Below are 72,089 nucleotides of genomic sequence, written 5' to 3'. Positions count from 1 at the left end.
AGAGTATCGCCACGAACTCATAACTAGTAGCATTTTCCAGGAATCTGAACTACCCATACATTTGCATGACCTTCATCACTTAAACATTCAAAAACTTTGCAGATTGTTGTGTCTTATCATTTAACTTGCCTGTGGAGCACAGAAAAGTTTTTCGTATTTTTAAAGGCTGTCAAACTGTAGTAATAATAATAAAGTCCCAGAGGAAGTCTGTGGTTGCGTGGCAGAAGGTGGATCACCTGAGTACCAGTTCAGCCTCCTGCCTCTGAGGTTGCCCTTGTTCTATACATAAAATACAACCACATCTTACTGAGAGACTCTTATTATATGAACATATTTCTTAAAGTTGCCTCCAATATAAGGTTGCCTTTCTTTAAATACCCTGTTTCTTCAAAGTATTATGTCTTTAGCATCACTTGTTGAGTAAGCTGGCAATAAATGTTTCTGTTATTATTCCTAAGCTATAACATTTATTATTTATTCTAAAGAGTCACGGGCATAAGACATTTCACACAAACTGGGGCCAGAGTTCTCCCCAGTTTCTGTTCCACCCTGTTGCAGTTCATTCTCCTGACCTCAAAAACCAACTTGTAGCATCTGCAAAGATACCTAGCTGGTCCCCCAATGAGCCCTCTGGGGAGCTGTAACCCTCTGAAACACTAATGAAGAGCACCTTCACCTCAAATGAGACACGCCTTGCATGTCTCTGGAGGAAGGGGACAGCACTTTTGAAGGGCTCAGATGTTCATCGTCACGTAAATGCCACCGTGGAAAGTCTCTTATCCAATTTCCCAGTGTTACTTCAGAGCTTGCATTGAAAGGGAGCCATTTCACAAACTGCAACGTACAAAAACTGGCTGGGATCAACCCAGCTCTGCTATTTAACTGAAATATGCCTCCAGATATAAGTGAGCAGGGGAAGTGCTTCTTTAAAGAAACCAACCCATGGATTTTGGGTAGGATTAGGCACAAATATCCTTCTGTTTTATAAATATTGACAAAAGGAAACAGGAAGATAGGTCTGTCCATAAAGAGGAGGTCTATTAACCATAACGCTGCTCTATTCAAGGGATAGTTTTATCTTTATATTAAAACAAAAAGGGTAAGGCTAGATACTACTTTTTTTTTTTTTTATACTGATAGTTCCAAACCTCATAAAATACTAGTATCTGTATCAGCTATAAAAATTAACATCTCCAGATCCTTCAGTGTTGTGCTCTTCAATTTTATTTTATCACCAGTTTTCCAGTTGCCTGTGTGTGTATGTGTGTGCGTGCACACATGCACACATGTCCCTTCCTTTCTAAGCTGTTTGGCTGCTGATGAATAGCTTATAATTGCTCAGTAAGGCTGTATGGTAGGGTTTGCAAGTGGCACTCCTGATTCCTTTACATCAGAGGTCACTATTGTACAGTGAGATCCTGATAGGAGATAGTGATAACACGATGCAGAAAAAATACCACAAGAAAACTCTGGTTTTGACAGCATGGATTGTTCTCCTGTTAAGTAACTTTCTAGGCACAAAACTAAAAAATTCTGTCAGGCATCTCAGTCCAGAACTGCCCTTTTTAAATGTTTGGAAGCCAATGTAAACACTAAACTCAGTATGATGTTTGTATTCACTTACCCAATCTAACTTTTATTAACAATTAATCCATCACATTTCAATGCCTATAAAAATCCTCTGAGTCACAAGCCCCTCTGGAAGCCTGTATCTCAAAAACAAAAATTGCAATTACTGGCATTATTTTTTGATGCAGAATCAAATTTAAACTGGGTTTTACAGACTGAAGAATTATCTGCATTTCTACTGTCTAAAGGCATCAGATTCCCTTAAAGCTCATATACAGTGTAAATACATAGGAACTACAGGAGGCAGCCAGTACATATGGAACAGATAAAGGCCACATAGTTTACTGAACCTTGTGGCCTGCTGATGTAACAAAATAAGCTTTGCAATGAGCAGTCAGATCTTAACATCAGGTCGCTCCTTTGCTAGAGTGTAATAGATGATAGCTCTCAGAGGGCCAGATTTGGATCCCCATATTTATCAGGAGTCTTACTTCAGGCTCTGGCCCTCAGTACGCCGAACGAGGGATTTAGAAACATTCATTCGTAATATTTTCTCTTCTCTGAGCACAGTATGGTGAGAGGCAGCTGGAAGGTTTCGTGTTCCAGCAGTTGAGGAGAAAGAGTTCCTGAGATCAGGTATATGAAATCTTTCCAGTATGGATGGGTCCTGCTCTTCCAAACAGGTAAACAGCTCTCTGTCAGGGTAAAAGCAATTTGGACTGAACCAGCTCATTATGCAATAACCCCTTGCTGAAATTTTAAACCAACTAGAGGAGCCAAAGCAAGCAATGTGTGCCACTGCCCTTACCTGCTAGCAGCAAGGCATCTGCCGTTCTTGAGATAGACCCAATTTTCTGTTTCCCTTTAATTTTCTTCCCCCCCCCCCCCCCCCCTTAAAGTCAGCCTTCAAAGTCTAACTACTCTGGGATCATTAGTAATGAAATGAGCCCAGGAGAGTCTGATGTAAGGATAAGGGAGAAAGTTCTCACACACCTTAAATCTGGTGCTGATGGAAATACCCTAAATACTGATGGAGACCACAGCACAGCAAAACTTTGAGGCAAAGTCTAAAAGTATTAGAAGCAGCCATCTGTTCCCGTGTGTTTGGGGACTGTCACCTCTGCAGGTGGAGAGAATTCAGCTTCCAAGGGTACAATCCCAACACTTGTGCCCCAAGGACACATCCTATGTTCTTTGTGCGTCTGTACAGAGATGCTCCCGTTATAAACTGTGGCTGTGGCAGGGAGTTTTGGCTCATGAGGACTGCTTGTCTGCTGGTAGCCCATCTATTAAAACACAGAGGCTTTGTTGCTCGAGGAGACGTTTTCTGAATGGGGACTATGGAGTTGTGGGAAGAATGGGTGACTATTCTTCTGTGTTTCCAGCAGCTCTCTCTGCAAGCTTTTCTTTCTGTACTTATTTCCATTCTTCTGTTGGGAATTAACTAACACCTTTAAACCCCAGTTTCTAGGAAAACTTAGGCTGGAAGGAACCTCTGGAGAAATACTATTTCATTCCAGCATCTCAGAGGCCCATTCTCTCCCCACGAGCCACCTACATCCTTCCCAGACACTACAAAAGAGCAAGTTAATGTCATTCTTGCTATACAAATCCTTTTACAAATGTGCATTCATTAAATGAAGAACAGAGCATTTCCCTAACCTTCTCCTGCTCTGGAAATGCACTTCTGGTTCTCCAGACCACACTCACACATCCATACTGCCCACTGAAACAAAGTGACCAAACCACAGGACAAACTAAATGTAAGTACATTTGAATCCATTCATAACAGAGCAGATATCTGCAAAAAGCAGCTTCTAACGTCCTGTTTTCAGAAATCTGCAGGGAATGAGAAGTACATTCCAAGATTATGCACAAACTGAAAGCTCTGAAAAACTTGCAAATACTAAAATTGCTATAGATGGCTCTTGTGGGTAGAGAACACTACAAGGGAGAAGGCAGCTGCTCACTGGTAAGCAGGACTGAATGAAAAGGATTCCCAACCTGGGCAGACAAAAAAATACAAGTCAAATGAGATCTGATGCAGCTCAGGAGTCAAGCAGCTCGGTCTCAAGCCCAGATGAGAAAGAAGGGGGTCATGGTCACCAGTAGCATCAGCAGATAAAAAGACCCAACAGCAGCAGAGAGACGTGCCCCCACTGAGTCAACAGAGGCAGGTCACACAGCTCCCAGCTCTCCTGCAGCTCATGGGAAAGCTGTCTCAGTGCCCTAGCCTGGCAAAGAAACCACTGAAGCCCTGGTGGAAAGATTATTGCCTGGTGCTATTCACCAAATTACCTCCAAAACGTTCTCCTATCCCAATAAACCAAGAAAAGAATTGGATCTTTTGCCTACAAAGGCAAAAGAGAAGCAAACATTCACAATACAACAATGCGTTGATTCACAAATAATAGGAACTTGAGCTCATTCTCCACCTCCGTAACATTTTCTGCACTGTGTGGGCAGCAGGCAACAGCCAATTCTTTCTAAGGTCATGGCAGCTGTTTTGGTTTAGGAGATGAGACTTAAACACTTCTGGATCAACTATTATTTTTATCTGTGTCGTCCCACACCCCTCTCCACCCCCCCCTAACATATGACCTATGAAAATGCCTTCCCAGGAGCTGTTGAGATGTGCACACCGACCGATCATAAAGCTTTCATAAGACCTTGTGGTCTAACCGCGGGGAGCATTGGTTCAGTCCTGATTACCTCTCATCTTCCAAAGGTTAATACACTTCATTCCATTTTGCTCATTATTTTGTGGACCTATGAAAGGGAAGTCTAAAAGCAAAGGTCCTTTGTGATTCTTGCTCCGAGAATGTAATTTTCCATAGGCAGATCTCAGCATAATTCTTCACACGGGAGAAATGAAGAATTATTCTTGGGGAACAGATATCAAGGAAAAAAAGACCTACAAGAGAATACTCAACATTCAAAGTCATACAATTATATATTTTACTTTAAAAATATCTGAATCTCCATACAGTAGTTCACACAGTTTAAAATGAGGTTATGTATTTGCCACAGAGCCCTGTGATGATACGCTCCCTTATTCAGCCTTTGTCCTACGTCCTCTTCCCTATTTCCAGGGTTCCCTCAGATCTGCATTTCAATAATGCACTTTGGGATCCTCAAGACGAGCCATACTACTGAAATGTTCAAATAGTTTCATAGTCTTTGTTTAATACATTTTTACCATTAAAGGACAGGAATTACATGAGAAGTTTGCAGCCTAACGCATAAGAAAACAATTATTTAGATAAAGGAGATCTGCATGGCTTATTTATTTCTTGTTCTTCAACTTATTACATGACATCATTTTAATATAAAAGTACTTTGTAATTATGATGCCTTCACTGATAATTCTTTGTTGTACACCACTGGATCTTCCCTATCAGAGCCCAGAGATCTTTTTAGAGATTTTTATACTCACACCTTAATGAAGTCCCACAAAAAGTCTTTCAAACTTCCCAAATCTTTGCTTTGCTTCAGTGTACTCAGGACAGCATTTTCTGTAGTTTCCACGTTTTAAGCTTTAATCTTTGCCTAGAGGGCAGCAAAACAGCATCTCCCGAGGACTCCAAAAAATTTGCTTCCCTTATTCAGCAAAGGACCAAGGCCTCTTCTTCTGTATTTCTAATGCTGTGCTGGAAGGTACAGCCAAAACGTAACCGATCTTGGCCAGCGTGGCTTGGCACGGGTATGGCGTGGTTAGCCCCGTCTGTCTCCCCAGTGACCTAACAAACCAAGCTGGGACCTGCCAGGAAAGAGCCTCCACTAGCCATCCCTGAAGGGTTTTGTCAAACCTGCTGCCAGCGACCCACCAGCTATGAGGTAGTGTCTCCAGCTGCTGGGCTGGAGATTGCAGGACTAACTCAATTATTTAATGACGGGGGAGACATTACTGCTGAGACTAGAACTTGCAGCTCTAGTTTCTGGGCCTAAATGGGGACTGTGAAGAAATGCTGGAAGCGAGACAAGCGCACAACTGTTCAGTTGCAAAACCTAAACGTCTGTAAGATTTTCTTCCAGTGAGGTATGCAGCTGAGATGCTGCTTCATGGATCAAAAGTCACCTGGCTAGTGGAATGAGAACACAGATAGGCAAGCAGCCTAGGTGCTCTTTTCCTTTTAATCAAAAAAAGCCCAATAAATTCAAAACCAAACAACCTCCAGAAATCTCTCTCCCGATCTCTTGTAGCTCTGAGGAAAGACACGTGCCCAGTGGGACCTACCCCTCCATTACCCACCAAAGTATCTGAATTCCACAGGACGATTCACTTGAAGCAGAAGTGAAGTATTTCCTGGATTAGAACAGATAACACTGAATGTGGAAACACTGGAGTCAACGGGAACAGGAATGCCCCTAGCAAAGAAAAACATCTGAATAACTAAGCAGCAGGTCTAACAAATCTGGCTTCTCATGGCTTCATGTATCCTGACTGGCTCCTCTGATGGCTCGTGAGGGCTCCTGCTGCAGTTCCATCCCTTGGGGAGTGCATGACTGGGGTCTTTCTCCTCTACCTTGCTGACTATTTTCATGAACCCGTATAAAAGATTTTCCCTGTGGTATCCCCCTTTTTTTGTCTTCTGTTCAAATTGACCAAAAAGGATGAAAAGTTAGCCAGGAAAGATAAAGACGGACAGACACAGGTTATGATAATAGTCTCTCCCCTCTAGAAAATGAGAAAATGTGCCAGAAAAAAAGTAATTACAATTTAAGTTAGCTATTTGGAGATATGAGGGCAGAAAACATGCAGGAGTGTCATCCCCTCAGTGTTTGGAATTACTTAATCTTGCTGGGAGACAGTAACAAAAATAATAATAATAAAGACTCACAGCTTGGGTCAGTCCCTAGAAGATACTTGCAAATGTTTTCAAGTGCAGAAGGGACAGCCCCTGCTTGCAGCCAGAAGAGTGATCGCCTTCTATCGAGCACTGCCTCTGACCTGTTTCATGTGCAGAGGTCTGGTTATGGTGAGCCACAAACCATTTTGATTTTCTTTGTGGGTGCTTGAACCCCTTCAAAAAGACAGAAAGCACTCGGAGACCTCAACCAAAATTTACTGGAATTTGAAATTTGCTGGAGTTCTCTGCTTACGCCGATACTCAAAATTCTCAGCACACTCCTACCCACGCTCACAGGCTGCTCTGAGTAACAAACGCAACCTTCCCTTTTATCGCTGGCAAAAATGGAGAAGCAGAGCAAGACGGCTTGTAAAAAGCATTTTATATGCAAGACAGATTAGAACATTAGTGGTGTAATAAAGTAAATAAGATGGCAATTGACCTGAGACATGTGGGGTTTACCCCAATTTTTTGTTTATAGTTGAAGGTCGTAAGCTATACAAACCTCTATTGATCAGAGCCCTCTTTGTTTAAACAGAACCTACTGTATTTATTTGTGCTGTTCCTCTAAAGTCAAACAAAAGGGGACAGTTTTAAGTAAATCTCTGCATGACACTGCTGCCATGTGGTTCATTCACTCAGTATACAGATGTTTTCAATCTGTACAGTTTGTCTTTCATATCCATATGAGATGAAGCAGGCTTGATTTAGGCTGGGAATGTTGCCAAAGAGAGAAGATACATCATTAACCCTTAATAAACGACTTATGAAGCATCCCTGGTTTATTCATTAAAAGGACTCTGTGAAGGATTACCATAACACCTTATGAGCGGTACGAACCCTTTACTTGTCCCTATTATTATGCGACAGGTATTTATATGGAAAACAAAATCCGTGGTGTGGGAGATCCTCCCCTTTCGTTCCCTTGCACTCTAATGTACAAGCTAAAAATAAGCACCTACCCAAACTTAGCATTCAGATAACAAACATCGTCAAGAATTAGGAGGACGGAACTCATTTGGGTTTTGCATTGCAACTGATGCACTGCGAAATCAGGACCCCGTATGCCGGGCATCACACAAGTCTTTACAGAATTGCTTCTTGCTTTACCCACCTTAGTACATACCATGTGTATATACTTAATACATAGTATAGGCATTTACTCAATACATACTACATATAAAAGACAAGATGGCACCTCTTATTACACGTCTGTGGAACTGAGACAGCAGATTAAATGACATCCCCCAGATCTCATGAGAAGGATGTAGCAGAGCCAGGAACTGAACCAAACTAGCCCAAAACGCAGCCCAGTGAGTCACTCACACAACCAACCCTCCTATATTTCCACTTCACTTTCCATAGCATCCCTTTCTCCTAACAAACTATTATAGAGCTCTTGACAAACATTAGATGTGTGTTATGCACAGCATTAGGCTCCTACAGAATACAGTAATATTAGAAGCAGCTACTGGCTTGGAAGCAATTGGGTGAAAAAAGGACACAGATTTTTCTTCAGATAGTTTACAGGGCTTTGCACGCTGAGTCTATTCTTACTGTATTATTCAGCAAACAATCTGTTGCACCACTACGAAGAATAAACTGCTGATCTAATGCAACTAATAGACAATCTCATTCAATCAGTTTCTTCCTTTATTAAAACATGCAAAACACACTAGTGAGTTTAAACCCGCTGTGCCAATAGTACCATCTCTTGATTTTAGCAGGGAGCAGTGCAGCTTAAGAAAGAAAAAAAAAAAAAAATCAGAATGGATTTGGTTTTGCTTTCTACTCCAGCTTGGTTAGAAGGCAGAAATTCACCACACCACTTAGCTTAAAAACCTCAGAACCGAGGGCCACTGCTCAGAAGCGTGGGCTGAAAAGACTGCTGCCCCCTGCTATAAATCTGTCCCTACAGATTTTATGGCCAGTCCTATGCAGTTAGCAGGAGAAAAAGCCTATGAAGTTGGCAGATATTCTGCCCCTTTTCAGGTTGTGTTTGAAGAAGGGGCTATACATAATCACGTGTATGTTCAAGCATTCATTTTCCAGGAGGTGTTTGAGTCAGGGAGAGCAGGCTCAGCACATACCATAAAAATACTTCTGCTCCTTATTCTCAAGATCTGCACTACAGGTCAAACAAGCTACACTCAGTCATGGGACATTAAGTCCCTGGATCTTGAACTCCAGCTGACTGCCTCACCCAAGCTTTTGGGCTAAACGAGCATCTCCCTAGCCTAGATGCTAAACGGAGAAGTCAGCAGGTCAGGCTTCTCTTAACCCTGCTGCCAAGAGAGCTCCTCTCAGGACAGCTTTTGCACAGCCCAAACCCTCCCTAGACACTGCGCAAGCAAGGAATCAGTCAAACGCAGTTTTTTTCCACCTCCTTCCCTACCATAAAAACCTAACTCCCCCCAGTGCTAATCCCAGTGCTAGAGACACAGCCCTTTTCTAGCTGACTGGGGGGAATTACTTAATTCGGCGCAGCTGGCCCAGCCCAGCTCCCCACACAGCGCAGGCAGCCAGTGCACGCAGCTGGGAGCCCTCGGCACAGCCCGTTTAACCCCCTCCCCTCGCAGCCCACTGCCGTCCGGGGGGAGCCCCGTCGGGGTGCCCGGGTTGGGGGAGCACCTGCTTGGCTGCCATGGGGCTGGTGAAACACCTCCCTGTTCAACTGCAGTGCTGAGCATGGGGCGTGCGTGCTGCTTCTTGAGGGTAGAGCTCGTGGCCTCGCTGGGGCACACGGAGTTTGGAATTTGCAGCTGGGTGGGAGCCGGGACCCTTTGCAAAGCCAAAAGCCTAAAGATGAAGTAGGACAGTGATGGATGAGAACTGGAAATACCCAAAATGGAAGGTGGATGATCGAAAACAGGTCTCCGAGGCAGGGCTCTGACATAAACCAGGCTACTCATCATCTCCGCGTTATGGTCTTGAAAGTCTTGGACTCTGCTCCATTCCTTGGAGGAACAGTTTTGGGTGCCCCTGCCAGGGAGCAACCAGCATCTGCACATCAAGTGTGAAAACACCAGACAAAACAGGGGGAAGTCGCAAACAATGTCAAGGGAAATACGGCGATTTGCTCCAATTCATAAACCACGCCAAGAGCCCAACCAGCCCAGAGCCCAAGCCTGCCGAGTCCCAGGCTTCTTCAGCAGCTTACACCGTCCCAGCTACGCAGCCTACCACCCCATGGAACACACCTTCCTGGAGATACATACTCCTCTTAAGCAAAATAAGAAAAGCAGACTGGTTTAGCCATGGCACTTTAACAGAAAGCTGCTTCAGCGAGACTATTTAAAAGCCAATTACTCATTTAAATATGGGGCAAGAATGGGGAATTTAGGGGGAGAGAGGGAGCCACGGTTACTGGCCCCTTCTTAGCTTTTAAACCAAAGCAGAGACAACAGTCAAACTTGGGACAATCCTGGGTAAACCACAAAAGATGGCAGCACTTCTCATCATCCTAAAACAACAACATTTTTCCAAGTCTTTTCAATCAAAAATGCTAGCAAGGCCACCCTGGAATTTGCTACCACTTTTCCTTACCCAAAGCTATTTTTCAACACAAGTATTGAGTTTACATATTAATACACCACTAAAAACAGGATGAAGAGATTGGAATGTTGGAGTTACTGAATTGTTTGGGATTTTCTAAGAAAAAATAAAATAATTCTGTTTCACCAGCTCTCTTTTTTCCTTTCTTTTCCTTTTTCCCATTAAGTGACTGTTTCAAATTAATAGAAAGAGGATGCAGCATTTCTTGGGTTTTATTTTATGGGTTTTCCCAGCATATGGAATCTTTTTAAACATGAGAAGCTGTGGGTAATATGTTATTATATGCATATTTTAAGTTAACCATTCTTTATATCTTTCTCAAAAGAAAAGATTTACCACTTTATGTCTGAGAAATATGTTTATTTAGAAGATTTACTCCAACTCTACTTATTTCCTTTACAGCGATGTCAAAAGGAAAACTACACTAGCATTTTTTATAATTAAAATTAGGGTGGAGCAGAAAGAAATCATTGCTTGTTGCTTTTCTAGATCATGGAAGCTTTTCATAAATCAGACTTGACAGGTTCAAAACGTTATTTTCTGAGCTTTGTCCCTTTGCCAGCAAGGCCACTTTTAGGGTGGTGACAGAAACCCTGACCTGTAATGCCAGCGGGCCCGTTGGCACATCCGAGAGATCACAGAACTCCACGTTTCCAGAAGTGGCTACTAAGCTGAAATACAGCTATTGCAGGAGGAGGTGAAGGAGGAGAGGAACAAGGGAAGGATTTCTAAACACCAAACTGGCAGAAGGTGATGGCCCTTGAAAGCTCCAGATCTCCCAGGAGCTGCTGAGCGCTGCTGGAAAGCAAGTCATGGGTGAGCTGGAAAAAGTGAAAGCAGCCAAAACTAGCAGCCACAGTATGAAAATATGAATAAAATGTGTATGTGACCCTGCTCACCTCTCCTTAAAATAGATGTCATAACAGGAGATATTCCTGTGCTGCCATGAACCTTAACAAATGTTCCTAAAAGCTTCATTAGCGATATTTTGCTTGTCTCCACTGCCAGCCACGGGTGGTATCCATAAACCTGTGGAAACATCCAGTGCATTGAGCATCTCAGCTGATACTGAGCCCAGCTGGGACCAAAACACACAGTTCATTTCCTCCCTCCCCACTAACCTGAGGTACCAGGATAAGAAATGTCCTACCTCCCAAAATGGAGTTCTCCAAACACAGCTAAAAAAATTACATTCAACTGACAGACACTAAAGAGAAAACTAGTTTTATGTAAGACTTGCCCTGCTGTAAAAAAAATGTCGTTTTTGGCTCAGGAAAGACATTTTAATTGCACAGGACAAATTATATGAAGTTGTTACTAAGCGATAACTGGGGAGGCAGGTTTTTGGATTCAAATTTGCGTGACTTTGGGATTTTTGTCTCCGTAGTGTTCAGTGCTTCTGTGTGCCAGAACTGGCAAGTCATGCCGAACGTAATGTTTATCTCCTCCCTACGCTGTAGTTCAGCATTGATCTGAAATGTCACAGGGGGTGACACCAGGCTAACAAGGAAGGCCGTGATACCTGCTCACACAGACTGCCCCCTCCCAAACCGCCCAGCCCTCGGGCAAAGACAATTCAGTCCTGGGTTACTGCAGGAAACAGACCGATCATGTTCCCAGGCAAAGAAGTGAACTGCAGGTGGAGAGTGACCACAGCCTGGAGATACTGGGAAGTTATATGAGCTCCTGGGGTCGATGCAGGGTGGCAGGACCAGGAAAGCTGACATCTATGGGGCATGATGGGCAGAGGTGGAGCCTCCAGCATTAAGGGCTCTGAATTTAGCATCCAGCTGGCCTGTGGGAGCCAAGTGACAAGCTAGCTGACTCTGAGTTAAACCAAGACTTGCTTCCCCAGACCTCGTCCTGGACCACTGGTCTAAGCGATAACTGCAAGTGGGTCTAACCAGCAGCCTTGGTGTTGCTCTTCCAGCTCTGCACAGGCTCTCACGCCACCTCCATTTCACAGTGCCACCCACAACACCCCCTACAACGCCCTCAGGACCTGGGCTCCGTGGGTGAAGGCTTCCACATTTTGCTGTTTCAGAGGCAAACCAAGCTCAGCAGTGGAACAGGGGCTATCACCAGATCAGGCTGCAAGACCAGGCTAAGGCAACACAGACATGCCCATCCTGCTTTTGACATGCCTGGCTTGGCCACACAAGGAAAGGGGAGAGAAGCACAGCCCACCCGTGTCTCTTTTTCCCGAGCAGGGGGTGCAAGGATGTGGAAAGCGATGTGGAAGAGGCAGATTGACCCTGTCAGCTGGGGCTGGGACTGGCCAAACTGCCATGACTCAAGAGCCTGTAGGAAGATCATAGACAACATTCTCTTTTTGTGCCTCATTTTGTATCTGCTTGAAGAGTCTTTGTTGCTCAACAGTTTGTACAACCGTTTATTTTTTTTTTCCCCTGCAGCTGTCAAACCACATTGATTTTCAGTCATTTTAACTTGGGCGGGATCAGCCGACCTACTCCCCCAGGTGAAAAGCCAGGAGTGAAGGAAACAGCTCGAGTTGGCTGAATTATCCGATTCTTCTAAGGCACAAAGAATTTGTTTGCTTTGCTTATGAGAGCTGAGGGAAGGATGGCGCAGAAGGCTAAATCCTCACCATCCCCCTGGTACATACTTCACGCTTTGCTATCGATGCAGGCAGAAATGTTTCCAGGGCTTGCAACGCAGTTGGCAGTGTCTATTCCGAAAAGGACCTCTACGGAGCAAGCTCATGTCTGAATTACATCTCAGCCCTAGGGAAGATGGCTTCTTCAGCTCCCCTTCAAGGTCAGTTGTGGGGTAACATATGTTATTCGTCTCTCGGTCTTGCTAACAGAAAATCTGACTGAGCGACATGTGGAAACTGGGAAATGAAAATAAACAAAATGAATAAACACACTTAAAGGGCTTGGGGGGAGACAGAATCCCGACCTGCGTGTAACATCCTTACCAACGGGACAATGCTAAACGAAATTTGGGATTTGCATCTTGATGGGTACGGTAAATTTGAACTCTGCATGACTCCAACGCATCTGCTAAGCAAACAGAGCCACTCTTATTACAGATGTACAGCACAGAGTCAATGTAAGATCCAGGAACCAGCAAGCTCACTGCAGTGGTGAATAGCAGGTTTGGAGGTTTTTATGTTCTTTTGCTTAGACATTTCTTTTAATAATTAGAATGGACTGAAGTCTTGCAGAAATCAGTATGTTTCAATGGTGTTTCAGCCCTTTTTTAACATGCTGTAGCAGGATGAACTTGTAAAGCCTCTGTGTTCCCAGTTCTGCCTCTCCTCACTCCTCAGCCGCAGGTTTGCAGCTGCCCTTGCCCCGAGCTGCCCAGGCACAGCCGCGCAGCCCACCCCAGCCCCCCGAGGAGGGGGCACGCAGCCCTGGCAGCCCAGCCGGAGCCCTTCCGCCTGCCTGGTGATTCCAGGGTGGCGTGGGCACGAGTTTCAGGGCAGTCTCAGTTATTCCTACCAGGGATCTGTGCTTAGTCAGCACAGCCCGGGGACACGTCAGCAAAGCCCAGACGTTGTCTCAGGTACACAGTGCCTTAAAAGAGGTTGCTCGTGTTATCCGTGTTGTGTGCTAACATCAGGGCGGTTGTAGGCAAAACGGTCGTATGTTCTGGGCATCCAGAGCCGCTCCTTCCTGCACGTAGCAGCTGAAATCAGAGCCCATGGTAGCGTTGTAGCCCTGCTCCAGCGGCTCTCATCTGTACAGTCACGTTTGCCATTCCAGCCATGGTAAAGAGTTCCCTCACTGGCTCACCAATGCTTCAGCACACCCACTTCTTTCCTAAGATTTGGCTAAAGATCAGAGCAGCTGGTTATAATAGCATTTGGCAGTAAAAGTCTACCAAGCAACCTGGCCTGAAGAGCTGAAAGGAGAGCAGCGAAGCAAAGTATGAGAAATGATTAAATGAGACTCAAGACTCCAGAAGGAAATTTCTGGGCATCTCTTACAACCACCATATCCTTGGATTTCTATTTTTGCCTCATTCCTCTCCGTCACACTTTTGTTTTCACTCTTCCTTCCCTTTTGTTCTTACAGTTAGCAAGGGAGAGGGGCAAATCGTGAAGTCAGGTTGTGAGCATCTGCCTGAGCCTGTGTGTGTGTGTGTGTGCAGGCACGAGGGCATGGGAGAGCAACCAGCAGCACTGCCAAAGAGCAGAGCTGGAGCCAGGCTAGTCAAAAGAAGTCGATCTGAGGATAGCGAGTCATAGAGAAGTGGGTGAGAAAAGTAGAAAAATTATCACAAAAGCTTCTCTTAGCCAGCTGGCATAGCTTCTTTGCTAGTGAAAACCTAGAGGCTTTCAGTGCAGTATATTTCATAAGTGAGGTATTACAACTAAATTCAATTACAAAATCACACAAAAAGGTGTTTTAGCGTTTTCTACAGGGGCACTGATGCTGGAACCGAAGGCCTTTTGAGCTGGAAGCAAAACCCAAAGCCTTTGCTTTGGTTATTCATGTAACAGCATGAGACAGGCTTGGGCTTCCCAGGAGGTGGAGGATACTAGCATCAAATCTAGGACAAGGAACTCCTCTTCAGGAACTCCCAAGGATCAATCACTGATACAGGCTTCCTGATGGACAAGGTTTTGATTGCAAAGATCCCATGGTTATGGATGTGCTCCCTGAAAAGCAGGTTTTGCCGTGCATCTTACATCACAGTGGCCAGGTCCTGGACATACATCAAAGCCTTCACCCTATGAGTCGCAGTAGACATCAAGATGTGCTGCCTGCTCTGATGTGTGCAGCACCAGCTCTGCCTTCACAGGGATGGGTACCACACCTCACACCACCCCGGTGATGTTAGTGGCATCGCAGGGAATAGCCCTTGCTCTGAGCAGCAGCCTGTTCAGTGATCAGTCCAAGGTGGAAAGCAAACCAGTGGGTTTTCTACTAAACTATTTCTGTTCTTTGCAGGACTGGTCTGCTACAGCATATTTACACAGAATTCATTAGCACGTCCCTTCTGCTAATCCCATCTGGGTTTAATACAACGGTATACATGGATTTTCCCTGGCCTCTAGGACACCTGTGTCAAGTCAGAAGCGTGTGCTTTGGGACAATGTGAGCCCAGGAGCTGGCCCTTGAGAGATTAGAGAAATCAGGGCTCTGAATGTTCACTTGGAGGTACAAGTGGAGTGTATTTATACTATGATTCAAGGGAAAAAATCTGCCTCTTGAGACCCTCCACCCTTGCCTCCTACTTTAAGTACTGGGATGTACCAATCTTATCCCAAGGAGACTATCTGACACATACAACACTCTGACCCAAACCATGAAACAATAGAGACCAGGCTCCAAATTTAGAGACGCCCTCTCCTCATACACCCACACTGAAAAGACATCTTTAGAGTTCACTGAACAGGACATGCACTCCACCATCCCACGAAGCCCCAAGAACTGTGAGGTGGTTCAGCAAACTTGCTGCTGACAGTCCCAGCAGTTGAAGGAGAAAAAGATTCTCCTCCTTCTGCCAGCTGTGAAACTGAGCCCCGTCCAAACAGCCTTGGCTCCAAGGCAGCCACCTAATGATTCCCAGGCTTAGCTGAACATCTTTATCCCTCTAAATACCATACGATTTGGGATAGATTCAGTGGCTTTTCTGGACTACCACCATGAATAAACACGAGACACTCCCTGAAGATAAAGGTGGGGGCCATCTGCTGTACACTCAGAGGAGTCCAAACCATCACAGCAATCGCAAACATGTGAACATCACTTCTTTAAAATGCTGGCATTGCGGCACCCATCACGTGGTTCAACCGCACGAGCGCTGCCAAAACACTTCATGATATCATGTTGGGAGCCACCCCGCGTACGCCTGTCCTCAGCCCGGCTCAGCAACGCTGCTCAAATGCACCGCAAAGCCCTGCTGCCATGGGGAGAGGTGCAGCGGCCGGGGGGCTCCAGCCCCGGTGGGGCACAGCAGCCCCAGAGGAGGTATGTAGGAGAGGGAAAGAGATGGTGAGAGAGGTGGGAATCCAACCTGGTGGAGGTTTAGGGCACAGAAGGAAGGACATGAGCAATAGGAAGCAGACTTACGTCACCTTTCAGAGCTTGATCAGACTTGCACAGAGAGCAATGCAATTTATTTCTCTGTCTCTTTAGATGTTAAGTATCCAGTTGCACCCAACACCGAGCAACAGCTGGCAGCGGATGTAAAACCATACAAGTGTGGATATGTGGAGCTCTTACACTTTCTGGAAAACTTCATTAATAGTACAATCTAGAACATCAGCTGTGCCCTAGGAAATTCCCAACAGCTAGGAATTTCATTCTGTACTTAGAGGTAAATCTCCAAGTCCAGGTGCCCTGAACTGCCAGGTGCTATCATTGACAATGGTGGAGGATTTGTCCACTTTTTATTGCCTGTATTATATCATTTATTATCTGGAACAATGGTTTGGCTGTGAAATTTTCACCAGAGCTTATTTGGTAATAAGTCATTTGTGTAATAAGTTACACTTCCCAATTTGCAATTTTTCCCCACATGCCTCTCCTTTTTTGTAAATACATTCATTATTCAGAATGATCAGTTGTGTAATGCCAGGTATAACTCTTTGCCCCACCTATCTCATGGGATAGTTGGAGTAAAAATAATTTTGACATCAAATTAGGGCACAGGTTATGTTTCTGCTCCACAATTGTTTGTTCAAACTCAAGTTCTCAAAGTTGGGCATCTAAGTCTGTATCTAGAGCATAAAATAAAACCAATTTGTTTGTCAAAAGTGTGATTAACTGCTTTTCTGTCACTTTCAGGAAAGACAAAGCATTTAGAAGAAAGATTTTAAAGAATAACATTTTAAAATTTCCATAGATTTCAGCATCTCTTCAAATAACAGATGATTATTGTTATTACTACTACTGTGAGGTTTTGGTAATCTCATAATACCCATGTCAAGTTATTTCTCATTGTCAGAATTTGCATCTTCAATCTGGGCTAAAAATCATTAAATGAATAATCATGCACTCAGCCTGCTAGGTTCTGGTGCCCCTCCCCCTTGCAGCCCAGCTTGGCACTCTGCACGGGTGCTAGCAGATAATCCAGGTTTTAAAAGCTGACTCCCTCTTTATCATTATGTGACGCTGGCTTGCAAAGTTCAAGGTAAGGCCATTGTGTCTTGAGTCTATTTTTATTGTACAAAACACTGGATGAACTTAATTATTTTTTCCATCTGCCAACCATTTTGACTAATTGAACCCTTTGCAGCCAGGAGTCAAGGTTTCCCAATGTAAACCAGACCCTGGAACTTGGCATTAGCAGAAATGTTGAAAAATCATGAAGGAATTTTTGGTTCTGAGGTTTGGTTCTGTTTTCCAGATTCTGACCAGGATTCAGAAGAAACCCAAACCCTCTCCTACATATACATTTTTTTGGGTTCCTTTAGCGTCTCAAATTTTCCAGGCACTAAAACTTCCCATTACCAAAAAAGAAGAAAAATTAAAAAATTGAAGGCTATAACTTAAAGCCACAGAAGTATGGAAATTCCCAGCAAAGGCTCAGACTTCCATTATTTTGGCAAAAGCAGAGCATGCTTGGGCAGCATTAAAAATGAAGCATAACTTAATACTGAAGGGTTTCCTGATAAGTGCTCTGTACTGCAGATCGGGTTGTGGACAGTTCTGCAGTATATTTCAATGTTACTTTCACCAATACTTTTTCCCTTTAAGAGGGTAACTGGTGTAGCCGATGCATTCTGTTGCATGATTAATTTATTTGATGACCCATAAGTAAGTTTCTACCTGCAATAATATTCCATCTTTGATTTTAGCTCAGAACGTGAAAATCTTGGGTTTAGTGACTCTTCCAGCAGTGGGAGATCGTCAAGGACTGAAAGGTAAGAGGTATTACTGTCCAGAAGTGACTTGTGATACACCTCTTTAGTTCTACTTCAGATTCTACTGTTTGGCAGTGAAGCCTAAACGGGTGGCTTGTGCCTCTTAGTTTCAGCTTTGGTACAATAGATCTGCCTTGATTGAGTTCTTTTTAGAACCCGGTACAATTAAGGTGGCATTTCCATGCTGATGACTACTGTTTCATTCATCTTAGCCTCTTCTGCTAATGATGTTTCTTTCCCAAGTAGTTCCTCAACTTGCCACCAGCACTAACGACGCGCCACTGGAGATCCTTCACCCTTTGTTTTTCATGTCTTTGCTGCCTGGCCATTAGGAAGCAGATGATAGAATGACTTCTACCACCACGCTCATTCCCTTTGACAGAAAACTCATTTTACAGCATAGCTGTGATACTTTGGAAATGCTTCACAGAAATCAGGGATCTGTCTGAAATTCTACACTGGAGGCAAATGAAAATTTTTAATAGATCTGGGTCTTAGTTCCGCTAATTTCAATGGTTCGTTTCGCTGTTCTGGCAGTCAGGATCCATTAGTGGAACAGAAGGAGAAGCATGTATAATGCATGTACAGCAACCACATTCTAATCTGAAATTTCTTTTTTCTTTTAAGTTCTTATTTTCTAAAATAAATATATAATGAGTTACTGACAGTACTTAACAATATCTTATACTACACACTGTAATACCCCAAATAAATACTTAATTTCTGCTTTCCTGCAACTTCACTAGGATTACATCATGTCAGATTACTCTAAGTCTGCTTTAACCCAGTTTGAAAACACTAGTTATTCAAAGATCTTTACAATTCTTAATTTCTTTCCTTGAAATACCTTTTCTTTCGCTTCCTTTATACAGTTTTACAAGCCTGTGAAGGCCAGAGAGTTATTGAAGTCAGAACAAGCCTGCAAGGGAGGAAGTCGGGACAGCACAAATGCTGTTCAGCTGACAACAGAGCTCCCTCCCTTCCGCTCCACTGGCCAGCAGCACCTCGTTCTGCTGAGTAGGGACACAGCTAATTTCTGCACCTAATTCAACCTTTGGGCTGTCTGATGTGGTAGCAAACATACCGCTGGTTGTTGTGATGTATAAAAGTGTCTACAGAGAATGACAGGGCCACCGTGAATTCAGTCCACACAGGGTCCTTACCACCCATGAGATAACACCTATTTTCGATCTGCTGGCCCGCCTGTAGATCAGAACCACTGAGTAAGGAGGGAGGTGTGCACTACCTTTAACCACGCAGTGAAGTCATTAACATGCGCTCCCTACCATGAATTAAATTAGTTTGGATTCTACTGACGATGCAAATAAACTCATGAAGCATAGCTCTACAGGGCTGCAAACTAACCCGTTCAAAAAGACTTTCGCTGCTTGTGTTTATCATGCTGTATGATAAATGGCCACCTCCCCAAATTATCAGGAAAGGAAATTTTAACCGTTCAGCAAATAACAAAAATTGTTTTAATGATAAATAAAAAGTCACAAAGCTCAGCATGTTCTGCTGAGAACCATTAATGAGGGAAGATGGTGAGGCCTGTGAATTCACCTTCCCTTTTGTTAACACTCTCTTCCACCTGCAATCCATATAGGTGAACAGAACATAGATTCCTTACATAAAAATGAGAACACCCCCCCGCCCTCCTTAGATTTTGGTGCTCCTTGTCTTTCAAATGCTGCCTAATCTTGTGCTAAAGTCTTCTGAAAAGCTGAAGCAACTGAGCTCCTAATCCCACTATGCGTCTTTGAAAATCTGGACCATAATGATGACATTAATTATCGTTGCCTTTGACTTTCCTTCCTTCATAAATATCAGCTTAAAACCCAACTGTTAAAATAGCCTTCCTGTGCTAGGAAGCACCTTATCTTGTACTTTCGTGTCCCTGTAACATCTGCATGCGGTGCTCTGAACTTTGCTGCTGCTCTCCATTAAAAGCCAAACAAACAAAAACCCCAACCTTGATAATACTTTGTTGGAAAAGGACCTAAACAATATCCTGCTTATTGCAGAAAACCAACACGGTGTGTTCCTTTAGTGTAGAAAATAGGATGCAGAGTCTTGGGACACAATAAAGCCCGTGAAGTGCCCTTCCCTTACCTCTGCCTTCTGATCCCCATGCCTGTGCTCCACAGGCTTTCCAAAGCTCCCAGCACTTGTTTCCTGCTTGGTTATCTAAATGGGAGATACTGCTATCTCCTCGATTTCCAAAAATTTCTGGCAATCCTGTCATGTCTATTTTGAAACAATTTCTCATCCTTTCCCACTCTTAAAATGTATTTTAATCCCTTATTTATGAGCATCTTTAGTGCCTTCTATACAAAAGCTTTAAAACTATTTACTTGGTTGCATCTGTCTATGAGATTTTAGGTGATTTGGAAATTGCCTCCTCTTGGGACGTGTTTCAGGGCTCTACAACCAGCCTGTGCAAATGGCTTGGAACTCAGCTGACAGAGCGAACTGCATGGACAACTTTACCTGACCCCGTCCCAGCACAAACCCAAACCCTTCAGAGAACGGGACTCCACGCGAGCTAGTATCCAAACTGTAGCTAGTCTAAAAACACACACGAGAGAAAAACATACGGAAAGAGCGACTCCTCTGGGCCTCAATTTAGTCAAAATTACATCATTTCTACACGCAGGATCATTTTGCCTGAACCCACAGTATGCACACCAACCGCCGGCTCCCCCTCATCCCACCCACGTCCCCCCGAGGAGATGGGAGCTCCACTAGATGCCTGCAGATGGGACACTCTAAACCCCGAACTGCCAGACGCTATAAAATAAAGACCAGACAAGCAAGACCAAGACTGGGACAAGCAAGACAAGATACCACCCTAAAGTCTTTAGAAATAAGACGAGAAGCAGGGAGAACCCTGTTTCGCTCACATTCTTACATTTAAACGTAGCCAGTTGGCTGTTCATAGTATTTTAGGCAGGCAAAAAAGCAACAGAGAGAGAGCATGAGCACAGGCAGGGTGGGTACTGCAGATTTCGGAACCACAGAGCAAGTCACAGAATCCCCGCTGGCCTCAGACATGCAGCAGTGGGTGTTTTCCCAGAGAAGTGTCTGCTGGAGAAGACACTAAGGAGTTAGGTGGTGGGATGAACGTTTTTCATCTGAAAATGGGTGTTGGCTTCTGTCGAAAGCTGTCTCAATCTCTCCCCCAGAAAGCTATTGCCAATACTTCTATGTGACTTGGCATGATCATCTGTCTCTTTTCCAGAGAAAACTGCTACCCTGTCTCCACCCTCCTATGTGATAGCGGAGGCTCAGCAACCACATGCAGACCTCAGCGAGAGACACGAGGTGAGGAGCTCTGCTCCCTACCTACACAGGGAAAACACAAAGGTCTTTTGTCAAGGCACTGCAATCATAGGGCATCACATGCCATAAATGCACTGTCAAAAATAAAAGCAAGCAGATAGCATCTCTGAGGTTTTTAGATTTTAAATCCTTGTACATAAGGAATGGTCCACTTTAACGTGATTTATAAAAAACTTAAAACATCTGAAAACTTGTAGGGTTAATCGCTGCTTGAAATCGTTGGTTCAGATGGCTGGTCTTCCATGGAGAAATGATCAGACCCCTAGTGAAGGGCAATCGGGAATCCCATTCAGGAAGGATTATCAGAACAGTGTCATTTCTGTCTGAATTTCAGACTTCTTGACACTGACCTCAGAAAAATCCTGGCAAGTGTTTTTACAATTACTATATTCACTAGAATCTTCAAAAGGATTTTTTTCAAATTCCTCAATTCTTTGCGAATAGATGACATTTAGCTGCATATCACTTAAGTTCATAATCCTCTTAAAAACATGTGGCCTTGATTTGGCACCATTTGTTTCCATTTGATGCTACTCTGTGACTCTGTATCAGATAATTGCATAATTTATTTGCCTTGCATATTGAACTGAGGTCTGAATGCTGCTCTCCCAGCCCAATTACTCCAGACTAATGAACAGTGAGCCAGAACACGGTGCTCGAAAACCAAAATCAAGAACAATAATCAATGGACACCTCTATACATTTTGTCAAGAACATACCACAGCCCGTGCAGAGCTGAAATTTTATTTGCTTATAGAAGTGTCCCATCTGTAACTCCCCATTTGGAGTTAACTTTAGAAATAATTTCATCCAAGTACTGAGTGGTACCTTCATCACTTATTATATCTTTCATTTTACACCCACAATTAATATTACTCACAAATGAAAACCCTCAGTTGCCTGTCTGCATCATTTGTCCACTTGATTGATAGCTGATGCAACTTATTTGGAGTGCAAAATAGCATCTGCACGTTTGGATGCTACTTTAGCCGTCTAATTAGGTTTTTAACTCTGTGTGATGCAGAAATCATGTTCCACCATGCTCCAACCCTGAAGTCTTTCATAATATACTACGGACCACTTAAATAAGGGAGAAGTTACCAGTTCTATGTCCTGGTACTAAGGAATATTCAAAATTAGTTTTATGAAATGAAAAAGAAATTGAATGCTGAGCTCACTGGATGCATTAAATGCTTACTTGCCTCAATATCAAAATTAGGGCAGATACTAGTAAGTGTTAACATTTCGGCATTACCATGTTAAGACTTCTTTGTAAAACATCCAAAAGAACTGCTTCTCTCAGGTGGAATGAATAGGATTACTTCAGGTAACCCTATAGGCATTCCCACCTCTACCCTCCTCCAGAAGGAGCATTGAGGTTCAAGACGTGGAAAAAACCCGTATCTCAACATATGTGTGTGTTCACCTTGGACATCAACTGGACTTAAACACATGCTTTAAATTACAGATGAGCCTCTACACTGTCCTGAATGAGGAGGGATTTAGGCATGCATTTATACCCCTTCTGAATGGGGGCAAGAGGAAATTCCATAGGGCCTGGTACCACTTATACTCCACCTGCATAAGCTGGAATTAAGCAGCACAACGTTACTGGAAAGCCTGCCTTTCAGAGGGGTGAACATGCTCCTGGACAGGCTTTCACGACGGTTTGGGCAAGGAACGTTCAAGCCCATGTAAACAGGAAACCGGGTTTGCTTTGTCACGAGGGAGAATTCTCCTGTGCCAGAGATTCATTTCATGACAAAACAAAATTTCTTTTGTGCAAAAGCTGAAATAGCTTAGTGGTATCAGTTGTCATGGCTCTACTTTAAAATCAGGAAACTTCTTTCCACTAGATTATCATCATCAGGAGGCAGGCTGTTAAATGATGGTTAAGCCAGTAAGTATATTCTTCCCACAGATCGTCACAGGGGAGATGCAGGAAAAGAAACTAAGTATACTATAGTAGTGTGATCTTGGATAATTTCTGCCTTTACTCTGGGGAGGTTTCCCACAACACTATCCCAAAGGCTTACTTTTCCTTATTTATACTATATGGCTACAGCAGAAATCCAAAGGAGTGAAAATTTGCAGTAGATTTGGGGGTTTCTAAAACACCAATCATGATCGTAATAGTCAAGAGCATCTTAGTTTTTAAATAACACCAGTGTTTTCTGCAAAATTATGATTGGTTACATTTTGATTTTCTAGGTTTGTTGCAAATGGAAGTGAATCAGACAACATTCGCCATCATAATTGCTTTCTGCGTGAAGAGGTCTTTTTCAGGCTGGGCTGGCTGCTGCTGTTTTAATCAGAAGGTTGTCTATTTGTATGTTAATAGTTTCATCCTGGTTTATTAGGCTTGTTGATGAAAAAGCAAAAATCAGATGCTTTACTATTTTCAAGCTTCACTATTAATCTGTGATTTTTTTGGTGCCAACACAGAACCATTTCAGCATCCTCTGCCTTAAATCCTCTTAATGAAAGCATGAAGAATGACAAAATACTTCCTTTCATAAAGCAGAAGGCTGTGCCAATTCACTTTCAACATGCTCATTCAGTGGAACTGAGGTAAATATGTTGCTCCACAGGTGCTTCTCCTTGCAATAACATACTCCCTAGTAATCCATTAAATTCATCTCATGCTCTGTTTAGTGCCTACTCTGTGAACTGCCTAGCTGGTTAAGGTCATTGTGATAATAGCACCGGGTTAAACAGCATGGGTATGTTGAACCCTGACATTCATCCACTGTGGCCACAATACAGATAAGAAACGACGGACAGCATTAGACGTGTAATACCTACTCAGACCAACATGATCTTTTCCCCTCTGCAGCTCCTTTTACAAGCAAAAAACCTTGGGATCAGGCAAGCCTTTTCAGACCTGAATCTCAGGACTCCTTAAAATAATTTAGTGTCTTTAGAAACACGAGATCAGCAACTGGAAGCTCGTCTGGTTTTTTTGGCCATTATTGAACTAGCCCAAATGATTGAGCAGGAGGGGGCTGAGCATCCCTACGGGCTGGGCAGAGGGTGGGTCAGTCACCTGTGCTCGTGCGATCCGAAACTGCACTGCTGCTCACCTCGTGCGATCCAGAACTGCACCGCTGCTCACCTCGTGCGATCCAGAACTGCACTGCTGCTCGCCTCGTGCGATCCGAAACTGCACTGCTGCTCGCCTCGTGCGATCCGAAACTGCACCTCTGCTTGCCTCGTACAATTTGAAACTGCACCGCTGCTCGCTTTGTGCCATCCCTGCCCAGGGAGGAACTTGAAAGCCATCGTTGCTTTGTTCATGGCACGGTATCTTCCCATCACAGGGTATAACTCCTGGATGATAACCTCTTTCATTAAGGAGTTCCTGTTAAAGGCAGACAAATAATTGCCCGTTAGTAAGTCTTTATTAAATCCAGCCCAAATTCAGCCCCAGCAATCCCTTCCAAAAGCCTGACGGGTTTTATTTTATTATTTCCTTTGCAGGGTGTTGGGAAGTGTAATCACTGGTAACTAATCAAACTTCTTTCAAATACCCACAAATACATAAAGAGAATGAAATGATTAATTATTGGGCTAAGCCATTTCAAATAAGACCTCATCTAAATGAGCAGATTTATTTCCAGAGCAAGCTGGGTGTAAATTTAGCTGGTTTTCAAAGCTCTGAATCTAAAGCATGCCTGGATTTGAGGATGGAGTGGGTTATGGGTGGCTGTATAACCTCTTTCCCAGACATCCAGCAAAAGTACAGCAATAAAAAAACTGACTGCAATTTTATAAAACATTTTTTTCGAACAAGGTGTTACCATTGGGTACTGTTAATTATAGGCAGGAGTAGGTTGGGGCATTAAACTGAGGTTTTTTAAAATTTCAGTATTTAAATGAGCATTTTTTTGCCCCACATAACTGTTTAATTCAAGGAGAAGAATTAAAAATGTTTTGTCAAATTTCCTTCTGTGTCTTTATTTTGTTCCTGTGGCTTCCAATCTGTTCCTCACCTGCCTGCTTTGTTCCTTTCATTTCTTTCAACATTGCTACCTATTCTAGCTCAGGGTGGAGCTTTAAGGAGTAAAGAAAACCCAAACATCTCTGGTTTCCCTCTTGCTATCCTCAGAAATCCCTGGAATTTGCAAAAGTCTTGCCACAGGAACTTTAACTCAGCACCATTATCCCAGTCTACTGCAGTTGTGATAATCACAGATAATCTCTAACAGTCTCTTTTCTTAGTAATGTCACAGGTTTATTTCTATGTATTTATTCAAAAAGGAATATTGTAGGAAAAAAATAATTTTATCCATCCAAACCTAAGCTCACAGAACCACACCTGTCTCCAGAGATATGCAGCATTGCCCATATTAAGAAATACATAATTAGAAATGAGTTTGCATTAATGTATATGCTGAATATTCTTGTTTCTCAGGCACAAATTTAATTTGTATGATTCAGTTTTATGCAGCATTATGTGCATGTTTCTTCACATAGTGAGTATGTTTGACAAACTATCAGTCCCACCAAAGCCCTACTGCAAGGAATAACCCAAATTGTAAAGCTGGTGAAGAGGCTTCAGTGCACAATGTGGGTTGCACACATGGTGCACATGCGGGCATTGCATGTGTGCTTTGCAAGCGCCCCTGGAGTGAAACTGTCAGCACCAGAACCTTTGCAGAAACCTGCTTATAAATGCAAACAAACATTTATGGAAAGCATCTCCCCGATTTTGATATATCTAATTGCAACTAATTATTGCTGTCCCCGCAGTGGAAACGCTCCGTAAGGAGGCTGAGGTGTGCTGACGCGTGTCCAGCCCCACAAACACCGACCTGAGAGAGTTCTCCATGCAGCATTCGCGCTGTGCCGTTTTATTTTTTGTGGCATGCATTTAACAGCCCAGTATTTTATACTTGTCCCCAAGGTAATTGACAAAACACGTTTCTAATGCTATTTAACAATTTTAATGACAGCAGCTGAAAGATACATTAAAAAAAAATAACATTCTAAGCCAAACATTTTTTGTCAAATGACACAGTTTCCAAATTTGCTGTTCCATAGTGCTCTATTTCTGTAAAAACTCTCATTGAGGCTGTAGGTCACAAAAGAAGAATGAAGCCTTGGAAAGAGATACAATGACTACTTAATATTGTGGGGGATTATATGCAGTGGCCTGTGGCAATTCCTTATGTCTCTCTGGGTAGTGATGCCTTTCCAGCATCTTTTTTTTTTTTTTTTTTTTTTTTTTTTTTGTCATCACACAATTCCATTGTGAAATATTCTTTTCATGAAGGAGGAAGAAAGAGCTGGTTACACCCTGCAGTGTTTTGGGGAAGACTAAGAAGCGTGGTTTGCAGGGAGTATGTGTGAAATATGACATTTCATTATGTGTAATTATTTTTTAACCAGTAATGTCCATGTTGAAATGAGTTTCTTATTTTTGGAATGCACGGGGAGTGGCTGGGGAGGGGAGTCATGTTTTTTTTCCCTGTTAATAAACTCAAGTCATTCTTATGCTAAAGTAATTTCTCAACAAAACAAATTTCTCTCCATCTGGGTAATGGCACACCCAAATGTGATTACATTACAAGGGATTTTAAATTAAATTTCAAGGTAGGAGCATTATTAATCCAATGCATTTGTCTTTATTATCATTGGATCTAAAACAATAAAAGACTTGAACTCACTTTTAAATGGCAGCTCAGCACTTGCTTCTTACGGCACCGTGGGTTTGATCAGAAATCCTCAGAAATCTGTGTCTTTTGGGTCAGGCCCCAAAACTCTCTCAAAAGGTGGAGCAGGAATGGCTATATCCATCCCAGGAAGACAGGGGAGTTACAGAAGAGGTTCACTTGTTTGGATTCTTTCTGCACTTAAGTGAGCAATATCACCCGCTGCTCCAAGAGGGTTTTTAAGTCACAGTGGTGACAGGGCTATGAAGAGGCGGGACGTACAGAACTGGCGCAGTCAGAACTACAAATTTTCCAGACTGGTAGCAAATCAAGTCATCATCTTGAAAAATCAGAGTCTGTATTTTTAACAAACTGCTAAATGTTGCCCACCCTGATATTTCAAAAAGTGTCTACATGCACATGGAAAGGAATTGAATGCCCAAATGACTCGTGCTCATCTGCCTTCTTGTGTTCACAGGCATTCAGATTACATTTTGGATGCAAAACCAATTTTGTTTAAGCCCATAGCCAACAAAATGCAGTAAATAAATACAGAATGTATGAATCCCTCTCGAGTACTGTTTTTCAATCCATCACATATGAAACTTCAACTATCTCTGCTTATAAAATGAATGCGATCAGAATTTGTCACCACAGCATTATTTGTCCATTTTTTTCCTGGGGAACCTGACAGCTATCAGCTGATTACATTTGATCCAGCAACAGAACATGGATTTTACCAACTCTTCATCGCAACAGCAAAGAAAAAAAAAAAAATAACCACCAAGTAGCATGCTAGGTAACCTTATTACAAAATGTTACTGTGTGATTTTCTACCAAGCCGTAACTTTACAAAACATGCTGATTTCTCCCGTTTCAGCCCTCAGAGGGCTAGCAGGTCTGAGGTTCAGTTCCTTCCACCCTGTGCGTGGTGGACTTCAGAAAGCAGCAATGCAGCAGGAGGGCACAACGCCCTCTGACAGAGCCAGCCCCGCAGCGCTGCGGGGGCTTCCACCTTCCCGAGAGCCCACCCCAGGGTGCAGCCAATGTCAGGCACACCAGCGGGTGAAGTTCTGGTAGGAAATCAGAGCGGTGTCTTTTATGCTGTTGATGGGGGCTTTCCCTTTGCCACCCTGACCAAGGGACTGGGCTGCTCAGTGCAGCACTTCTGGGATGCATCCCGGTTGCATTGGATATATGCTAGCCTAGTACAAACGGGTGCATGTAAGTGCACGCTTGTGACAGTGGGTGCCCACACAAATGTGGAGGGGGTTATCTAACACCTGTGCCCCATTTAACAAGAGACTCCGTGAGCCCTGCCGCAGCAGAGAAGCGGGCACTGCGTTTCAGCCTGGGCATCCTTTGCTATGCAGAAACAACTCAATCTTCACAGCATATCCCCTCAGTAACTGCCTGTGCATGAGATTTCCAAATGCTCAAACATAATTCTCTCACTGGAGAGTACAGGCTGATTATGACAAACTCCGTCAATTTTATTAGCCACACAGATGTTATAGATATATGTGAAAATCAACCGTAATTCTTGCCGTGATGTGCATAGTGGCACTGCTGCAGACCGTGCCTCTCCCCTCCACAAGCCCAGCGCTTACAGGCATCCTGCCATTCAGCCTCCATGTGTCCCCCCGAGCTAAGATGATCTTAAAAAGAGAAATATTAAAAGGATTAAAAATGACACTATTGAGCCAGTGGGTGCCTGCAACCACAGAGTCCCAACTGCTGCTGAAAACTGAAGCAAAACACAGGGATGAGATTGCTGCCCTGCGATCCTGCTCTGTGTGGGATTTCTGCTCCCAGGTGTATCCCAGCCAACCTGCCGGCAGGCTTGCGTGTATCATAGCAGTCACCCCTCCAGAGAACGTCTCTGATGCTGAATACCACGTGGCCGTGCCTGGCTGCATCTCTGAAGCTGGCAGGGGGCACAGCTGAGCTGTACGACCGCTGAGGTCCTCCCATGGTCCTTCTTTATACTTGCCATGGGGTCATGATGCTCACTATGTCTGTCTATGCAAGGCTGGCTGTGAAATGCAGTCTGGAAGAGCGGTGAGAAATATCTGCGTCAAGATCGTTCAGCCAAAGCCTTCCCTGGCTCCCAGCACTGGGTCTCAAAGGCTCAGCAAGCAGAGGGAAAGCGATGGGTACAATTAAGAGAAATATGAAGCCTATAGGGGGTTGTTGGTTTAAGTCCCTATTGCAACATGCCTCTAGCAAGCCAGGGAAAGAAGCTGAAATTAGGGTTTATTGTGGAGAGGCAGGTCCAGGAGTGAGAAGACCCATAAGGACTCAGCCCTTAAACGCTCTGCGCCTCAGCCTTCCCACCTGTAAGAAGTCCTCAGGTTTAATAACCCAGAGAGAGCGCAACGGGCCGTGCATGCGGGGTAAAGTAATTAGTAGCTGTGAAGTACAGAGAAACTGTTGGCAAAAAGAATCACATAAATGCAAAGTTATAACGGGCACCCAGTTACCATAGTGATTGGTGTCTCAGAAATGCTAATAATAGTAAAATAAATAATACAGGCCAGGCAGGAAGAGCCCCTAGAGATGAATGCGAGCGGCTCCCCTCCTGCGGGACTGCATGTACTGCTTTCTCAGCGCTCCTCGCCCCGCCTGGCTCCGGCTCAGCTCCCTCCTGGGGTAACACACTGTGCTTCTGCGAGAGCACTAGGTCAGCCAAGTGAAAGTGGAACTTTTAAGTGCTTTATTATTTTCAGGAGTCATCAGAGAAAACGAAACCCCCACAACCACAAATAATTGAATACGTCAATAATATTTTGACTTGTTCATGTCTTGCAAGGTTTACTATAGCTCAGTTAAGTACTTCATTACTGTCCCTTCAGTGATGTTAATTAAGTTCACCATAGGCTCACAAGTCCTTCCCCCCCCCCCTTTCCCATTTTGTTTTTGTTGTTTTGTGGTGTTTCTTTTTAACAACCAAGCAGCTCTCCCAAATATAATGCCTAGCAATGGGAGTTGCCATACAGTGGAAGGTACCCAGATTGGAAGGAGAAAAAGGTGAGGCATCCTTCATGATGATGGTCAATGTTTCTCCACAAATAGGTTTTCCAGCAATATCAGCTGAGGGATTGTGAAAGTCCAAAGAAAACGTTAAAGAGCCATGCCATATAAATAAAGAGCATCATCCTCAGCCTTGGGCCACTGTCACATTAAAATTTGTTTTACCCATGTACAAAGGGATGTTCAGAGCCAAACAGCTTCAGTGTTTCACTCCTTTCCCAAGTAATTTTATATTTATGTTACATTTTCTATTTATGTTTTTATCAATAGCGGAATCAAATGCGGACAAGCTTAGAAAGGAGAACAGAGCAAAGAGCAGCCCAAGAGAAAGATCTACACCTGTTTGCTCCTATGTCACCAGTCATAAAAGACAGCACCATGATATTTATCCCGCTGCCTCTCCCAGCAAACCCTCTGCACCACCTGCAGACCAGCCCCCTTCCACGCTCCAGCCGCACTCCTCGCGGCATATCTCACGCTCCGCTGTCTCCGTAACCGAGACCCACAGGCCTCGGGCCTCTCATTAGAGCTGGGAAGCACGCAGGAGCCAGCAGGACCCAACGGAGGTTTAAATAGCAGTGGGGTGGACTCTGCTTTCTATTATGCTTATGCAAATCCAGCCATGCCCTTGTACAGGAGAATTCAGGCTAGTGCTTCCCTCGTCAAGCCACAGCAGCTGCTCTGATTTCAAGTGTCTCGCACTGAGTTGTCTACCTTGAGTAAATCAGAAAACACCACTTTGCAGCAAAGAGTACTGCAACCCCCCCAAGGATCTGTTGTCCAGCCCATCTTAGTCAAGCAAATTTGCTGTTTTACAAAACTTTTGAAACACAACCAATCCTCTGTTTTGGAGCGAGAGGATTCGTTGCTCTTACTATACCTATTTCCATTAAGTTGGAAGTGCATTTTTAAATGTTTTTTTAAACTAGGAGCTAGGAGTTGTTTAAACTAGGAGCTTTTAAACTAGGAGTGCTGGTCAGTGCCAATCAGAATCAGAATAAAATTCTTTAACAGGGTTTGGCCAAGAACAGGCTTTTTGTCCAGGGTTTGCTCACTGAAGGCTGCTCAATGTTCATATCTCTCCTTTCATTTCAGACTCCAGCCATAAACACGGCTGATAAATTAGGCTAATACATTCCCTTAAAATACCCAGAAGCACTAACTCCACTGCTGAGAACTGCACCTGTGGAACCACTGCTGATACTGGGTGACCACAAACCCACCCTGCCCTTCCTGATGCCTTTGCTTGCAGCCTGCACAAGGATGCTCAGGGGGAACAATTTCTGTATCTGTCTGAACTACAAGAACACACTCATTGTGGGTTACTGTGTGCAAAACCAGTGAAGGGAAGAAAAATAATTTGGTGTCTTTCCTTCTACTCAATACTCTGGCACAATCCTGCTCCCCAGGCAAATCATTCAAACCACCTCAATTAATCTCTTCCCCGTTAACACTAGCTCGATACACTATCTGATGGACAAAGATGCTGAAGAAGGATTGGGTTAGTTCTTGACACAGTCCAACCTAATGGAAAGTACCAGTGAACCCCCTATCTACCACCTGAACCCTGAGTCAACGTAAGTGTTCCAGCAGGACTCCTGACCACTTGTGTGATGAAGCAACATAAAGAGAGATGAGTCAAGTATGACATCCACATGGCAGGACTGAGAGACAGGACAGGAAGCGTAGGTGGCTGCTTCGGGAGATGAGACGTTCAGTTTTTGCCATGACTCACGCATACAAATCAATTGGCGATAAGATGCAGAGACATCATCAGAAAAGATGGGGGAGAAAAAAAAAAAAGGAAAGTTTCCACCCTTTCCAAGCATGGAAGTGACAGAAGCAGAAGCAAGTAAAAAAACCTGATGGTACAGAAGGAATAGGAGTGGAAAGGTAAAGACTACATAATACCTCCAGTTTCCACAAGTGTTGAGCCTGGTGTTAAACTGGTTTCCCAGATACTCAGGCAGCACAGATGGCTGTTTTGAGGCGTAAATGAATCAGTAGGTTGTAGGGAACCAGCATAAGAAAGATGGTGTTACAGACAGAAAGCTTGCAAATTAGTATAATCAGCAAAGCAGTGAATAAGCAGAAAGGAATTAAGTTTTATTTGAGCAACAGTTTGCGCATACCTAGATGAGTTTTGAAGATGTTGACACGTGATCAGTGGTAGACGTCTCCCAACCTCTGGTTGCTTCTCTGTTGTATGATTGTAACAAACCAAGAGATCTACTGGCTGTCTGCATGGCCTTGTTCTGAGGAACAGTGGACTGCCAGCACCGGAGGAATGGACCCGAAAACACAATGTTGGAGGACGAAAGGGAGTAGCTGGGAAAAGTGCACTACTGACCAAAAGAGACTCAAATGTGGATAATCAGCCAAAATATTTTTAGGTATTAAAGGCTTTCCCTCTTAGACTGCCCACAAAACCACCACAGCTCATGACTGTGTTAAATAAAACCATTTTCCCCTTTGACTGAAGAAGAAAGAGATAAGAGGTTCCTTCTGAGACCAACATCAAGGACCTTTTCAAGAAGAATAGATGCATTTTGTGCTCTGCTTCTCAGCCTCTCCAACAGGTATGCCATGTAAACTAAGCAATGATGTTGCTTCTACCTTACACAATAAACTTCCATACACACAAGGATCTGGAATTTTGCCAGTCGAATCAAAGAGCTCAGCCTATCGCCTTGTCCGATTATGTCACAGAATTATCCCCTGCTGTCCCCTCTGTGGCCTGTTTCAGGAATACAAAACCTATCCTATGATTACAGAACATCACAGTAGTGTTTTCCTACAGGAGCAAGTGAGGAATAGAGAAGAGGGCTGTAATTTTCGCTAGCCATTATATATCTGCTCTTGCTTTGTAAATGGTTTCTCCTTCCCAAGCCATTGCATCCTGTTGCAAGCAAAACACCCTGCCCTTGAGACTACAAAACCAGTTTCCATCAGAATCTATGTGATGTCAGAAATCCGCTCTCCTTGCTCCATAGTAGGATTTCAAAGGCACAGCTCCTCACGGGCACAAGTCACACAAGAACAAACCCTGGTTTGAACACTTTGCTCCTGCAGACTCCAGGAAGACACAGACATCTACCTAAAACACTAGTCCTCCCACTTGCACTGTACCTCTGAAGAGATTTTACTGGTTCCCTTAATGACTAGCCCACAAGTGACTAGTTAACTGATACACATACAGATGTTAACTAACACATATCTGAAAAGACTGACATAAAGTAATCCAAAACTTCCTTAACAATCTCAGAGTGCAGTTTCTTCAGTTATCTATTTACGGTCCATAAATGATTTTGTCCGTTTCAAGAACTGCTTTAAGCTCCAGCATGCCATGTCTGCTGCATTTTCAGCACTGTGAAAGGACTGCATTATTAGGTATTGTGAAATAATACCTGAAAACAAAATTGCCACCAAAGCTATTGTTCTGGTTTAGGAAAAACATGATTAAACACCCCACGTTGAGAAGCTGGTAGGATTCTTACCGATAAATGGATGTCCTGGTTATGTATATATATAATTTTGAATTCATGAAAATAGGATGGGAGCTACCAAGAAGGATGATGATTCTCTTTCCTTCTGCTAAAGGGAATGTTATTTCATGCTCATTTCTATTACTTTAAGGCTGACTGCTGAACAGGTATACTTTGCTTTTTAACATGACAGCAAAATTTTCAGTAACAAGTTATTTATGCAGTTCAGCATAGGGTTTGGGGTTTTTTTGTCCAGCAATATTAACAATGCAAAGTGCTTCAAAGAGGTGATTTTGTAGCACTTGTTCCCTTCCCATCCAGAAGAGAAAACTGCAATCATTATTTGTAATAGTTCACAGTGAGGTGGGCACTAGTTTCATTTAAAGCAATGCTATTCCTATCTAGAAGTGCTGGGATTTAAGCATGTGACTCCCATTAACATTAATGGCAGTTATATGTTTAAAACCTCTGCACATTGTGATGGGAATATGTTCCATGGAATTCAATTAATCTGAAGAACATTGCATACATTTGGGAACATTCATGTTGTACAATTTCACTGGCACATGGATTTGTCCTCAATAAAGCTTGCTAGTATCTGGTAACAAAGACATTAACAATCTACTGTACATTTAAATAAAGGAGGACTAGACTATATGTTTTCCCAGCTCAGTGTAGGCAGCTACAAAGAACCTTTTGAGTGTAAACAAACAAAGAATTGAGAAAATAAGGAAGAAGATGGTATTTTAAGAATGTGAATATTTGGAGAATGCTGGGGAATGAACACAGAGGAGGCTGTTCGTTTATAGGTTAGATGCATTTTCAACAGGAACCAAGCAAATACAAAAAAGAAAAGAAAAAAATATGGAGGGAGGATAAAAAGAATATTCAGGCTCTGGCTGTTTCCCACACACCGAAGATAATAATGTGAATGGAAGTGATTTTGTTTTAGGGGTCAGAGCAGAGGCTGATATTGCAACCTTTCCAGATCCTGAAAAACATCATTTGATTAAAATAACTGGCCCCGTTGTTCTTGTGATCCTAAGGAGGCTATTTTACATGATGAGGACAACAGCAGCAAAGCAGTGAACAGTAAGTTTTAGTGCTTCAGAGACAAAGCACTAGAGACACACTGCTGCTGGAAAGTGTAACAGAACATTAAAGCACATGATAAGTAAGCAGGAATCAGCAAAAAGTTAATTGGAAACCACAATGACAATATGTCCGTGCAGTTCAGTACAATATTTCTCTTCCTTCCCCCCCCTCCTCCTTTTAACAGGATGAGGAATTTAACAGGACACAGGAAAGCAATATCTTAGTAAAGAAAGAAAGGAACAACCAGAGATAAGGAAAAAATGGTTCTTGCCACTGAACAAGCTATTCAATTTTAAGAACATTTGTTTGTAAAAGTTTGACAAGACCTCACTTGCCCAGACCTTGATGATCCTCAGACCTGCTTCAGAAAGGTTTCCTTTCTCTAAATGAAGAAGTATGTGACCAGAATTGACACAAATGAACCATTATTTTTGAAGCCTCAATTTGAAGCATGTTTTAAGGCCATCACAGAAGGACGTTTAGGTGTTTCGGAGGATGCAAGAGCTTTGAAACCATCTCAACTCAAAGAACGTGCATGGGCAAGCTAATGCAATGGGGGCAAACCCACCTCCCTGCGTAGCACCCTCTACAGCTGTATATTTGTTTATGTCAGCTTCTATGGATGAGTTCAGAGTATTCCCATAAAGGCTGTGAAGTTTTGTGTTTGCCTTTGCGATCCGTTATGTAACAAACACACAGACCAGGAGTGAGGAGGTGAAAACAGCCAAAGCTCCACAGCCTGGCATTTGGGGGAGTCGGAGAAAACATCTACATTTTGGGGAGCAGCTGAACTGGTAGACTTAAAAGTTACCTGAGAGCTTCTAAATAAAATAATAATAATAATAATAACAACAACAATAACAATAATAATAATAAAATCAAACAAAAAACCCACAAAGAAATCAACAAACTGAAGAATTACATTTGAGTACTTTTAAAAAGTTTTAAAAAAACCTCTTGCTGAACTAGGAGAGGTTATTTTTTATTGTTTTCATAAAATCATAGAATGGTTTGGGTTGGAAGGGACCTTAAAGACCATCTAGTTCCACCCCCTGCCATGGGCAGGGACACCCACCACCAGCCCAGGTTGCCCCCAGCCCCGTCCAGCCTGGCCTGGGACACTGCCAGGGATGGGGCACCCACAGCTGCTCCGGGCAGCCTGTGCCAGCACCTCGCCAGCCTCACAGGGAAGAACTTCCTCCTAATATAGGCTCTAAATCTACCCTCTTTCAGTTTAAAGCCATTCCCCCTTGCCCTATTGCTACCGGCCCCACCAAGAAGTCCATCCCGATCTTTCTTATAAGCCCCTTTAAGTACAGGAAGGCTGCTATACAACAGATTTTCTGGCAATCTCAAGCTCTTGCTGCTAAGTCTGACGGTTGAGGAAGTCCCAGAACTTGCACAAGGACCAGAGTGTATGGGCCTGCTTGGGTGCGAGGTTTAACATGGCCTATTGTGATCAGAAAAAAAAGAAAAATACATTTTCAAGCTTCTTCTGACAGTGAGCCATGGTACTTAGCAGGAGGTAGTACTAAGAAAAGGGCAAACTGCAGATGACAAAAGTTCAAGAAAAGTTCAGGTTGTTTCATGCCCCTGAAACTGAGACAGTATGAATGTTTTCCTCCTCCTTTTAAGCAGCAAGCTGGCCCTCTGCAACGGTTTTGTCTTCCCAGCCACTTTGCACTAAGCCACAGATAAAGGAGGCACCATCCCACTTCCCAGAGATGTATGGCATCAGTCTACCTGTCAGCTGTCTAAAAGGGCATAATCTAATGAACTGGGAGACAGTTATCGCTTTGTATATCAGGGAAGTGTCTAGAAGTCATGTTCCAAAATATCCCCGTGGCCCAGAAGTGCTCCACACCCGAGGAACGAAGCAGGGCTGTGGGGCCATGGAGGACAGCGATCCCAGCTGAGCCCCAGAGCACTGTATCTCCTCCTCCACCACCGACCCTTCCCATTCCATACCCCAGCAGCAGCAGAACTTTGCCATTGCTCGTAGGACATAGCTCCAGCCTTGGAAAAGCCCTTCAGCTGCTCAGAGGTGGCCCAAGAGGGCCACCACAGGGCCTGTGCATCATTTCAGGCAGAGAAAGCACGCCAACGCAGGAAATGTGTGGCCAGAAGCAGCGTGACAATGTGCACAGCGTTTCACCATCACATGCAGAGCAGTTGTGAACCAAAGCCCTTTCTTCTCCCACAATAAGTAACAGCTTGTCTGAAATTTAGAGTTTTCTTTAATTGATTGCTGCCAACTCTGTGCCTCCATTTTTTTGTCCCTCAATCATGCAGCTTTTTTCCTCCTAGCAGAGCCACGACCAGAAAGTGTTAAAGCCGACAAAGACCATTCGCAATTCATTTTTTCACTTAGTATTAAATACTCATTTTACAGAGAGCAAATACATAATTCTTAAAAAAAAAAAAAAAGCAGAAAGAACAGGACCTACACTGTTTTTACAGACCATAATTTAAACCTGATCCTGAAAAGTAATGTTAAAATGATAAACATGTTGTTTGTGATGTGTTAATGTTTAATGATGATGTTATTGAACACGGAGATTAGTTCCCTATCAGATGTGGTTTTGAAGAAGCTACCTGGACTATGGAAAGATTTTCAAAGGCATTTTTCTTGCTAAGAAATAGCTAGCTCCTTGTATATGTCTCCTCCTAAGTATCTTAAAAACACATCAAGTTTTTCACCCTCCAGTTCAGTTTTCAGAACTGCTGTTTATCTATTTTAAAGATCTTTGCGATGAAAAAAGAACTATAATTAATGAGGAGTTTAGACCTTACTGTATACACACAAATTTATCTATCCATAGACGTAGACACATTTTAACTTTAAGATGTGGTTTTAAACTTAAAGAACTGATTGCAAAATATTGGCAAGGACCATTTTATTTAACAAAACATCCAGTGGTTTGCCTAACATCTAATTCTGCAATGACCTCATTGACATTATCATTTTCCAAAAGGCTAATGGAGAGAGGATTTTTAGGGTAAAAAAAAGGAGAGCTAAGCCTCACAACATGGACGATCCAATGCTTCTGCAAAAGAAAACCACTCCAGGCAGACATAACCTTACCTGACCTATGAATAGATACTGCCTCCCCTCCCCAGTTTCCATTTACCAAATCCAAGATTCTCCAAAACATATAAAATGACCATTCGTATTCCATGGTACCGAAAAGAACATCTCACGGTCCTGGCTAGGGCTGGGTGCCAGCCTGCAGCAACATGCACCGACTGCCTGGTCTGGCTCCCTCCTGCACTGGCCGGCCCAACAGAAAACCCTGCTCTTGCTGGAGAAACGCACAACATGCAAATACTCTACAGGGGAGATGTACGTGTTAAGACTGACTACAAAATGCAACAACTTCAACTTTTAAAGTTTAATCAAAACCCAAATGGCCCTAAATTTACCTTTGAAATTCATTGGATAGCAAAAGAGAAGAGAATAATGTATGAATAGTGCTACCACCCAATTTATTAGCGTCCTGAGCTGCGTACACTCTCTGCACATTTTACAAGTCTACTTATACATGTGCCTAAAGGACTTTAAGAAAAAATCAGATGACAATTTCAGTATATATCTTTTTTTGAAGAGGAAGACCAAATTCCTCTGTGAAGTCTATATGCTAGTCCCTGGCACAACAGGTCTGCAAGAACTGTACATGTGTTTAAAACCAAGCACATTTTATATATGGGGCTAGTTGTGACCGGAATAGTTAATCTCTTAAAAGACCAAAGTAAATGTGGTGGAGACTCAGGTGGTCTTTACCCCATGGAAGGGTTAATTCATAATACTCTATTGGTGTCTACCTCCTTCAAGGTATTTGATATTGAAGAAAGAGGATAATGGTCTGATGCAGAAGAGAAAGACCCGTGTCATTCTTCCAAAATACGTTATTGCCTATTCAAGCCAAAAGAGAAGAAAATAAATCCCTGCTTTTTTTAAGGATGGTAACTTTCTAATAAATCCAACGCAGAATGCTACAGACAGCACTTATGAGCACACTGACATAGTACTATCTACAGAGTTATGGACAACCCTAGGACCCTGGAGCTTAATACCAGAAATAGAATAAATTGATTCAAGAAGTCCTCTCGAACATCACTGTTCAGCCTGAGTGCAGTTCAGTCTCCAGTGATTAAATGTTACTTCTTTATAAGTTTCATTCTGGCCAAAACTATCTTACATTAATATTTTGACAAACTATGTCCCAAAATAAACATTTTATATGTGATACAAATACCAAAGTCACTTCAGTTCACTTACTGTGGTCATGACCACTTTGGCACGATTTTGGAGAGGGAGGAAAATTCAATAAATCAGATATTTTCATGATTTAGTGTTTGCAAAGGTCAGAAACCAGCACACAATATCTCCCTACTCTGAATTACACATCAGTTAATAGAAAGAGCAAAATTTTCCAAGAATCCAGCCAAAACCTGGCATCTGACAGAAGAACTTCATCAATGTGTCCTATCCTTTGGGCTGCTCCCTCCCACCATTACATCCACAGTGCAATAATGGACACGAGGACCAGTTCCTAAATTAAGAAACCAACAGCAGGGGAAGGATGAATGGCAATAAATTTTTTTTTCCTTTAATTGCAATGTTCTTTCATTAGCTAATGTTGTAATATTTGCACTAGAAGAAGATAAACTAAGGAAATTTGGTGACAGAGGGGGAAGCTGAGCTTTGTGCTTCAGATGAGATCGGAGCATCTGCAAAACCAAAGTATCTCTGGGATTTTTGTTTTAGCCAGTGTTTAAGAAAGGCTGTGGCATCTGCAGATTCACAGCCAAATTTCAAATGTGCGTTGAATGTGATTTTCTCCTACGACAATAAGTCTATTCAGTTTCATATTTATCTGGACTGTTTGCTTCTCTTTGCACCAGTTTATTTTCTTCTCACACAGCTAGCTTTTGACGGATGCACACAGTGTTCATCATATGAGGAATATATGTGATGTGTTGGGGTAAAAAAAGGCTAAAATGTTGGATTCTGTTCTGTGATTTGCTGTCTTATTTCTTTAGTTTGGGGGTACCTACCATGTCCTCATCCAAACACTGTTCTGCTTCCCTTTCACTGATTTATCAACAATATTTGACCTGAACAGAACAGAGTACAGCTCACACAGCAGAACACCCAAGACAGAGCTGTACATCTCCCCATGACGAGAGAGCACCCACTCCGCAAGTTCTTCACCGGTGATGCTCCGGGGATGCTGCACAGGCTGATGCAGCTAGGTGAAGCCACTTTCTGCACAGATGAAAAAATGCAGCTTTCTGCATTCCAAAGCCAACAGAAGCTTTGGAGCACTTAGTAAGGCAACCCGACATGTGTAATTGATATGAAAGGAGCAAGCCAACAGCCAGGAACTGGCAGGGGTGCCCCAACACATGCCCCTCCTGCATATATCATAGCATTAAAACCATCAAACACTCCTAGTAGAAAAGCAAACAAATAAGACCAAGATACATAAAATGCCCAAAGCAACATTAAATCATCTTAAGATATTCCCATTAAACAGAATTATTGTCCCCATTAAGAATCAAAGCTATTTAGAATCATTGGCTATTCAGCCAGTTCCCTGGGAGACTTCCCGATTAAGCAGATTTTTCCATGTGGGTTTCTTGTGATTAAAGGCCTTATCTTGCAAATCCTTGCTCATATCTATCGTCCTAGCTCAAGTGAGCAGTCCTAATGGATGAAGAGTGCTGGCTTGCTCATCTCACCTACATTTACCTAATACTGCTGATTTCAGCTTGATTTGCCTGACAAGAGGAGCTCAAGCCAAAGCACCTACTCTCAGAAGAGTTTGCAAGAAAAGGATTACAGTTGTGCCTACAGTCAAACACAAACAGGCGCATGTCAAGAACTGCCCAGAGCCCAAATCACCAGAGCTTCAGCCAGCTCTAGTCTAGAAGGCACGTAGCCACACTAGCATAAGACTCTGAAGATGCTGATAAATCCACCTGAGAGGCAAAACGTTTTACTGCAGACGCATTCACACCATAATGTGTCTAAATGGCTTCCTGACCAAAGCTGGCTCATGCCCCGTGGCTTGGAGCTAGCCTGTAACAGCACCAGGCGCTGCAGATATGCTCTGTAAGGCAAGTACATCCTATATTGACAACATTTAGTTGATCCTTCGTAATAAAATGTGCATTCTACTGGTCTCTAATTGACTGGCCTGCTGACTGTCTGAAATTGCCTGGAGACAGCAAAATGAAATGGGACAAATTAAGAGTAATTATACTAATAAAACGTAATGCAGTTTTGTCTGCCATCTAGAAATGCCGTTAGCGTCAGGCTGAGGGGCAAGCAAGAATCTCAAATTCCACAACTCAAATCAGAAATTAAGAATTTGCTCTTTTCAAAATTGAACTTTTATTTGCCATAGTATTTCTGTAATTCGTAACCCTGGAAATTAACCTTGTCATCCATAAATTCCCATCTTCCAAGGTTCCTAATATATTCTTTCCGTGGATCTTTTGCCCTACCATTCCTGTGGTACAAACCGGATTTCTGAAGGCACTGTGCTGATACCAGCACTTTGATAAAGTATAGCGGCTTTTCTTGCTTTCTCTGAGGAATACATGTATCAGTGCCTGCCTGGGTATGTTTGCATGCGTGTGTGTGTTTAACACAGTTGCACTGCCCTTCCCACTTAGTCCTAACAAAAAAAAAAAAACCCTGATCATCACAAAGAAATCCTGAAAAATGGTTGGAGAAAGGATATCAAGCCCACAGGAGCCCACAAAGTGGTTCACCCCTGTCCCTGATTCAGACACCCAAGTACAGCATGAGTGAGCATGAAATGTTAACCTTTTATGGTTAGCTATGTGATGAAGTGGATCTTGTCTTGCTTCATTTTTGTTTGACAGTGTTATAAACACATGAAATTAAAGTAGCGCCCCGGCCAAACCTTCTCTGATGGATTTCTGTTGGAATTTTTGTGGGGAGCAGCAGAGGGAGGGAGACCGGGGCATAGACTGCAGAGTTGAAATGCATAAATCTGAAACACTGACGGCTGAAACAAAGAAGTGATTTGATCTCTAGGTGTTACACACGGTACTTAGGCAGCTACCTCCAGTAGAGCATCATGGTGGCCAGTGACATGGAGGGCAGGAATGACTTGAGCAGGCATTCTCACCAGCTGACCTGCAAATAGGAGCCAGGACCCTCAATCCACCTAAAGGTACAGTCCAGCACACCTTCAACTGTATTTCAGCTCAGTGGCCCACCTGAGACAAAGCAGGGGAACATTAAAACTCATACGTGACAGCATCTGCTGGGCATGTCCATGTGTGTCAAGTTCTGCAGGCTCGTTACCTCACTGTGGTTAGACACCTTGCTTTGAGATCCAAGCAGATTACCACTAAAAGCTTTTCCTTCCGTTCATTACTTCCTACTTCAGTGTTACTCATATTGATTTTCTTATTCTAACTCCTCGGATCTAAAAGCAGAGCACTGAACTCATAGGACTGCTTTCTGACGCTTTTCATAAACAGGGCTAACATTACTACAGATCAATCCCTGTGAAAGTTATTTTTCTTTGCTGCTTTTTTGACTGAAAGCCAAAGAATTTGGACTTTCAGAGCTTGGGTTAGGAGGCATATTATGTGACTTAAATATAATGTGTCAATAGTGAAGATAAGGCACAGGGGAGAGGGAAGGGGCAAAAAGACAACATATCTCTGCACTACTGAAGTTAATAAGAAAAAGAAGTCAGGTGAAGCACGTGGAGTTAAACTGCTGCAATGCTGGGGCAAATAAGAAAATCAGGCACTACAGAATAGCAAACAAACTTACAGCTCTAATAACAGAAATGCAAGCAACATGCAGCATATATTATATATGTATGCACAGTAGATCTTATTAAAAACTAAAAATATTTTCTTCTTTTCCCTTCTGCTATTGCTCAAAAAATAGAATAGTTCTACCTCCCTTTGTCAATAAATCACATTAAGGTCACTCTGAGAAGCAGCAGAATATAAATGGCTTGTATGCAAAAATCAAACTATGTTTGGGGTATAAATGTGATACAAATGCCATCCAAAATATGCTTGAAAGAGAGAAATGAAGTACTAGCGCATTAGATTTCACAATTCATTACAGAGTGGAAGTCATTGAAATCTACTTCTCCCTAAACTATCTGTTCCCAAGCTTTAAACATTCAATAACTTCTCAGCCAGGGAATGTGTATTTTTTCCCCCTTCCCTCTATTTTCTCTGTGGTTTGCCTTATCATGTGCTAAATATATTATTGCAACACATTAGTTACTTTGGTCCACAGCTTTGAAACCTTCACACAAGGCTCTAGGAATCTCACAGATAAATCACCCATCAGAATAAACTGATTGTCTATTCTGGGTTCTCTTTTGTAAGATTAAAAAAAAAAAAAAAAAAAAAAAAGCCCAAAAGATAAGTTCGGAAAACAAACCCAAGCCTGTTAATTCTCAAAAGGCCACGGGTTTTCACCCTCAGTCTATGCATTTTGGATTTTTTTCCAAGTCTTCTGTATGAATGGTAAAAGCTGCATTTCTCTCCAGTTACGGAACAATCGCCTCACAATCAGAATTTACTTTTAAGATTACAAGCCTGGGTTTCATTTGAAGTTTAGATGGACTGTGTGTATCTTCCCTGAAACCAATATTTAAGAAGTTGCTTTTGTGACCTGCTGAAGCAAGACATCTGCACTACTCTGCACTTTTGTTTTCAATAGATTCATATTTAGCCTGGTACAGTTGATGTATAGGAGAGAACATCTTGGAACAGATAAGTCATGAATAATTTCAGATCTTCAACTACCACAAGCACCTTCTCTCAACATCCTCATTCTGAACACCAACTTTTTTTTCTTTTTTTCTTTTCCTTTTTTTTTTTTTTTTTAATTAGTCAATAGATGCCAGATTGGGGTTATGGACTTAATTAATTTTATGTCTATGACATGCTCACTGTATAATTATACCAAGCTGTGCACTATTAGATAATTATTTTTGGTCCTCAAAAGAGGAATTCAATTTGTTTAAAGTTATTTTAGCTCGTTCAGAAAGGAAGATATTATTTCCCTTCGAAAAGCCATCAAAGTAAGTGATAAAGCAACCCCATTCTGGTAATAAAAGACTATGGCACTGAAGTGGTTACAAACCATTTTGTTCAACCAGACTATTTACAAGTAGCAACAGGGTATCTGTTTCCTGTCATCTCCATCATATATCTTGAGACAGAGAGATTGGAGCCCAATTACAGCCTGATATCTAATCAATACACACCTTATTCCTAGAGCAGGAAGTAAAGGAGGAGGCCCCTGGGAGCCAGAGTTCAAATTACTCCGCTGTCAATTCCAGATAGCAGCTAATGATAGGATATATTTCTGGAAAGGGGGGTGGGTGGGAAGGGCAGCACGGTTTAATGGGATTGTTAATACCAAGAACACATACGTATATTAATTTAGACATCTGCTTCTGAATTCCAAAAGCCCTATGTGAACCAGAAGAAAAGTGACCCTATTTGCTATTCACTCCTATAGCTTTTTGGGACTTAACTTTGTTAAAATAATGCATTCAAGTGATAAACCCAGTCCAAAACCTCTAGATGAGGTTTGTAAACTACAATTGGTTAGATTCCCCGCCTGCCCCCCCTGCCCCAAATCTTTTTAGAATTGCTTTTTCACAAAGAAGGACTTCTTTTCGTATGGATAAGGACTTTATACAGCTCGAGGGACATTCAGCCAAGCCAGCGAGCATCTCCCTTTCCCAGCTGCCTAGTTAAACTCACTCTGTTGAGTGCAGGGACCCACTAGGCCAAATCCTGTACTTAACTGAAGTTAGCTGTCTGTCAGCTCTTGGTCAGTTCCTAGCTGCTTGGGAAGATCTTAAACAGATAAATCCTGGGACTTGTTCTAATTTTGTCAATTAGCCAGAAAAATAACCTCTCCTACTTATTAACTGTTTTGTGTTCCTAGCAATGGTACAGAAAGCTGCCTTTTGCATAGAAATCTTTATGAAAATGGGCTTTTTTTTCCATCTTCCAATAATTACCCTAACTCAGAAATGTAAAATATGAAAAGCAAATAGCCTGAATAATCAAAGAAAGTCACATGCTACACTCGGTACTCCAAGAAACAGAATGAAGCACAGGGGCATAATAAATCTTGATAGTATTTAGCTTTCAAAATGCTCTGGAAGGCTGCCTGGTGACATGGATTCCTTCTAGGTTTAATATAGGTTTGATTAGCCAGGAAATCATTGTCATTTTCTAGGCAGCCAGACCACAGACCTACAAAATTCACAGTAAACAAAAGCAGGCAACAAAAATGTTATCCATGGTTTTCTGGTTGAAAGCACTGCAGCCGGCTCTAAACCTCCCAGCTCCAGTGGACAGAGGCAGGTAAGCCCTCAGCAGGACCAGTTCAACAAAGACCTTCAGGTGCCCAACTTAACTTTCTACATACCTAGATCAGGTCTTGGATCATGACATGCTTCAGTTACTCAGCTGACATATTTGGGTGAGTAATCTTTCCTCTCTCCTGTCTTAACTATTTGTCCATCTTAGCTGCATAAATTCTTCCAGTCAACGATCCCTGCAATGCATTTGTATAATACTTAGCGCAATTTCAGCTTGGGATTTCTTAGTCTGACTCAATAGTGCTATTGCTAATACAGTTTCACATAAATGGGGCCCAAAGATTGAATGATACCTCTAAGTGCTGCTGTACGACAAATAAATAATTATATGATATACATAAATCTTGCATTTTTAATGCTGAAGTCCCATGAGACAGAAAAAAGATTTTAAACGAGACAAGAACTTTCTAATTACACTGCATGTTGATGATCTTGGAATAGGTACAAAAACCATTAAAGACTTTTACTTTTTTTTTTCTGCCTCTTAAATAGGAAAAATCTTTTCATCAAACATAGATTGAAGCCAGTGATAATGTAACTCTGGCTTACTAAATAATAACAGTGCAGGGCTTTCTAAATAGCCTACTTCAAATAATGACTTATATTATCCTAAATTCAAAAGCAAACAACTGGGGAGAAGGAAATCGCTAAACGAAGAGCAATATTAAATTCCAGAGGGTGAATGTGTGCTGCTAAAGGTGTGGTCTTAATGGAATTTGACCTATATCCATAATTTTGCTGTCACTCAGCACCAGCTCTCACAGCACAAAGACAGCAGATGAGCAGGGCGTGAGCATGGTGGGGAGCTGCCTGGAGCAGCAGGACTCCTGGAGGGAGAAGAGGTGTGAGCCCATTGCTTATTCCCCGACCATGAGCCCGAGACACCTGGGCTGGCTGGCTGGGACTGCTGTTTTGGGAAAGGCTAAGGTGTGCCAGGTGGTGGCTACTGCTCAACATGGGCTGGCCTCTCCCGGCAGGAGCAATCGCATCCTCCGGCACCCCGGCAGCAGCAACCCTACAGCCTCAGTCAATCCTCCCAAGCTCCTTCACGCCTCTAGATGTTCAGGGCGCAGAAACAAAGAGGTGGTAGCTACCTACCACGTCCATAGCCCCCGGGAGAGAAAACAAGATTAGGTTAGTGAGCTGCCTTTATCCCAGCTGAACTGTTGGATGAACTTCCAAAAATATCCTGGAATTGGCATTCTGCGTACAGCTGTGTTTATGAAAGGCAATATCATGTATGTAAATAAATTCAGATGCTGCTTGAGTTATTTTAAAACAATCAGTAGAACACTAATCATTTTATAGGCACAATCTTATCCCAAAAAAGTGACAACTTGGTGTGTCTATACATGTACTAGAAGTTAGTTACTGTCACTTGCATCTCCAGATAGACAGTAAAAAAGATGTAGACTTGTCCTATAGCCCCATGAAAAGCTGCTTTTGTTTGCTGTGTCTTTGCTTGCTGAGGTAAGCTTTAAATGCATAACCTAAAAAAAATCACTTAGCCAGACTCTAGGGGCCTCATCCTAGGTGGAGCTCATTATTGTTAGGAATTAGATGTACCTTGGCAGCACAAAAAGCCCCTTGCGTGAAGACCAGCTCCACCAGTGCGACCTACCAAGGGGGAGAAGGTGAGCACCAGCAAGGCCCTGGCTCCTCACCAGCACCCCAGCATCTTGGGGAGCCCAGGGCTCATCCACAGGGCACCCCAGCCCTGCTCTCCTGGGCAGGGTGGCGACTTTGAACCCAGACTGGAACCAGCCTGCTGCTGGGGCTCAGCCAGGGAGCACGTGTACCACAGAGCTCCCTGGGTTTAAATCCATTAATTATCTCGCAGTGTAAACAGTTTGAGAGTATTGCGGTTGCCTGCTCACAGGGAGATAATGCAGTTTAACCACTAACGTCATGGCTGAACCGATAGAAGGAAGGTTGCAGAAATACCTGTGTAAGATGGGCAGACAAGCGCATTTCCTGGATTTGGCTCCTATCAGCCCACGGCAGCTTGAGATGATACCTTGCCTTGGCTGGACTAAGTTAAACTGCGGCCGTCACCTGGGCTGGGTCAACGACGATGCTCCCTCTGCCTTCGAGGGAGCAAGGACATCAGCTCGTAAGAGAGCCTGAACTTTGTGCTTGTTTTCCTAACATATACCACAAAAATAAAACTGTTAGTTTATTTCTAGTAGTCCCAGAGTAATCCCAGGGTATCCAGCAATCCTCTGCTTAACATTTGAAAAAGCAAAAGTCCTGAACAGACAGCATATCTGGGTAGTCAAAACATATAGAAGAATAACTAGCTACTTCTTTATGCCAAAAAATACCATAGCAGAGTTCTGTAATTCAGGTACCTGTTTTATTAAAACATCATATATTGTTCCCATTTATTCTTTTATGATTGGAGAACAATCTGGGACTGAGAGGGTATAATCTGTCATAGTCCGTTATGTACTATGTTATCATCTTTTTGCCAGTGCTAGCCTCCAGAGATGCCATGCCTGGAAATATGAATACTTTTGTTAATGTTAGCTCCGGTTTGATTTACATTTTCCTTGTTGAGCAGAGCTCTGCTCAGCAAGGTGAACTGGTTATACAATGAACTAGTTACACCGTGAGAGCTAGAGAGAATATGGCCACATAACAAGCAGAAGCATCATAAACATCAGAAGCAGATGGGAAAAGAGCTTAAAACTTGCATGGTGAAAAAACTCAGGTCCACCTTGAATTTCATGTGTCAGCAGTGCAGCATCTCTTCAGACACAAAACAAAATCCGGTGGCTAACCAGTGTCACTGCCATTAACCTCATCCTGATCTCCAGGGTCCAAAGCAGGAACTTAAAATAAGGGGGGGGGTTTATAGCACAAAAGTTACCCTAGAAGACTACGAAACCACAGGATTACAAAACATCGATGGTTATTGCAAACTTCCCTCACAAATGCTAATGAATTGTTTTCTTTTTTTTGCTCCAATCCTGTTGTTTCAAATGAAAACACATCCCTGCTTTGTTGCCGAGCACTTTCTCCCACAGTGCCCTGCATAAAGACTTGCTTGTGCACCCTCTGGAATGTGCTTATTCCAAGATGTTTAATTTTCATTTCTTCCACCTTACATCAGAAGCCTGTCACTTGCATTAATTAGGTCCATAAAAATACGCTTGAAAACCCTACCATTTAAATACGAAAGAGAGAGAAAGAGAGAGAAATGAGTGCTGTAATTTCCAAGAATGACTAATGTCTTGCTGAAGTTAATTCTCTGGATTGATGGCCTAATTGCCAACGTGGCTGAGGTAAGGCATACGGTAAGATCCCAGGCTGCTTGGCAGTGAACATCACCTTACTAACATGCGTATGACAATTTTTAATTGATATTTCCAACTATGAATTTGATTTAAATGAAAGACTTGTGGAACACACAACAAACTGCCATGTATTGAACGCACACACACAGAAGAAGGGGAAACCATGTCCAGCCATGAAGACCTGGGAATTAGAGACTGAGAGCCGTCCTGCATGGTTACAGGGGCAAAGCAGCCCACCGACGAGATCCGACGTTCCTGTGCTGCAGTATCCTGCCTCCAGCAGCATCAGCTCCAGATGCCTCAAAGAAACTTGTAAGCAACTTGTACGGGGGACTCATTATAAGTCCCTGAACTAGCCATCGATTTAAGTAAGACCTTTTCCTAGCCAGGAAGCCCAGGCTGGATTGCCCTATCACAGTAATATAAACGACAAGTAATTTCATTTAGACTAGCAGCATGGCAGCAGGGATTCATTCACTGGGAGAGTGGGAGGCATGGCAGGGAAGGCACACTGCGCTTAAATCAGCCCAACTCAGGAAAAAAATTGAAAACAGCTTTGCTCCTGCAGTAAGTAGCCCTGTGTTCTCTTTCTTGCCCCACCAAGGACATCTGGTGGCCAGGGCTTCCAAAGGGCATTTATCTCCTTCCCACCACACACCCCTCTGACATCCAGCATGATTTTTCGTTGCCCCTCAGACATGCTCCCTCCCTACAGCTGAAGGGGGGTAATGCAGAGAGGTCTGGTAATTATTTCCATGTTGTTGCTGCCACTCTGCTGCAAGGGGAAGGTTTGTGCCAAAGGGGGACACTGGGGCACTGTCACCCCACTGCAGCTGCCCCATGCCAAGAGCTGGCCGTGAAACACCGCTCATCAAGCTGCAACACTACAAATACTCAGGGCCACACACTCACTCCTGGAGTCCCAAAGAATTCAGGGAAGAAGCTCCCAAGGAAAGGAAGAAAATTGCATCACAGTCTGTAATACTTGAGGTATTAAGATGCATTAAAGGGTATTAGGATATTAAGGTACATTCACAGCACAAGAAACACTCATTTGCAGACAGAGAAGTAAACTGTGAGCACAATCTCTTGGACATCACTGGTGTAACAGTGGAACTTGTAGAACTGAATATAAAATCAAATAGAATTTAACTTTAAAACTTGGGCATTTTCTTGTGTTGACATATTCTTTCAGACTCAAAGGAATTCAACTGCTTGACTTATATAGCCCTGAAAAATGAGACTTATTATTCAAATATCAACTTAATTCTTCTAGTATTAATGGCTTTTACTTTTGCTGGGAGAAAATTCTGCTGTTTGTTTAGAGTGACCAGAGATATATGCAAAACGTGCCTGGGAAAAATATACAGACAATGAATTGCTTTCTGAAAAACTAAACCAGGTTTATATTAGTACAGCAACTGTATTTGTTTTCACATAATTCTGATATCCAGAGTTAAAACAAATGCATGTCTTTATAAAATACATGCAGAAATATATTCAAACTATCTCAAATAAAACATCTTCCACTAGCTCTTCTGATGATCTGTATCTTTTAGATTTATAGCAACACTTATCTGAGGAGGTCAAAGTACTCTGTAACACAAAAAAATTGAAAGTCGCAACATCCCAGATGAACAGTAAGCACAATTATAATCTATTTTACAATTCTAAATATGGTTTTACAGTAGTCAGACACAGAGAGGTTAAATACTTCGCCCAAACTGAACCCACACAGCCCAGCTCTAGCTTCTCTCCCTAGTCGTCATTTTTTTCCTCTGCCCCTGCTGGTCTGGGAGAAGAGCTCAGTGGCTTTAGTGACAAGTTATGGCTGGATGCTGGCTCCCTTCCCGCCCCTTTCCCCAGAACATTCCGGCTGAAGCAGAGGCAGCAGAAGGGGCGGTATGGGCACCCCCAGCTCACAGGAGCATGGGCAGCGTGCTCACTGAGTGCCCGACCCGCGCGCTGTGCTCCTGCCGCCTCGGCGTAGGACTGAACCCCGGGGACTGAGTCAAGCGCATCCAGTAAACACCACCACTGGAAGCATCCTTCACTTTTCTAACATGCGAGTTTGTTTTGCTAAAGATAAGTGAAGGTCTGAGGTGGTTTTAGGGCTTAAAGGAACTCCCTTCAGATCAGCTTTCTAATTAGAACAGCCCTGCAATATTGCATCACTGCTATGGTACAGGTAGTTCTGTAATTCTCACCAAGTTATCATCCTCCCGTGCAGCCTACAGAAGGCCGAGCCTGACATCAGCACATACTTTGAGTTTTTATTTCAATAAATCATAAATTTTAATATCCAGATCAGTCAAAGTGAGTTCTCTCAGGCAATTAACGTATAATTAGACTAAGGTAATAATATCTTTAGTAGAATTCAAAGGTAATTGCTACATTTAAGTGCACGCATGCTAACCTATACTGAACCAGAGGTGAGCCCAAACTGAGAAGCGAGCATCCCGAACCCTCACGCTTTGAAAAGCTCAAGGTATGGATCTGAATCTTGCTGATAACCTCCCTCCTTGCAGCCTCACTCGATCAAGTAGGTGAGGTTCCAGCAGCCATCCCACAGAAAAAGGCTGTAGGTCCAAAACCCAGAACTGAAGCCCCATTTCTGAAATTTCCTTCTTCCTCCCAAATAATTTCTAAAATCCAGATCCGATTTCTGTGCCTTGGGCTCCTCTCAGGTGATGCCTGCTTTCCCTGCTGCGCTTTATCTTTGATTCACTGCTCTGTGTTAAACCTCAATCGACCCATTTGACAATAGCACGTTTTATGATGCCAGTTCTACCGATGAGAAACCCGAGATACAATGAGACTAAGTGAGATGTCCAAGGCTGTACATGACATTTATAACAGAGCTGGAAGTAGACTGAGTTTTCAGCTCCGCTTTTCTCTCCTCACCAGCAGGATCATATTTTCTCTTTGCCTTCTCTCATCATGCTTAAAATAGTTGTGGCTTATTGAGAGATTCAGCAAGGGGCACAGGTCAATTTACCTGTTTACCTAGCGCCTGCAGTGTTTCTAGAAGATACATACCTTGGAGCTATATGCCACATGATACCTAAAGGTGCTGGATGGCTTGCCTAATACTTAATTGGAATATGTAGTTGTCTGCCAACTAACTGTCACTTATTTTCAGAAAAAAAGCTGGGGTAAGAGGGTGACATAAGTAGGCTGGAATAAGCAAAGATCTCAGATATATGTATAGCCCTTCAACATCATAAGAACTTGTAGAAATATCAAGAAAATCTTGTTTATATCTGGCCCAAAAGCTACTGCCCTTTGAAAAAGGAGGACCTCTCTGTTATCATCCACAGTTAAGTGATGATGATGATAATATTTAGGGTCCATTCCCAAAACAATCCATCAGTGACAGATACGACATCACTCCTGGTAAGACACGTATCTCACAAGCAGCATCTGACCCCAGTGCTCCAGGGTTCACTCTCACTCACTGGCAGTCTCTCGGTCCAGTGATGACTGACCACCGTGAGCTGACCCCATACACTCAAGGAAGGTTGGACCAAGTCCGAAGGAAAGCCCCAAAGACGCAGAGGACTGCCTCAAACATCCAGTGCCACTGCAGTGACCAGCAGATAGGCTGAAGCTGGCATTAAGGAGGAGCAAGACATGTGTGTTTTGCTATAAAGCAGCTGCCAAACAGACACTAACTCTTTCCATAGTGGTCTGTAATAGCCTGAATATTGTACCTTGCCAAGAAAGCCCTCTTGACTTAACTAGGAATTAGATGTGAGAAGGGAGAAATACCACCTAGTAAGGAAACATTATCAACTTGATTTCGTTTTCAGATGGTTATTTCCTATTCTGGTATCAGGTTTTATTCTGCTTGTGGAGTACATATTATACATATTTTTAATAAATTCATCACAAAATTACCCACAGGCAGAGAGAGAATAAATTAACAGGCTACTTAATTGAGTTCTTTTCAAGATCCTTAGCATCAGCTGCAACTGAGTGAAATAAGGAGGAATGTAAAATTTGCCAGTTTACATGCCACCAGACCATTTATTCTTCCAGCCTGCTCAACGCAGCAGTTAATTCTTAACCATTTATAATGAAAAAAAACAAACATTGATGCATCAGCTTGGTTACAGAACCACTGCACCCTAAACAAATGCCAGTTTCAAGAAAAGGAAGATCTGTTCCTCCTTTACTGCTTCAGAAGTCATAAACCTGAAATCTAAAGGGTGTCCAAATCCTTCTTGATCTCAGTGGACACCAGGGACCTAAAAACTTCTGAGGATGCAGGCCTTTGTTCTTACCCTTTCATTTCTATGCATAATGGGGGAAAAGAGTCATTACTTTACTTGACCCTTCCAAACTCCAGAAGAAATGCAAGCACCTTTTTTTGAATTGTACTTTTAGAGAATCATTTTGAAAGATCCCTTTCCCAGCCTCGGTGAGACTGTCAGGCATTTGAGAACACAAAATCTTTCCCAGTTTGATTTTTACTTTAACATCAGTTAATTTCTATTTGTTCTTCTCCCCCCCAATTTCACTAATGCCCTTTTTGTATACGCATATTTGTCCGCTACAATCTACAGAACAATCACCCTAATTGATCTAGCGTTAACCTCTAACAGCTGAAGATCCAGACTGTTTTTATCTATTGCTCAGTCCCAGTCGCAGCATTAATTCCCTATAGTGCTTACATCTCTGTCACCATCACCACCCGGCTCCTCACAAGAGGCACCTCTCTAAATGCATGCCGCTGTAAACCGGCCTCACAAGCAGAGTGGAGGCTGCTGAAAAGCCCCCACTGTAACAGTTTGGTTCTGCCTTGTGTTGTATATAATGATAAATTTCATACAGGTGTCACATTTTTTAGTGGGAGGTGAGGATTGATGGGGAGCGGTAGAATGATCCATCATCGGAGGCAGGTGGCACAGTATTGGAATTTCAGAAATCTGTTCCCAATCACATCCACTGCTGGATGACTCAGTAACGACCCTATTTGCGATGCGTTACTGAAAATCAATGTGCCGCATTCAAGGTCAATGTACTGTTAGAAAACTCCTTAAGCACTGATGGATGGATTGTGTTCATTCAGAATAAATGTGAGAAGAAAGTGACAGCTGAGCATCCCAATAGTTGTGCCAACTTTAAGAGAACAGCTTCCTCCTGGAGAGAGAAACATGATTCCCTCAGGGATTACATCATTCCTCATATCCTTTGTTCTTTCTCTTTTGAGCATTTATGTAATTGTTTAATGTATCCATCTTCGTGCAATTGGGAAACTTCAAAGTTTGGAGACAAATACTGATGAACAACAATCTTTATGGACTTCCCTGCCTGAATAATATTAATCATTATGAGAGACTATCAAAGTTTATAAGGATTAAATAGACAAGAAGGAAAAACATTTGAAGAAGAAACTGTACCCACACACAGGTACAGAAAAAAGCCTCTCTGAAAAGAGCTCTAAAGATAAAATCCCAAGTCAAAACATGGTCCTGATTTTTCTGTTATTATAGTAGTGAACAAGATACTTAGTGTCTTTACATATCTTTACATATTTTTCAACTCTCTAAGTGGTTTTGCATAACTTTAAATGTTTTAAATTAGCTGGGAACTTGCCATGCATGGTAAAACAGATTTTAGCTTATAAAAGATCCATGCTTATAAATAAAGCTGTCTCACTTTTTCTTTTAGCAATGGGATGGGATATCTTATTCAACTAGTTTACTAAATACGAATTAATGACACTTCAGAGACTCCTTCCAGAGGGATTCGGAAATTACACTCCTTTTCTTTCCTGAGAAATAATGAAATTGTCTTTTAGTTGATGGGGGGAAAAAAGTAATCATCAGCTTCCAAAAGGAAAACAGGATTGATAGCTCAAACAAACAGGAAGGGGGAAAAGTGTAATTTACCATGTGGTTCACCAGCAGCTAAATCTGTTCACTTGACACAATAAATGATGTCAGGCTTCCTCACCCACTGTGTCAACAAAATGGGTGTTGTCAAAAACATTAAGACATCTTATTGACAAACTCTCAAGTCATTATATTCTTTGAAGTGGTTTTGTCTTCTGCCTAAAATTATTGCACCGACAGCATCGATTCATCTGATACATTGATACTGCAGGAACAAGCTCCGGGGAGGATTCTGAACACAGCCAAAGAAATCATCCAGACAAAGTTATTTCAACTATTTTGGTAAGATTCTGAGAGGTGCATTTATCAGGGACATGCAGTTCATTTCTAATATTCAAGCAACTATACTTCCGCAAGAAAAAATTTTTTTTGCTATCATAAAGTAACTATACTACTCTATGGAGCATTATCAAAAAGAGGTTATCATCAAGAGCTATCAACTAGGGTTTAATTGCATACATCATCTTAAACAGGGTGCTGCACATTATTTCAGCCAGAATATATTGCTTAATCAAATACTTTAGGGAGTGCAAAGCTCCCAAAGCTCCTTTCCTTACTCAAACTGTGGTACTGAACTCAATTAGATTAATGCTACCAGGAAAATCTGAATGGTTTTGCCAAAATAGTTACGTCTGTCAAAGAGGATTTGGTCCAAAATCTGTGAAATAGCTTAATCACTGCAAGTTAAGAGGTCAGAAGGAATTAAGGCTTGTCCGAGAGGCCGAAGGGTGAGTGCGTACAGGAGTTCCTTTCCCAGCCTACACGGATGTGGCAAAGGACTGCTGCTGCCCATCAGTAACTCCTGCTGACAAACAGGAGACATCACAAGTGTGATTTACAAGTGCTTCTGACCCTTAAGTTTAATACATCATAGGCCTAATCCCCCCTTTACATCAACGTGAATCAGTAGTAACTCCATGGAAACCAACAGCATAACAGCAGCATAAAACCAAAATGGGAGGCAAATCAATTTTATATGGGATTTAGTGTATATTCACCCCAAGAAAAAACAGCCCATTTATTTATTCCCTCCTCCCCTCTTCTCCTTGTTGTTCTGCTGCACAGAGGAGCCTCCAGCCCGCGCAGAGCCAACACAGCAAGCTCCAGCACTCCTTTTCCCCACTTGCCTTCCTGGAGCAGGGGAGGTGTGGTAGGTACCGCTGGAGGATGTTGCATCCCTGCCTCCTCCCTGACCATTGCTCACACTGTTCTCCTCCTTGTTGGGTTTGGCAGATCCTAGACCCGCAGGCCAGCATCAGGGACTAATAACCAGGTCGTTTGATCCCACCACAACCCCGCACACAGGCTACAATTGTTTGCCACCGAGCATTTGGCTTGCTGTCCTTAATGTAAAAGTACAGAGCTGGGGATAGAAGCAGGCTGAGAGTGCCAGTTCTGTCCACCGTGGATTTGTGATTAAGTTTTGCCATTAAAATACAGTATATAAAACACTAATTCAGGCCAAAATTATAGACTCGGATAATATATGGAATTACTGTGCCAACAATCCACAACAAAAATACACAGTACAAATAAGTGAAAGAATCTGATGTCAAAAATATGGATAATGAAAGTAAATTGTAGAAATGTAATTAATAAAGGTTTGGAATGGAAATTTCCAGTGTGTACTGGCTGAGCCTAGATCCACTGAATATCCACATACTTTTCTAAATTTAAGCTTGGATAGTAATAACTAGCTTCTTAAGTTTTGCTTAAATTGTATCTTTTATATCAGAAGGCATCTAGGAGTCTCCACTAAATTGTTTTAATTAAACTAGCCATTATGTTTTATTAGCTCCAACTTCGCCACATTCAGATGAGAAATAAAGATGCACATAAAAATGAGACTTTGACATGAAGAAATCCATTCCTGCGCAAGTATTCACAGCTGCTGCCTTGTGCTGCCCCAGCTCTGGAGATAACAGCTACTGTTTTGCTGGACTTGTCATGCAGCCTGGAAGCCTGACAGGGGTTTTTGTGATCTGTTTGAAGTCTGCACACAGCCTTTTCTAGAGTATTTGTTTTGCTTTGCTCAAAAACCTGAGCTTGGGTGGCCTTGGTGAAGGATTTTCAGATTCTGCTACTAAGACAATGAAGAAAAGACTTTTTTTGCATGAAGTACTTTTGCTTAAAAAAATACCACTGAAAATACGGAGAAGACTGGGTAAGACAATGTCCACCTTCTTCACCGCCTCTGACCTCCCGGCTTAGTGCTGCACTTCATAGGAGACAGTCCCATAAAAACCAGTAGGATTTGGCATTTCCATCTAGCTCTCCATGTAGGCAGGGACGAACTAAGAGGAATATATGCATGTTGTACTGTGATATCTACATGTTACAGTGCAGAAACAAATGTATGCATTATTTACACAAGCCAAGAAGGTGAAACCCTACCTAGAGCCCAAATTTTTGCTCGCTCTAGTTTTGGTTTATCCATTTAATGAAAGGAATGTGTTCCTGCTATCCTTGATAGGATGGGAAGGCCATGAGCCACTGAGATTGGAGAAAGAGGGAGTGGATTCCTAGCCTAATTCGGGGGTTGTGAAGTTCTTAGTGCTCACAGAATGAAAAGTTGCTACCAGTTAATCCTCACAGCCTACTCACATTGGGTACTTTGTGCAGCTTTCCACAATTTTAATACTAAGAAGGCTGTCCTGCAGACATATCTCTTTGTTTCTGATCAACTTTTTAAGAGATTGCAATCACAACAAATTCTATTCAAATGTATTTTCCATCTCTAATCACAATGCAAGTAATTAGTAAAGTCTCCTCAAGAATCTGGTGGAACCGCGTGGCTAATTAGTCCACTTATACCACCCACACAAGGACATAGCCCAGCAGAAACCAGCTTCTGGAACACCTTTCCATGCCCTGCTAGACCTTGGGTTGGGAACTTTTGCCAGCATCCCGGCCATACTGGCAGCTGCTGCACAGGTGCTTTTGGGGCTTCCTACAACCCGGGCTATGATATGAAGGAGCCAGTGCCACCGCCTGTGCAGGAATGAGAAAGAAGAGCCACTGGGACTGATGCGAGCCTCCAAAACTTTCCTTCAATAAGCCTATGCCTACAAACAGGCACACAAGGAGACACAAATAAATTCCTTGCAATTTTCATAATAAACAAAACCAGAGTGAATCACTCCAGAATAACAACTTCAGTAATTTGACCTTTCTTTCAAACTCTTTCAAAGAAAGCAAAATTATTTTGTACAAATTGAAGACCGTTTCTGTTGGGAAATGAGAAACAAAATTCCAACTAATGCAAAATATTAAGCAATAGGCTTAAAAATATTCACCCCATCCCTATATAGGAAAGGTATGCCAACCTTCTACTTCTGAATTAGAAACATATCCAAACACCTTTCTAAAGTTGTTTAAATGCATTCTCCTACATTAGCTTCACTATATTTTTAAGCCCGTTATCAGGTATTTAGCAGAACAAATAGCAGTCTGAGGTCTTGGTTGCAGTTTGGCTCCTTGCTTCTAGTCTGCAGCAGCACTCCAGGTGCAAAACTGTGATCTTTTCCAGATCCAGCTGCAGAAGCTCAAGCCTGCTCATCAGGCAGAGGTTACCACCCTGCAGCCCAGCCAGCACAGGGAATCACATCACTCTCCACTGCCTGCTTCAATACCAAGTCAGGTATTTGACTATCTTTGCAAAGTCAGTCAAAATTTGACTGACACCGATCGATATGGGCAGGGCAACAGCCATACAGAACTTCCATTTCCCCTAACAGACCTTGCAGTCCAGCCTAATTTCACCTCCTGTGGTTTTCAGAAAGAAAATTTTCAATTTTCTTTCTTATCCCACTCAGATTACCATGTCAGTATAGCTGTGCGGATCATCATATTATCACACATACTTTGTTTTCTTCCTGCTGATCATTATCTTACTTAGCAACCATTAAAGGAATCCAGGCAAGTCCTACAGAAAATTCTCCGCACTCTTCGTATGCATGATGCCAATGAAAAATGTTCCAGTGATGTCAGTCAGTGTATTATCAGCCTCTCTACGGCACGGCTTTTTTGGTACTTTATGTCAGTACACTACATTAAACAATAATTAAAGTAAGTTACTCAAAAGCGGTTTGGATGTGTTTCCAAAGGGAAGTCTTAACAGAAGGGATTCAAAAGGAGTAAGAGATACATATGTTTTGATAATCTGAAGTGAGCCAGCTTACCCAAAAAGCCACTTAATTACACCAAAACTGAAACATCTGGTTTAGATCATCTGCTAGAAAATAGTACGGTGAAAAGTAAACCACTTGGAGAGGAAGTATTAACATTATTCCTGACTTACAGACTGTCACAACAGAAAACTAATACCTTTCTTCTATTATTATTGGGTTTGTATCTTCATATGATACACAAAGAGGAAACTCGGCAAAGGAGTCCAGTTGCCTTCCCACTGGATTGGGAAAAGGAGGAGCTCTCCGTGCCCTGTTCCGAGCAAGCTGTAGGATGACAGTCGCAGAGGAACTGCAGTGCTGGGGGATGCCAGAGGTACCACACTAATCTCTGTCCCTTGTGGCTCCTTTGGAATCAATGTGGCTTTCTGATGTCCTGCCATGTTCAGGGTATTTCCACAAGGAAGAAGTACCCAAGAAAACCACCTGGCAACATTCCCCACTTTGACTTAAGAGCATTCCTAACACTTCTGTTGTCTGCTATGATTTATTTCCAATTCTTTCCCCCCCAGTGGCAGCCAAAGCAAAACAAACCATGCAAAAGTGATGCCAGCTCTTCCCCTGCACGTACAGTAGGTACTCCCCAACCTGGAGATACCCAAATCTCTCCCTGGTACAGTAGCCTGGTATTTCTTAACAGTATCTCTAGCTGAGAAGTCACATTATAGCACTTCAGAACATTTAGAGCCTAAGGAAAACCTTTTATGTGAGCATTTTAAAGCTCAAAGCTCTAATCTAGGACTTGGTATATTTATCCAAGTCCTTAATTATTAATGTTACTCTATTGATTTGATACCTGAAACTAACAACAAAACCTGTGCAAACTAATTATGCTTGGCTTCTGAATTTACAGGGCTTCTTTGCTCCTCTTCCAAGTCTTCTTTTTCTTAATCAATAAGGTCTGATTCATAAAACAATACAGAGATGCCAGAATTGTGAAATAAAAGGCATATTAATTATCATATAAACTGTCCAACATCTATGCACGTTGCTGAAGCATTTATTCACCTGAGGGATCCCAATGATATCGAAGTTCGTCTTAGTTTATTATCCTAATGCAGGCAGCACAACCAATCCTAACAGTATTTTAAGTAATTCAGAAATATAATTATTTTTTAAGAAATATTCGGCTTCTCCATGCAAGGCTCTGTAACACCAGTTTCTTGAGGCAGCTCAGCTTTGCCAGCTTTCTGCAGAAAGATTAAATTCACAAATTTCTAATCCCCACAGGTTCCTCCTGTTGCTCCCGGCAGCACCTCTGCAGTACGAGCACCAGTGCTGTGCTTTGCTAGTTCTCAAAGTTTAGAGGAGCCCAGATTCCCCTCATCTGCTTTCAAAGATACTGAATCAATTCCCTAATACAGCTAATTTAGGGCCAGAGTCTGATGCCTTCCTTCACTCCAAGTAGTATCCTTAAGACAGGCAAAATTACTTCTGGAGCAGTAGCCTCACAAGATCACCATGAATAAATTTTTAAACTACATCACCAAATCTGTAGTGTGCAGTTTTGAAAGGGTGTAATGCAGAAACTTTGCAATGCTCATTTCCACTCAGTTAATTAATTTTTTCTTAATTTCATGTGGATATGTAACAAAACAGAGGGGGATAAATATTTAATTGTCAACAATGTATTCAGTGCTCCACAAAAGTAATGACTTGGCAGTCTTGCTCATACTCTGTAAAGAGGACATACTTGCATCTCTTCCTAAGGTACAATACTGTCAAACTTAATTCCAAGATGGAGGTGTTCCCATACGGAAGGCTGAATAACTATGACACTGTATAATCTTAACATTTTTTATCAAGGTCACTACAAGGCATGACTTAAAACTTAATGATGATGCTGACTCTTTGATCACAAACATACATAAAATATTTTATTGAGAAGCAAATATTTGGGACAGTATCGTCCCACTGGAAAATTATTTTGATTTATTTGACCCTTTGAAAATTTGGATCCTTTTTAGGGGAGAATTTATTTTTCTTATGAAAGAAAATATACATTTTTTTTTTTTTAAAAAAAAAAACCAACAAACTTTTTCACCTTTTTCAGATGGCCACCCTAAGGCAAGTTGTTGGTTTACACCTTTATTAAGTAATGGTCGATCTTTCCTGTCCAGATTGCACCATAAATATCTTTGGTGTGATTTCTGGAAATGTCGTGTGCAGACCTTTGCAAACCGAACCTCTGCCCTGAACAATTATTCTCAAGGTAGTAAGTGAAATACATTGCTCCTGTTCTCAGCAGCCTGGACCTGAGTCACCGCTCTCCCAGAGAGCATTTTTTTTATTGTTTTCCCTGGATGCCAGTGACTTCTTAGAAATAACAGTGGAGAATTTAACTGTTTCTGCCTTTCACTACAATGGCCATTACAATTCAAGAGGTACCACAGAGAGGGACCTGTGATACTGCGGTTGCCACCTCTTCTCACCAGAGCAAAGATGGGAAATAGATCATGCTCTATATCTCCCTTTTGACCACAACTGATTTTCTGTTTTCTCTTCCAAATATAACAAGTCCACATCTATTTTATAGAGAATGGAGATTGCATATCACATTTTAGTTGTGAAAAGTGGCTCAGAGAGATTATTAGTACTTGACTATAGGTTTAGAATTGGTCCCCAAATCTCCTCGGAGCTGTACTTCAGAAACATGTATCTCTAACACAAAACTGGGAAGTGAAACGAGAAATCAGGTCCTAACATATTTTTAATCTTCACATTTGAACATCTATTTCACTTTTATTATTGTCATAATCATTGTGTATATAGACTTAAGAATTATTTTCTTCAAATCCTCTGATCTATCCAGTTCTTAAATATACTAATCTCAAACCCTCTTGTCTTCTAAATGTCATTTCAGTAGAAAAATATTTTTTAAATGTGAATCAGAAAAGAAAAAGAACAAGTTTTGAAGAAGATGCAGAGCACAGTTTTTTAAATTTTTTTTAGCTAAACCAAAAGTGGACTAGCTGAAATTCCTAAGTTCAATGAGACCACTCCAGGTTTACATCAAAACCAATGGTGATCAGAATTTGGTCCAAACATCTCCATTATGACCAAGATCCACTAGTTCCATTGAACAGCAACTTACATCACAGAGGGAGGTAATTTACAATTTTTATAACCATCATAATTTGTAGTACACAACTAACCACATGGCCATTCTTTCAAAACATCAAGATAAATCACAAGAAAATCAAAGGAGTGTTTAATGTTTGATGACAAATGGCTACTAACTAACATTTACTGCAATAAATTTTTGTTAAAAACAGAGATTATGGGAAAATGCTGAACAAAGGTGATCAGGACCACTTACTTTAAGATTATTTTCCATTGCTTCTCTTAAGTGCATGGACCACCAAGTTTCATTTAATCCTTTCTAATTCTGAGCAAGATAATTATGGCGAATAATGGTGAATGAATCACATGCCTGTACAGGAGTATCACAGCCATTGTAGCATTTAGATGAATGCTGTGTCAGAGGATTAATGTGGTATAATACCACATTTGCTTTTGCAGCCTGTTATTTTAATCTTGTGAGCTGCCTTTCATCAAGGTGGAGAAATACAGTAAGGATACTGTTGATCTCAGGCAGCCAGAGAGGATGCTGTGTGACATCCAAGTCCTTCAGTCCTATAGGGGACTCTTGGCAGCTTCTGAAAGTCTTGTTTTGTGCATTAATGGAAGGAGAGGGAGAATTTGCCCGTGCTAGGGAAAAGTTGGCAGGTGAAGGCACAGCACAAAAGATGCCACTGTGCCAACAAGTTACTTAGTTCTGAGTATTAGGCAACGTGCACCCAAGAATTCATGGGGTCCTAAAACTGCAGGGACAGCAAATCACTGACTTGTCACTCACTGCAGACAGGGAAGCGGAGCTCTGGCAACGGCGCTCAGCTAGATGGACTGTGGGAGCCAAGCAGTCTGTAGGAGAGCGCGGAGTATGGTCTGGTCTACAGAGAAGTAAAAAACTCTTTTATGACACTTTCTTCTTGCCTTGATACAATTTCTCCTCTATCCCGGCTGAAGCCTTTAGCATTCTACTGACTAATGTATCCCTGTGAGAGGCCACTTGCGAACTTGGTCATGGACCAGTCTGATCCTAATCAGCCCAGACCTCTCTCCTGCGGCATTCTGATGTGCTAGAACTGTACATTTAGTTATTGTGCCTGTCAAATGCCCACCTATGAATGTGTGCTCCACACTCACAAACTTTGCAGAAAGCAAAGCAGCATGGGGGTGTGAAAACTCCTCAGAAGCAAAGACTACTTGCCCGAGACACTGCCTAAAGCATAAAAGGGATTCAGCACACACTGTGGATCAGAAAAAATCCATTAAATTCTACCCATTATATTTTCAAAACAAGATGGAAGAGTGCCAAAATACCTAAACAAAGCATTTATTTCACGCAATTTCCATCCCACTGAGAAGTAATAAGTTCTGGAGATCTTATAAAGAAACCTGTTCTTGGAAAATTTACTACCCAGATTTATAGGTCCAAGAAGGGAGGATGGTTCAGATTAACTTCGTATAAGCATCTACTCTTGAGTTCTTCTCCAAACCGAACCTGAGCCAGAGTTGTTTTTTCCCAGTTAGCTGCCCTTTTACCCTGGCTGAGTCATGTGAAGGAGATAGAAGATGGCCACAACAGCGTGTTTGAGAATTCCCCAACTATGGAGAAGGCTCCAACTACTCTGAATCACTGGAATCTCTCCTTACACTTAGATTGCAGAGGAAAGACACCAAACACAACAGAGAGCTATGGTGAACCACTCCATGGCTGGTACCCAGCAGCTGACCTACTCGTAACTGCTCTTGGGGTCAGCACTATGGAGCTTCCAAATCCAAGAGCTTTATCCAGTTGTGAATATGCAAAAGTAGCTGAGAGGTTTGGTTTGGATTTTTTCTTTGGTACATTTTGGCTTTTGGTTGTTTTTTGGGGGTTTGTTTGTTTGTTTGTTTGCTTGGTTTTTTTTGCTTGGCCAAGGGAAAAATATTCACTCAATCTGAACAAAAGACTGGATTACATTTCATGTAAAAATTGCAGGAAAAAATCCTTTCAGCTGAGAATGCTGAAATTAAATATTGACTTTTTTAGCTTTTAAATTTTGATTTGACACAAGTAATTCAGGGAAGTCAACATGAATTAATTGGTGCAATGCTGGGCTGCCAAACTGGCATTATTGTTATTATTACTAGTTCTAAAAATGGATTTGGCCACTCAGCAGGGACCAGCTTTTCTTATAAAAGATAAACCCATCCTCAAGCTTTTATCAATTATCAATTGTCCACTCTTCTGTGTTGTCCATTGCCCCAGATAAAGCAGAATAAACTTTGCAGGTTTAGCAACCTTATACAGCTCACCTCAGCAGGTCAAGTGAAGTTTTCAACATCTGGTTTAAGATCTTCTGAAGAAGACCTTTGCATGACTTTGTATATGGGAACCAATAAACAACTCAGCCCAAAAAGAAAACTTTGAAATGTGGAGTCCTCTGAAAATCTGGCACCAGAAAGGCTGTAGACTCCAAAAAGGCAATGAAAGACTGGGAGCCACACGCCTTGACTTTATCTTAACTGCCTTGATTAGAGGTGAACCTAACCAGACATTTTACATGAACCTAAACCTTACCACAACCCATAAGATACTCTGAAAAACAGCAGTTAGGAAAAGGTAGTAAAACACATGTTTGCTCTACTTGAGAAGAAAAGTCAAGTTATCATTAAAGAGGAGGTAATTTAGGAATTGAAGACAAAAATATACAGAGAAAGACTAAAAGCAGAGAGGTACTTCTAATCTGTATGTACAGGTGGATGGTATGATAAAACTCAAGGTGACAGAAATTTGTTGAAAATATTTTGAGCCCCCAGATTCTCTGAACCATTTCAGGCTGCTTCCAGGCCATTTTTTCCCAGAGGGTAAAACAGAGAGTTCTGAACAACAGTTGAAGCAAATAGATGTCAATTCAGGCAAGCTGAAGTCATGCAATTTAATCCTGCACGTCCCCTACATTATTATATTCATTTATGATTACACTATACTTAGAGAAAAACATGTGTTCACTGGCAGGCTGCAGAGAAAGCAAAGGCTGGTCATATCTTAAGTCAAGACATTGTATAAATACAGATTTGAATACAAATTTCCACAGGGAGAGGGAATAGTGGTGAGATTTAATTTTCCATTATTACTACATGCTGGTAATGTGCTTGATAGTGTAAATATCTTTAATTGACACGAAGAGATTTATTTTTTTTAATTTATGGGTCTTCTCTCTTACTCTGCAGTAAATCAAAATGCACTTTGCTGATGTCACTGTTGTCGTATCACTATAACAGAGGTGAAAGGAGAATTACAGCTACTATTTTAAGTAAGAGCAGTTCTGGTTCAGTATATATTCTCATTTGAAGCACAGATGAAAAGGGAAAGATGGTCTATAAGGCTGGGCTGAGAGTCCAAGATGGCATTTCTACTCCCCATTCTGCCACAGACTTTTAGCACTATAATTTCAGCAAATAATCAAATAATTTAGCATTATTGTACCTCAGCATCTCATGAAGCTTTCCTAACACTAAGAATTTTTGTAAGGTGTGTGTGGGGGGAGTTAGAAACTCTAAAAACAACCAAGGCGATTGTTTTATTAGTAAATACCACTGCAGTTTTACAAGCAAATTTGGAAAAGTGAGATAATTTTAATACTACTTTCAGGTTTTCTTATTGTATTAAAAACTGCTGGGAGTAAATGCAGGACAAAAATACCTACTCATTTACAAAAAAAAAAATATAAAATAAATGGAAGATTATAGATTTTTTTTTTAAGTGAATTTTTTAAGTTACCATGGATCTATATTTTGGCAAGAATGCACCTACTCTATTGTACATTTGAAAGCTGTATCATATGAAAGCATATCAAGGTAAAAAATGACTTCAGATTTCAAACGCAAACCTTGGTAAAATGACAAGAGATTGAACCAGCTTAGGGGAAAAAACCAGAGGGGAGGCAGGTTTAATTCAGTCTCTGAAAAAGATAATAGTGAAAAGCCTGACTTGGTTTATGCCAAAGGCATTTTGCCATCTACTTCCACAGAGCCAGGACAACTGTGTTGTTTTGTAGGACCCCAGTCCTGCAAACTGTGTGATGGAGAAGGGAATTTCTAAAGTCAGTGGGATTCCCCACAGCTCTCAGGATCAGAAATTTGTGGGAAACTATGTATAGAACTTGTTTGAATTTTGGCCCAAGAGTTTTCTCATTTCCTTTGACAATCTCCATAAAAACCCTCTTGTGCAACTCCACTATCTTTTCATCTTGGGATGCCAAAATACAAGAGTCTGAACATCTGTCTGAAAAACAGAATATGCCAATATTTAAATTAGCAATGGTTTCTTTTCCCTCCAAGACTATCAACTAATTATTTGAAATAGATTTACCCAAATATTGCACTTAGTTCCATATTACACATGCATAAATGAGAACAGAATTTGGCCCAATATGTTTAAGCTAAGCACATTTTTGCAGCTATGAAAAGTAATCTGATTTCCATGGAATAGTTCATACATGGCAATTTGCCTTCCTGGGCCTCAGTTCATGTCAAGCCTTTTCACTCTGTTCATTTTATGAAGATTTAATTGAATCCTACTTAAATAGCATCAACTAGCACTTATTCATAAAGCCATCAAGCCTTTCATCACAAATTCATAGTTTTGTAATTCTTTAAAAAAACATGAAATAAATCATATATATTCAGTCATACTATCACTGGAAACACTTGAAACAAACTCTTCTGTCCACAGTCCTCCACCATGATTTTGAAGCCTCATTTTGAAGTCCCATTAGAAAATAATCATATTATGACCAAAGGTGATTTTATTTTTCACTGTTTTTCTGCACAAAATGTTACGGTGATGGTGAAATTACTGCTGCAAGGACAAGTAAGTTTTGTCTTAGAATAAGTTGATAGAAAGAAATACAAAATAAGAGGGAGGAAGAGCAAAGCTGTTTGGGCAAACCCAGCAGGAATGTTGCCCCCGTACCAGAAAGGGATGGCACGGCCAAGTTCTCCCTAACCCACCTCTGTCAAGAACTCAACCGCCAGCAAGCATGGAAGATGTAAAACACAGACAGGCCCTAAAATGGATTATGCCAATATCTACACAGGCTTTGTAGGGCCATCAGAAACTCCTGAAGAAGGTAAAATTTGACCTCAACTGGTGTGATTTCTCAATGAACAAAGACATTTGGATAGCTAAAAAAACCCCCTCCAAAACCCAAAGAACAACACACAAAAAAAAGCCAACTAAGAAAAAAATGCCCAAAAGCAGAGAGGAGGAGTCTTTCCTCACCAGCCCCCTCCCGCAGCCCAGCCACCCCGCTGGGGGAGGCAGCACTCCTCTCCCTGCCTGCAGCCAGCACCACCACCATCTGCACAACCACTTCAGTTACCACCATTGGTTTATCCCCCAGTTTATTACCTCTAGCACCTCAGCATCAACACTGCTGAAATTGTATTTTCTGGGAAAAAAAAACAACTGAGTACTTTGCCATTGGGTAAATTCTTTAATTTACTGCCTCCCCCCTCCCAAAACCCCTTTGACCTAGGCTGTTATTTGCTAGAACAAATTGGGTCTTACATTATTGGTTCTTATTCTTTACAGTTGCAGAGCTGATACCATGCTGTTCATAACAACCTTTCCAAAATAACTCAGACATGCCTCAGGTAATTAAGGAATTATACCCCCTCAGCCAAACAATACCATATTTTTTATTTCCATCATATAAATGATCCCACAAGGGACCAGGAAGCCTTTTTGTCTCATAAAAATAGCTTGCACAGGTGCATACCTAAAGCATGATTTCTTGTTATTATTTGGCATGGTAAAGACATGGTGGATTTAACTTCTTAGCCGTGATGAAAACCGTGTGGATTGTGGCAATGCCCACCAGTATAGATCTGATAGCGCAGGCAGAGCAGGAAAATTGACTTTATTCACCCAGGGTCGGATGGACATGATTTGCATTGCCTATGATTTTCAGATTAATTGATTCTGGTTTACACTTCTAACTAAACACGTAGGGAGAGTCCTTTCAGTCTGAAAGGAAAACTATGATAGAGATGAGGAGGTAGCCCATAACACACCTACCTCACTGTCCTGCCAAAATGCAGTGGGGAATGAAAATTGTTTCCCCTTTTGCTTTCTTATTTTCACATAGAAGCGGTGCAAATATAAACCACCAGAAATTATCACAGCAACGCAGAGGAAGGGAAGGGTAAAGATGGGGAAGTGAAAACTTCAATTCATGACTCAAAAGCAGGGGGTGGGGGGGGGTGGGGGGTGTCACAAAATTCTTGTACCAGATGTCCCCTCCTTAAGGCTAATTCCAGTCACTTTAGACTTACAGATATTCCTCCAGTCAGCCCTGCACTTTCTCTGCCTGTGTCACTCAGTGGTTGCACTAACCCTCCCTTTTTCCAGCGCCCTCACCTTCTCCTTGCTTCATATTCAATCTGTGCCTGTTCTCTGTGACCTCCCCTCACCCTTCTCCTGTTTCATGTCCTCCTTTTTCTCTGCTTTTTTCTCTCCGTGCAGTTTATTTCTTCCTCACTAAATCCACCAGAACACAACCATAATGCGTTTAAGCTGCCATTTGCTGGCCTGATGCCGTCCTCTCCAGGCCACGTCCCCACGAGCCCAGTGATGGACAGTGCAGAGATGCGCATACAGACATGCAGCCAACAGGACTGAACTCACGCGGTCCCAAGCGTGGAGAAACAAACGTCCTGTCTCACCTTTGGGTTTGCTCTCACAACGATGCTGCCCTGCTCTGCTCCATGTCCATCATCGATCTGTGATTTATTACCATCTATAACATCTTCAGATACCTGCTTTTAGGCATTTGGGTTGATTTCCTCCACTTGCAACAGCATAGACAGATTTTAGCAGAAGAAAAAAAAAAGTTCAAGAAGTCTGGCAAATGGGTTCCAGTGCTAACGTGCTGCTGAGGGTTAGCAGCACCCATGGTAGCACCCATTCGCCCCACCAGCAAATGGTGTTTTCTCAGTAGCAGTCAGAGCGCTGATGGCTCCTCTGCTGACCCTTTGGCTCTGTGTGTACTTGGAAGGCTTTACTATTATTTTAACCTCTTGGGCAATCCTCCCTTTTGTTCACTTTTACTTTCCTTATCTTACTTTTACACCCTCTTATCTGCATTCTTTCCCATCTTTTTATTTAAAGAGGTTTTCTTCACTACTGTTACTATTCTCTAGAAGTTTAATAGAGAACTTCTGAGCCTGTGTTAATGAGGTTACTCATCTGTTACTACCTGTCTGCTCATAAGGGCAGTAACATTTCAGGGAAAATGAACAGTGGGGCCTTGCTCTCTCCTGTGAGTCAAACCCCACTTCCAAGGCATCGAGCAGACTCCTTCCAGCCTTCAAATATACAGGACTTGGGCTCCTCCCTACGGGCTTGTTCCCCCAAATATTCAGTCTTAACACATGGAAAGTATCTTGATTGATCTAACCCCAGAGAATACATACATGAAACTGTTTGAAATTAAAGCACAGTTCAGCTGAAGGACTTCCCTGCCTCCTCACAAAGGGTTGGATTCTCTTTGCCTGATACATTCGCAGAACCTGTCAATACGCACATTTTATGACGAGCATGTTCATTCACTGAGAGGTCCCCTCAGTTTCCTCCCGGAGCCAGGTGTTTCCTGACAATACCTATTGTCCTGCCTGCCTGGCGGCTCTGCGCTCCATGACACCTACTGGAGGGCTCTCGCTTGCTTCTTTTGTCAGAACATAATCTGCTTCCACGCATGCTTTTCTCACACTGAGAAAGTATCTCCCATCTGGCCAGAATCAACCTTCCTTTCCTTTCTCACCAACCCTGCCAGATAACAACGGGCTCATCCTCCTGCAACCAGAGCCTACGGCTGTGTTCTCCAAGCAGAGCAGGACTGTCGCCAACTCAACATCATGAGCAGCAGCACGCTGTGAGACAAACAGGGACATTATTCCAAGTTTCAGCTTCCTCTTCCCTTTCATGGTACAGTATCTGCTTAGTTCATCAAGGCAGAGAGCAATGTGCAGTCCAAAAATATGTGCCAACATCCTTCCAGCGCACATTAAAACCGAGTCTCACAGCTATCTGCACTAAATTAACTCCCATACACTGCACAGAGCATAAACCACTTTAATGCACCAAGGTGGACAGGGCAGGGCATGCTCTACTCGGTGGAGAAGGCACCGAAATGTCTGCACTCGCCTCTACAGCAGCGTGGGCTGGGGTTAACCCCTGCCAGGCCAGCAGGCTGCCAGAGAAGCCGCTGCACAGCCCCCAGGGATCTCAGTGCCATTTACTGTGGTGGCTGAAGGTGGGACACATCAGTGGGCACTAGCAGCCAGCGTCCACCCCTCTCCTCTCCCCGCGTGGGCTGTTGGCTGCACCGAGCCTAGCTGTCCCAACACCTATATGTCAGCATAAAAAAGCCTCTCTGAGGCTGCTGTAGTTCACACCAGGGCTCAGGAACTCCCTGTAACAAACATCACTGCTGAACAACCCACGGGCATCACACACTTCATCTGGCACATGGGGGAACGTCAGTCTTGTGTGTTTCCACATGGCGTCTTTAAGTCACCCATAATTGCATCCCATGTTGTAAAACAGCCAGAAAAAAAAATTGTTCCCCCAAAATTCCCCACAAAAAACAAACAAACAAACAAAAAAAACCCAACCAAAAACCCTCTAGCTTAAAATTAAATGCTAGACCTTGGTTTTCTCTTTGTCAATGCAGTACCTTTCCCAACTCCCCCTTTTTTTTTTTCTTTGGGGAAGATGGGGTTGCTTTGTTTTGTTCTGATTTGTTTTTTGTTCCTGCCAATTGTGTGAAATGGAACATATTTGGGAGGAATGAATTAAATTTTACAAAAGCTCTTCTAATAATATATATTTAAAAAAATAAGCAAAGAATAACAAGTATTTGCCCAGTAGATGAACTGTAAATGTTATCAGGCAAAGTAAACATTCCAACTGTAATTGTTATTGTAGATGGATGAATTCATAAATATGGAAACACTAAAAAAATGGTGTAATACAGAAACAAAATGCAATGGACTGAGAAAAGAATGCAGCATGCAGCAGGCTGGGCAAAGGCAGTTCAGAAAGGTTAAACAGCTAACAAGAGCACTGAAGAACAGAGCTTTCTAATGTGGCACCGGCTCCATGGAAGCTGATGCAAACGCTTGTCACCTATTCACCCCCTGGGATTTCACTGACACTGCATATGAACCCAAAGGAAAGCATTCCTATGCCTCTTGCCCAACACCAAACAATATGCCCTCATTAGTACGTCAGGGGAGCACTTCTGCAGTCCTCCCGGCTGTCCTCACCTACCATGCTCTGGCTCACAGCATGGGTGGCCTTGGAGCAAAACACCCATTTGGAAGGCAGAGAACATACTCCAGGGATGCACCTGAAGTGTCACAAACCCTAATGAGTTCCTGGGCTCAGACTAGTGGCAATCCAAACCAAAACCCTCATTAATGAGCCCTGCCGACACCACGTACTCGACACCGAGCCTTTAGCTCCTACTACAGCGAGCACCCTTGCTGACACTGACGTACCCTCCCACAAGTTCCCCAGGCTGGAGGCTGCTCTACCAAGGCTTTGACATCGGCTTCTCCAGGGGATAATTCACCTAAATGCGGGTGCTGTTCGCTCTGTGCTGCCCTCGGTAGGACTTGTGCACTCTCCTTTGCTTTCAGTGCTGGCCGTTAGGCAGCATAAATACATATGATAAAACCATGTTGGCTGACTGAGGGGTTTTGACATTAATGGCGTTTTTCTTAAAGCTCTGCCTTGTGGGAGACCCCGCACTCCTGACACATGCCAGACCAGAACTAAAGATGTCCTGGAGTATTTGGCAGATGGTCTCCAAAATCACTTTGGGCAAATTCAGGGGAAGCAATGCAACCAAATTCCTACCCAGCCCACAGGGCTCGCCCAAAAATGAATTCTCTGTGCACTGCATTGGCAGCACAAATCCCCACACCATTGTCCCTTGACCAGAGCATGGCCGGCAGCAAAGAGGCAGGCCAGGCAGCCCGGCTGTGCCCTAGCACACCTCTCCTGTCCCCGCGTCTGCACCCAGGCAGCACCATGCCAACAAAACTGGCAAGGACCGCCAAATGACATATTTTCCCCTATCCCAGCCCCATTCACACCTGACCGTGGACCTGGACACTGTGTTTTCCCTCCGCTGCAGTTCTGGCTTGTACACACATAAATGGCCTGCTAGTCCTGCAAAATCAGGCTGGTTCTTTCCAAATCCTCCAGAGCCTTAGTGGGGTGGTCAACAGCAGCAACACACTTCTCAGTTTTCAGCTCATTGAGTTGCTCTGCTGAAAGCAAGTTGTAATTTAAGGAAAGGTGTAGTATCTTAAGTCTGACACTTCAAGAAAGTTGCCCTTCCTTTTGCCAGAATACCATCAATACTTATACTCCTGGTTTCCTCTCTACAATGCATCGCAAGCACAAATACTAGCCCTTAGCTGATCTGATCTTCAATCATAAAAAGCTGTCTCAGAGCTAATGCCTGCACCCACGGTTCATTAGCAGGCAAGAAAAAAAAAGCTTCTAAGAAATAGGAAGGCTGGCCCTCTGCTCATCTGAAAATTTATCTCTGAATATTCAGTACAACCTCAGTCATTAGTTTCCAAAGTCACATACGGAACAGATAGATGTCAAATCAATATCAAGACAGATAACTTCTTATCAGTAGGAACGGATACTGAGAAACAGCCTCTGTGTGATGGTATCATTTCATTAGGTTAGTTATCAACAACCAGTGCCATATGTA

This window comes from Falco biarmicus, chromosome 15, assembly GCF_023638135.1.
Source record: "Falco biarmicus isolate bFalBia1 chromosome 15, bFalBia1.pri, whole genome shotgun sequence".
NCBI lineage: Eukaryota > Metazoa > Chordata > Aves > Falconiformes > Falconidae > Falco > Falco biarmicus.
This window is presented reverse-complemented; position numbering follows the sequence as displayed.